Raw genomic sequence first — 72,089 nt, forward strand, 5'->3', positions numbered from 1 at the left:
AGGACAGGGGAGGGAGATGTATAGACCTACTGGACTAGGGGCCTGCAGGCAGGACAGGGGAGGGAGATGTATAGACCTCCTGGACTAGGGGCCTGCAGGCAGGACAGGGGAGGGAGATGTATAGACCTCCTGGACTAGGGGCCTGCAGGCAGGACAGGGGAGGGAGATGTATAGACCTACTGGACTAGGGGCCTGCAGGCAGGACAGGGGAGGGAGATGTATAGACCTACTGGACTAGGGGCCTGAAGGCAGGACAGGGGAGGGAGATGTATAGACCTACTTGACTAGGGGCCTGGAGGCAGGACAGGGGAGGGAGATGTATAGACCTCCTGGACTTGGGGCCTGCAGGCAGGACAGGGGAGGGAGATGTATAGACCTACTGGACTAGGGGCTTGCAGGCAGGACAGGATAGGGGGATGTATTAGGACAAAACACACATCATGACAGGGTGAAAACATTTTAAACCAAAATGAGGAACATTATGGCTAACATTAGTTCTCCCAAAATGTTCCATATATTTTTTCTCAACTTACTGACCTATGGTCGTCTTGGAACAGAGAGGTATGCTCCTCAATGTCCAACCCTAGTCAGCCCCGGCCAGCCTGTCCAGCTCTGACATTGTGGCTTCCAGATGTGGGATAGTTTGATCGTGCCTCAACTCAACCGTCCAACAGATGTGCAGATGACTCTGGAGGATTCATACAATAGTAAGGATAGATCTTGTTTATGCTGTATATGATAGAGCAGGGGAGGGGAGGGAGAGGATATACCTCCTGGACTAGGGGCCTGCAGGCAGGACAGGGGAGGGAGATGTATAGACCTCCTGGACTAGGGGCCTGCAGGCAGGACAGGGGAGGGAGATGTATAGACCTCCTGGACTAGGGGCCTGCAGGCAGGACAGGGGAGGGAGATGTATAGACCTCCTGGACTAGGGGGCCTGCAGGCAGGACAGGGGAGGGAGATGTATAGACCTCCTGGACTAGGGGCCTGCAGGCAGGACAGGGGAGGGAGATGTATAGACCTCCTGGACTAGAGGCCTGAAGGCAGGACAGGGGAGGGAGATGTATAGACCTCCTGGACTAGGGGCCTGCAGGCAGGACAGGGGAGGGAGATGTATAGACCTCCTGGACTAGGGGCCTGAAGGCAGGGGAGGGAGATGTATAGACCTCCTGGACTAGGGGCCTGAAGGCAGGACAGGGGAGGGAGATGTATAGACCTACTGGACTAGGGGCCTGCAGGCAGGACAGGGGAGGGAGATGTATAGACCTCCTGGACTAGGGGCCTGCAGGCAGGACAGGGGAGGGAGATGTATAGACCTCCTGGACTAGGGGGCCTGAAGGCAGGACAGGGGAGGGAGATGTATAGACCTCCTGGACTAGGGGCCTGCAGGCAGGACAGGGGAAGGGAGATGTATAGACCTCCTGGACTAGGGGGCCTGAAGGCAGGGGAGGGAGATGTATAGACCTCCTGGACTAGGGGCCTGCAGGCAGGACAGGGGAGGGAGATGTATAGACCTACTGGACTAGGGGCCTGCAGGCAGGACAGGGGAGGGAGATGTATAGACCTCCTAGACTAGGGGCCTACAGGCAGGACAGGGGAGGGAGATGTATAGACCTCCTGGACTAGAGGCCTGAAGGCAGGACAGGGGAGCGAGATGTATAGACCTCCTGGACTAGGGGCCTGCAGGCAGGACAGGGGAGGGAGATGTATAGACCTACTGGACTAGGGGCCTGAAGGCAGGACAGGGGAGGGAGATGTATAGACCTACTTGACTAGGGGCCTGAAGGCAGGACAGGGGAGGGAGATGTATAGACCTCCTGGACTTGGGGCCTGCAGGCAGGAAAGGGGAGGGAGATGTATAGACCTACTGGACTAGGGGCTTGCAGGCAGGACAGGATAGGGGGATGTATTAGGACAAAACACACATCATGACAGGAGAGACACCACAACACTACATAAAGAGAGACCTAACACAACAACACAGCATGGAAGCAACACAACATGACAACAATATGGTTGTAACACAACGTGGCAGCAGCACAAACATGGTAGCAGCACAAACATGGTACAAACATTATTGGGCACAGACAACAGCACAAAGGGCAAAAAGGTAGAGACAACAATACATCACACGAAGCAGCCACAAGTGTCAGTAAGAGTGTCCATGATTGAGTCTTTGAATGTAGATGGAGATAAAACTGTCCAGTTTGAGTGTTTTTTGCAGCTCGTTCCAGTCGCTAGCTGCAGCGAACTGAAAAGAGGAGCGACCCAGGGATGTGTGTGTTTTGGGGACCTTTAACAGAATGTGACTGGCAGAATGGGTGTTGTATGTGGAGGATGAGGGCTGCAATAGGTATCTCAGATAGGGGGGAGTGAGGCCTAAGAGGGTTTTATAAATAAGCATCAACCAGTGGGTCTTGCGTCGGGTATACAGAGATGACCAGTTTACAGAGGAGTATAGGGTGCAGTGATGTGTCCTATAAGGAGCATTGGTGGCAAATCTGATGGCCGAATGGTAAACAACATCTAGCCGCTCGAGAGCACCCTTACCTGCCGATCTATAAATTACATCTCCATAATCTAGCATGTGTAGGATGGTCATCTGAATCAGGGTTCGTTTGGCAGCTGGGGTAAAAGAGGAACGATTACGATAGAGGAAACCTTAGCCTGCAGCTTGGATGTGCTGAGAGAAGGACAGTGTACTTGTATGAGGTGACTACCTCAAGCTCTAAACCCTTAGAAGTAGTAATCACACCAGTGGGGAGAGGGGAATTGTTGTTACCGAACCACATGACCTTTGTTTTGGAGGTGTTCAGAACAAGGTTAAGGGCAGAGAAAGCATGTTGGACAGCTTTTAACACAAAATCCGGGGAGGGGCCAGCTGAGTATAAGACTGTATCATCTGCATATAAATGGATGAGAGAGCTTCCTACTGCCTGAGCTATGTTGTTAATGTAAATTGAGAAGAGCATGGGGCCCAGGATCGAGCCTTGGGGTACTCCTTTGGTGACAGGCAGTGGCTGTGACAGCAGAGGTTCTGACTTTATACACTGCACTCTTTGAGAGAGGTAGTTAGCAAACCAGGCCAAAGATCCCTCAGAGACGCCAATGCTCCTTAGCCGACCCACAAGAATGGAATGGTCTACCGTATCAAAAGCTTTGGCCAAGTCAATAAAAATAGCAGCACAACATTGCTTAGAATCAAGGGCAATGGTGACATCATTTAGGACCATTAAGGTTGCAGTGACACATTCATAACCTGAGCGGAAACCAGATTGAATACCAGAGAGAGTACTATAGACATCAAGAAAGCCAGTCAGTTGATTATTGACAAGTTTTTCCAACACTTTTGATGAACAGGGCAAAATAGAAATTGGTCTATAACAGTTAGGAACAGCTGATCTCCCCCCTTTAAATAAAGGACAAACCGTGACTGCCTTCCAAACATTGGGGACCTCCTCAGAGAGGAGAGACAGGTTAAAAAGGTCAGAGATAGGCTTGGCGACGATAGGGGCTGCAACCTTAAAGAAGAAAGGATCTAACCCAGATGTTTTTTGGGATCAAGTTTAAGGAGCTCCTTTAGCACCTCAGACTCAGTGACCGCCTGCAGGGAGAAACTTTGTTGCGGGGCAATGGAAAAAGAGGGAGGAGCATCGGGACTAGTCGCATTAGAAGGGCTGGGAGATGAGGAAATGTTGGACGGGCAAGGAGGCATGGCTGAGTCAAATAGGAATCCTGACTTAATGAAGCAGTGATTTAAGAGCTCAGCTATGCGCTCCTTGTCAGTATCAACCACATCATCAACATTAAGGGACATGGGCAGTTGTGAGGAGGAGGGTTTATTATCCAGGTCTTTCACCGTTTTCCAGAACTTCTTGGGGTTGGACCCACAGAGAGAGAACTGCTCCTTAAAGTAACTAACTTTAGCCTTCCGGATAGCCTGAGTGTACTTATTTCTAATTTGCCTGAACGATAGCCAGTCAGCCTGAGTATGTGTGTGCCGAGCCTTTCGCCAAATAGTGTTCTTGAGGTGGAGTAACTCTGCCAGATCAAGGTCAAACCAGGGGCTGGACCTGTTTTTAATTCTCATTTTCTTCATGGGGTGTGTTTGCCAACAATACCACAGAAAATATTTAAAAAAGAAGGTCCAAGACCTATCCTATATTTTAAGCTATTAGATCATTCTGTTACATAAAGCAGCCTGAGGCTGAGGCCTATACTGATAAACAAGGTTCTGTATTATTTTTCAAGCAGAGGGTAACCAGGGGAAGGATGTACTGTAGATGAAAGTTTTACGGGTGCAGATTCTTCAAGTGGTTTATACAGTCGTAGTCAAAAGTTTTGAGAATGACACAAGTATTGGTCTTCACAAAGTTTGCTGCTTCAGTGTTATGATATATTTTTGTCAGATGTTACTATGGTATACTGAAGTATAATTACAAGCATTCCATAAGTGTCAAAGGCTTTTATTGACAATTACATTAAGTTTATGCAAAGAGTCAATATTTGCAGTGTTGACCCTTCTTTTTCAAGACCTCTGCAATCCGCCCTGGCATGCTGTCAATTAACTTCTGGGCCATATCCTGACTGATGGCAGCCCATTCTTGCATAATCAATGCTTGGAGTTTGTCAGAATTTGTGGGTTTCTGTTTGTCCACCCGCCTCTTGAGGATCGACCACAAGTTCTCAATGGGATTAAGGTCTGGGGAGTTTCTTGGCCATGGACCCATGTTTTGTTCCCCGACCCACTTAGTTATCACTTTTGTCTTTTGGCAAGGTGCTCCATCATGCTGGAAAATGCATTGGTCATCACCAAACTGTTCTTGGATGGTTGGGAGAAGTTGCTCTCTGAGGATGTGTTGGTACCATTCTTTATTCATTGCTGAGCCCACTCCCTTGGCTGAGAAGCAACCCCACACATGAATGGTCTCAGGATGCATGACACAGTACTGATGGTAGCGCTCACCTTGTCTTCTCCGGACAAGGTATTTTCCGGACGCCCCAAACAATCGGAAAGGGGATTCATCAGAGAAAATGACTTTACCCCAGTCCTCAGCAGTCCAATCCCTGTACCTTTTGCACAATATCAGTCTGTCCCTAATGTTTTTCCTGGAGAGAAGTGGCTTCTTTGCTGCCCTTCTTGACACCAGGCCATCCTCCAAAAGTCTTCGCCTCACTGTGCGTGCAGATGCACTCACACCTGCCTGCTGCCATTCCTGAGCAAGCTCTGCACTGGTGGTGCCCCGATCCCGCAGCTGAATCAACTTTAGGAGACGGTCCTGGCGCTTGCTGGACCTTCTTGGGCGCCCTGACGCCTTCTTCACAACAATTTACCTGTGTTAACGAGAGAATCACTGACGTGACATGGGGCGGCAGGTAGCTTAGTGGTTAAGAGCGTTGTGCCAGTAACCGAAAGGTCACTGGTTCTAATCCCGAGCCGACTAGGTGAAAAATCTGTTGATTGAGCAAGGCCTTGAGCAAGGCACTTAACTCTAATTGCTCTGGATAAGAGCGTCTGGTAAATGTAATGATGGCAGCTGGTCCTTTTGTGGCAGGGCTGAAATGCAGTGGAAATGTTTTTTTGGGATTAAGTTCATTTTCATTAATCTGATCACTCTTCATGACATTCTGGAGTATATGCAAATTTCCATCATCAAAACTGAGGCAGCAGACTTTGTGAAAATGTGTATTTGTGTCATTCTCAAAACTTTTGACCACGACTGTACATTCACACCTTACAGTGTATGACAGGGGATAAAGCATAAATGGAAGCCAAGCCAAGCTAAGCGCTCCCCTGAGCCATAAAACGTTCAGAATGCCAGCCAGCCAGCAGTCTGGCTCCATAAGACTAAACCAATCCATATGCCCAGCAGGCCTGGAGTAAGAAACTCCACATGCCCAGGCAGAGCCACAGTATCAGGGCAGAAGAGTTCCCAGATTTCAGTCTGCTTCCCTTTCCCAGGTGTGTGCTTGTGTGTGTGTGTGAGTGCGTGTGTGTGTGCTCTGCCAGGGGTGGTGGAGTCTCTTGCCGCGTTGAAAGGGAGAAGCATGTTAATAGTCGTTGGCTCCATTCACTACAGTGGACATTAATATTGATGAGGACGGGGGCCTATGGGGGACAAACAGTGCCACGTTTCAGAAGGCCAGTATTTACTGTGGCTGACAGGAAGCAGGCTGGATAGGGGCGGAGACCCCTCTCCTTATGGACTGCTCGCCTACCCCCCTCACCCGCCCCCTCGCCTACCCCCTTCTCTAAACTACACTGAACAAAAATATAAACACAACATGCAACAATTTCAATGATTTGACTGAGTTACAGTTCATAAGGATATCAGTCAATTGAAATAAATAAATTAGGCCCTAATCACATGACTGGGAATACAGATATGCATCTTTTGCTCAAAGATGCCTTTAAAAAAAAAGGTAGGGCGTGGATCCGAAAAACAGTCAGTATCTGGTTTAACCACCATTTGCCTCATGCACCGCAACACATCTCCTTCGCATAGAGTTGATCAGGCTGTTGATTGTGGCCTGTGGAATGTTGCCCACTCTTCTGTGCGAAGTTGCTGGATATTGACGGGAACTGGAAAATGCTCTCATACACGTCGATCAAGAGCATCCCAAACATGCTCAATGGGTGACATGTCTGGTGAGTATGCAGGCCATGGAAGAACTGGGACATTTTCAGCTTCCAGGAATTGTGTACAGATCGTTGTGACATGGGGCCGTTCATTATCATGCTGAAACATGAGGTGATGGCGGCGGATGAATAGCATGACAATGGGCCTCAGGTTCTCGTCAGAGACGTCTCCTGCGTGCCAGTGGCCATTGAAGGTGAGTATTTGCCCACTGAAGTCAGTTACAACGCCAAACTGCAGTCAGGTCAAGACCCTGGTGAGGATGGCGAGCATGCAGATGTGCTTCCCTGAGATGGTTTCTGACAGTTTGTGCAGAAATTCTTCAGTTGTGCAAACCCACAGTTTCATCAGCTGTACGGGTGGCTGGTCAGATGATCCCGCAGGTGAAGAAGCCGGATGTGGAGGTCCTGGGCTTGCGTGGTTACACGTGGTCTGCGGTTGTGAGGCCGGTTGGACGTACTGCCAAATTCTCTAAAATGACATTGGAGGCTTATGGTAGAGAAATCAACCTTAAATTATCTGGCAACCGCTCTGGTGGACATTATTGCAGTCAGCATGCCAATTGCACACTCCCTCAAAAATTGAGACATCTGTGGCATTGTGTTGTGTGATATGCCACACCTGTCAGGTGGATGGATTATCTTGGCAAATAAGAAATGTTCACTAAGATGGATGTAAACACATTTCTGCACACAATTTGAGATAAATAAGCTTTTTGTGCTTATGGAACATTTCTGGGATATTTTATTTCAGCTCATGAAACATGGGACCAACACTTTACATGTTGCGTTTATAAATTTGTTCAGTATAGATGAAAGCAAGCTGGTGTTTGGGCCCAAGCAGATGTTCTTCGATGGTTATTGTAATGAATTAGCTTTAGCCTTTGATGCTGCGATGACATCACACTGCAACAGTGCTATGTGTTTGTCACGTGCCAGTGTGTATGTGTGTGTATGTGTGTATGTGTGTGTGTGCATTTGCATATCCGTGTGTGCATGTGTTTAACCTCCACCTCTCACAATCCGATATAAAAATACCCTTTGTGTGTCTATTTCAAGACATTTACAGCGACTTTTCCAAAATTGTCTGTGGATATGCCCCAAATGGCACTCTATTCTCAACATAGTGCACTTCTTTTGACCAGGACCCATAGGACTCTGGTCAAAAGAAGTGCACTATGTTGGGAATAGGGTGACATTTTGGACGTAGTCTGACACACTCCCAGTTTGCTTGGTTCTTTGTTTGTCCTCCACCCTGTCGTACGGTCTGGTTGTCTGGTTGTTTCTGTTATGAACTGTGTTCATTATTTTTCAGTCTGGGAATGTTTCAACAGGATAAGACTCAAGGAGCATTCCCTTCCCAGCCATATTTGTCATGATAATACAGTGAAGGGCTCTGTGGAGTGTCTATGATGCCAGTCATAATATGTAGGTTAGCTAACGTCTCCCCTGAAGAGCAAAATATGGAGAGACCGGTGATGGTACAGTATGTTCAGCCAAGGACATAGTGAGGAAGGTCTGAGGTTGAGAAAGCTCTTTCTGGGGAAAGTTCTCATGACTACACACACATTGGATTCAATAGGCTATTTGAATGAAAGAGAGTCTAACTAGAGTCTACTATTGGGATTTACCATAACAAACTTGACTCCTTCATACAGTGTGGTCACAGTGAACCTTATGTAGGCTAACTAAGGATTTCATCCAAACTATGGAGGCAACCTAACCTGGTCCCAGATCTGTTTGTACTGTTTTGCCAACTCCTATGCCCACATGTTAGCTATACAACACAAACAGATCTGGGACCAGATTAAATGCAACCCTTAGCATTGCATCTCAAGACAACAAGTAAACACCATCACCAGACAGCAACCACTGTGAATGCCCCAGGCTCTACAAATATAAGTTATTTTCTGCAGCTCCTGTAAACTGCCTGGCAACAGCCAGTCTGCGTCCCAAATGGCAACCTATTCCCTATGGGCCCTGGTCAAAAGTAGTGCACTATGTAGGGTGTTAAAAAGAAAAATGCTATTGCAACCTCTTTGCAATAAGGAATTGAGACCAAAAGCTCAAGAGAAGTTTCAAGTGTTTATTACCAAGGATGCCGTCAGCTGAGTGCATACATTTAGAAAGTTCACAACACATCTTATACTCTTCCCTCCTTTTGGTCACCACCCTCTTGTAGGTGTCACCTCCCCAGCTATACATTTTATGACCCCAATGAGTTTCCCTTATCTGTGGAATGTCCATGGTCCTCTCTTTGGTTAGCTAGATGTCAGAATCACACCCCGTCCATCTTCATTGTCCTGGGCCTGACCCTCCTCCCTGATCCGAGGCAATTTCCTCTTATCTGATTAGGTCAACCTTTCCAAATTAGCATACACAGTTTCATGGCTTAAACTCCATTCATATTCACAGTAATCAATCACTAAACAGGATACAAACAAACTACAGTTTAACTTGAAACATGTTACATCCATCAAGGGAATAGGGTACATTTGGGAGGTAGCCCATGCAGTGTAATAAACAGAGTTTATAGGAGAAAGTCCAGCACCACGTCCTCTATTCGCCGCCATAAAGACTGAAATAACTATCAATCTGCTTGCACCCGTTAATTCACTCCATCTTAAATAAGGGTATTTATTTGGTTTGATCATTTCTTGATTGGGGGATTTTTGTAATATTTAGTTATTTTATGACACTGTTTATATTTGATGTACATGATGGTGTCTCCCAAGCTTGATATAAAAGCACAGCTGTCTTTGGCTTGCCTTCTAATTTGCCAATATCCCTCCTCACATTTTAATCACTTATTCTTTAACCTATTTCCTCCTATTTTCCTCCTTCACCCCATCTTTCTCCTGTACTTTTCTTCTTTCTAGGTCACCATGCTGCTTGTGTGGATGGTGGAATCCCCATACCTTCACTACTCCAGGCTTTGGCTCCTTCAAGGACGATCATCAGGACAGATGGATAATATATGTTATGAAAAAAAAAAAATCCCCCGTAGATACACATATACATTACTAGTCTGGAATCCAAACTGAATATTGCTCTGAAACAATGCTGAAACAAAACAATATTTCGTTTGGATTCCAGGCTAATAACTACTAACTCATTTCACCCTTGGCCCTCAGTTTATCACATAAGATTCTTTGGGATCCTCTTCTGACCAAATTCAGCTACTTTATGTAGGAATGTGTTGTTTATTTAGGTATATACTGGTTTCCGCAGTGACCACCAGTGCAGGACAGTTGGGGGTTGGTGTGGTGATGTGAAGCTTGTTACTGTGGAGACCAGTGGCAGTCAGTGCCATTTATGATGAGGGGGGACACTTTTTATTTTTCATGAGCATGGCCTTATTTCTATTACAGCATATTGGATGACTGTCATTCATTTTCCATTCACCCAGTTCAATGTAACATCGATAGGTTTAGGCTACTAAATGATATTCACATTTTCCCTATACTCATCATGAGGTTGCTACAACCTAGCCTATGAATGAAAGTTTACAACGTAGGTGCACACAGGTCAAGAGAAAATTTGAGGTGACAGACAGTGACACATGGACAGACAGTGACACATTCAATACCGCCTTGCACACTCTTGCCTGCATCTAGCTGATATAGGGTGTAATCATTAGTCCAACAGTTGCAAAAGAGAGTTTCTATTGGACTGGTATTTCTATCCCCGTTTCGTTTGCTTCCGTTTAAGAAATGTTTTTCAACAGAATTGGCGTAATGAATACACCCCTGATCACGCGTAAACACAGTTCACTTTCATAGCAGCCACGTTGTATTCCTTCTCACCTCTATGCACTCTCCTCCTTTCACCTTTTCCCTTTGTTTGTGGACTTCAATGCACAACACATAAACTATATGTGACCAGGCAAAAAAACCTTTCCAAGCCAAACCATATCATCGCTACACACAGCCTACATCATTGTCCCCATATTAGCTAAAGTAACGTCCTAGTCAAAATAGCTAATAGAACTAATGCGTTAGTAAACCCGCTACAATCATGCAGTAACATTACAGTGTATAGTCAGTAAGCAGTTTAGCAGTTACACCAGCGGGCCCCGGTGGCAATAAATTAATAAAACCAAAAGCTTACCTTGACTTGGAAGAATTCCAGTGTTGTGTTGGATAGTCATAGCCAGCTAGCTAACATAGCATCCCTCTGTTTGAGCTGGGTGTTTGAGTAAGCTAAACTAGCCAGCTGCATTTGCAGTGTAACTGAAAGTGAAAAATTGTTTTTGAAGAAATTAATTTGTTAAAAACTGGTCAACTATTGTCTTTCTATCTCTTTGAGTCAACTACTCACCACATGTTATGCACTGCAGTGCTATATAGCTGTAGATTATGCTTTTAGTACTAGATTCATTCTCTGATCCTTTGAATGGGTGGACAACGTGTCAGTTCATGCTGCAAGAACTCCGATAGGTTGGAGGACGTCCTCCGGAAGTTGTCATAATTACTGTGCAAATCTATGGAAGGGGGTGAGAACCAAGAGCCTCCTAGGTTTTGTAATGAAGACAATGTACCAAGAAGCTAGCTTTCCTCCGGCTACACCATGATGCTACCCTACAGAGTGCTGTTGAGGCTACTGTAGACCATTGCAAAACAGTGTGTTTTAATCAAGTATTTGGTGACGTGAATATATTTAGTATAGTATTATCTAAAAATATATATTTTTAGGAAATTCACTGAGGAGGATGGTCCTCCCCTTCCTCCTCTGAGGAGCCCACACTGGTGGAGACAGAGTCTATCCTCCAGGGCCTCTCAGACGGACGGACCTCTTCCCTTGCCACAAGTGGGCTCTGTCACCCCTGCTCACACATGTACACACGTGCACACACACACACACACATATACAAACCGAAGAGGCTCTAAACAGCCAGCTAATATTCCTAAGATCCTATCAGCTTGACTCAGACAAACAGACAGACAGACAGACAGACAGACAGACACGCACACACACATGCACACACAGTGAGGACAGTGGGGTTGGCATCCACAGCAGATGACTCCGCGAGAGAGAGAGAGAGAGAGAGAGAGAGAGAGAGAGAGAGAGAGAGAGAGAGAGAGAGAGAGAGAGAGAGAGACTAGCCTACCCTCATGGCTGTGTGTAATAGAGGGCAGCCCACCCACGTAGCCCACAGAAGACAGGAGGAGTTGAGCAGAAGATGTTGCTGCAGGGGTAGAGAAGTTCAAGACTACTGGGGACTGGCTACGTCCCAAATGGCACCCAAAAACTGCACCATTTGGGACGCGGCCTCTGACTATAGATGCTGTGTAGCCATTGAAAGCCTATTTAGGGGTTATAGTACTGTAGGTTACTCTCTATAATGCAGTAGTCTAATGTTTGTGTATTGACTTATTCATAGTGACATGCCTTCTGTCAATATTAGTTGTTAGGCTACTGTCTTATTTATCCTAGACAGACATACACATGAATATTGTTTGATTATATATTCATGCCTTAACAGGTGAAAGAAAGTAAAAAAAAACACTGATTGATTCAAATCCTGTAAGATATTCACTTGTTAAATTAGTTTCACTCATAAAATGGCTGAAGTTCTATGGCAGAACTAGGCACTTCCACACTGGGTGAATAGAAAGCGAGAGGTAGCCTAATAAAGGACATAATCGTTTTTTCTCTATTCTCCATTTGGGAAGTTAAAAAAAATCAAGGGAATCCGGCTGTCAGACTCTGTCGTGTTTCAGCTAATTGCTATTTCACATTTCCACTCTGGCTACATATTGCTAGCTAACACACACACACACACACACACACACGCATGCACGGTGAGTCATAAGGTCCAGTGTACCAATACCAGAAAGAAATCATCAGTTAGTTAAAGGAGCAGTGAGAAGAAGACAACCCATGTCTCAGTGTCTCAGTGCTGGAGTTTGTGTGATTTTTCCAGGGGAAACTCCAAGGGTGTTCCTGCTTTTTTCCTTCTTCTCTTTCTCCTGGCTTCTCTGCAGCTGATTGGGATAAACGAACCAACAGCTCCTGGCTTCTCTGTAGCTGTATGGCATAAACAAACCAACATTTCCTGGCTTCTCTGTAGCTGTATGGCATAAACAAACCAACAGCTCCTGGCTTCTCTGTAGCTGTATGGCATAAACGAACCAAATGCTCCTGGCTTCTCTGTAGCTGTATGGGATAAACGAATCAAATGCTCCTGGCTTCTCTGTAGCTGTATGGGATAAACGAATCAAATGCTCCTGGCTTCTCTGTAGCTGTATGGCATAAACATACCAAATGCTCCTGGCTTCTCTGTAGCTGTATGGGATAAACGAAACAACAGCTCCTGGCTTCTCTGTAGCTGTATGGGAAAAACGAACCAACAGCTCTGACAGCTATTCCAGACAGGGAGATTTTTCCCTCGTCACATTTTTATCTCGCCTCTTTAATTACAATGACAGACTCTTTTCCTCTCAAATGAGCTGTTATCTTAACTGTTATAGTAACAGGCCACAATCACTTTGTTCTGTTTATAGCAGATGCAACATTCATGGGGTGCATTCGTTCTACTCTCCACTGCCAGATGTTGTAAATCACTAGGTCTCAGACTTGCAGAACACACCAAGGTCAAAGTTCAGGGAAAGACTAGGGTCTTTATTAAGCTGAAGCTTTACAGTCTCCGCAATAGAAATGTAAAGGTAATTTCCCAAGGCCTCCTGAGTGACACATCGCAGTGTTGCGGCGTCACTACAGCCTGGGGTTCGATCCCAGGCTGTGTCACAACCGGCTGTGTCCGAGAGTCCCATAGGGCGGCGCACAATTGGCCCAGCATCATCCAGGTTAGGGGAGGGTTTGGCCGGGGTGGCTTTACTTGGCTCATCGCGCTCTAGCGACTCCTTGTGTCGGGCTGGGCACTTGCAAGCTGACTTCGGTCGTCAGTTGAATGGTGTTTCATCCGACACATTGGTGCGGCTGGCTTCCGGGTTGAGCGAGCGGGTGTTAAGAAGCGCGGCTTGGAGGATCATGTTTCGGAGGACGCATTACTTGACCTTCCCCTCTCCCGAGCCCATTGGGGAGTTGCAGCGATGAGACAAGATCGTAATTGGATCGCAATTGGATATCCCCCCCCCCACAAAAAGGTAATTTCCTATTGAGCCGACATATGCAGCTTTTACCATAAATGCAGTCTCCGCTAAAGCGGAACATTGCATTTAAATTTCAATCACGTTGTAAAGCTGAACTTCCGTGATGCGGACTGAATAGAGCCCTAGCCTGGTCCCAGATCTGTTTATGCTGTATAGCCAACTCCTATATGGACAATGGCAAGACAGAAAAAACAGATCTAGGACCCGGCTATAGAAACACCCTGTGTGGGAAACATGGTAAGAGTGATGAGTGTGGGGTAATGCTTAACATTCATGATGAATGTAAAGATAATCCTGTAAACTAAAGTAGCCTAGTCCACAAAAGGCATGCAATGCAAAAAAATTAAATAATAATAATAATAATATGTGCTCCTCTGTAGCTCAGCTGGTAGAGCACGGCGCTTGTAACGCCAGGGTAGTGGGTTCGATCCCCGGGACCACCCATACGTAAAAATGTATGCACACATGACTGTAAGTCGCTTTGGATAAAAGCGTCTGCTAAATGGCATATTATATTATTAAAACAATACTACCTCTGGTCAAACGTCTCCATTTTACCACCTGGCCCACAGCTGCCTGCTCAACCAAAACACACTGAGTGCATCTCATCCATGACAGGCAACAGCCATCTCCTCTTCTCTATCCATTGGACGTCATGGATGACATGCAGGCGGAACTAAATGGCTAATGTATGGATGGCTATGAGGGCAGAGGGGATTCAGTTTCCCATGGTAGCGCTGAGGTGGTGGGAACAGAACAGAACAACAAAGTGTTTGTATGTCTCTTATGGCATTGGTGTCAGACTGATGGGATCATAGAAATGGAAGGACTAGAATAGATGATATTTCTATGGATAGGACACCCACAGTGCATGATACAGTCGGAGAGAGAGGAGACTTAAGCAGATTTAAAGCCACAATTAATTTGTGTTTCAACAAACAGCAGCCCCGACATTCTATAAAGCTGAGGGATGGGGTATGTCAACGGGTATACCATTAATTGAAAGGACAATTAAACAGCTGTAGTGGGTTCGATCCCCGGGACCACCCATACACAAAAATGTATGCACGCATGACTGTAAGTCGCTTTGGATAAAAGCGTCTGCTAAATGGCATATTATTTATATTATTATATATAAATATTGCAGATTGCACCTTTAATGCCTGTGCTATGGCATACAGATACAGACCTACTCGCCCTGCATGTCTGTGTTTATGTCTTGTCATTCCAATGGGACGTGCTGGAACCTATTAGATACACAACATGACCAAAAGTATTGTATCTAATAGTATATTGCTTCGGGGACTTTCTTTCATTCAGCCACAAGAGCATTAGTGAGGTTGGGCACTGATGTTAGGTGATTAGGCCTGGGTCGCAGTCGGCGTTCCAATTCATCCCAAAGGTGTTCGATGGGGTTGAGGTCAGGGCTCTGTGCAGGCCAGTAAAGTTATTCCACACCGATCTCGACAAACCATTTCTGTATGGACCTTACACCACTCCAGCCAACGCTTGGCATTGCGCATGGTGATCTTAGGCTTGTGTGCGGCTGCTCGGCCATTGAAACCCATTTCATGAAGCTCCCAACAAACAATTTTGTGCTGACGTTGCTTCCAGAGGCAGTTTGGAACTTGGTAGTGAGTTTTGCTACTGAGGACGGACGAGTTTTACGTGCTATGCTCTTCAGCACTCGGCGGTCCCATTCTGTGAGCTTGTGTGGCCTACCACTTCGCGGCTGAGCCATTGTTGCTTCTTGACGTTTCCACTTCACAATAACAGCACTTACAGTTGACCGGGGCAACTCTAGCAGGGCAGAAATGTTCCGATCTGACTTGTTGGAAATTTGGCATCCTAGGACGGTGCCACGTTGAAAGTCACTGAGCTCTTCAGTAAGGCCATTTTACTGCCAATGTTTGTCTATGGAGATTGCCTGGCTGTGTGCTCGATTTTATACACCTGTCAGCAACGGGTGTGGCTGAAATAGCCAAATCCACTAATTTGAAGGGGTGTCCACATACTTTTGTACATATACAACATATGCCTAATTCCATTAGGAATGTGTAGACTGAGAAAGAAAGAAATTATACCAATGTTTCCATTTTATTTTAATTTTTTTATTATTTGAAAAGGAAATACCCTGACCCTGGATATAGAAATAGATTCAAAATCAGTTATTTGATTTATGGAGCAAACTACTTTAAGATGTCGGTTGGTTTTTCAGGCACTTAGAATCACAAAAGTCTGTTTTGTTTTCTTCACGCTACACAAGAACTGAATTCTTTGGTCCTTACGTCTTCAAAGGAAAAGGTCAGTTGAAACCACAGTCAGAACAGAATACAGCTTTCTGAATTCTTATTTACATTTCCTCTTATGGATCCAAATACTCTTAAAGTCCCTTATCAAGACTGGGAAGCTGAAAAGTTATTCCGTCACATTTCAACCATTCTACACACACCAAAATAGACCACCTTTTTTCATCAACAAAAGAAGCTAACGCTTCAGAACAGAAATGTAACAAACATAATAACAATGGCTCAAATCAAATTTACAGCAGTATTCATTGATATAATTTAGTGGGAAGGGTTGCAACTGAAGATTTGGCAAAAAGATACAATAAAAATGTTCATTTTTTTTTGTCCTCAGTGGACTTTGTCCTCAAGTCTCCAACAAGAAGCCATTTTGCTACAGGTGGACTGAACAAAGCACTCTATCGAACCGCTCAGCTCACGTTACTATAAGACAGATGGTGCGTCGACAATAGGACCCTATTCCCTATATAGTTTCCTGCTCATATAAAATAGTGCACTATGTAGGGAATAGGCTACCATTTGTGAATCACACAGAGAAACTAGAAGCTTAAAATAACAACAACATAGTCCCCTTACGCTCCACTGATCCACATCACTTAGCTGCAAGGCAGCCATGTCCTGTGGTAAGAGTTACTATAAGAGCTACTCATGGGCGACTGGACCCGCGCTATGTAGTAGTTACTGAAGTTGACGTCCCTGACGTAAGGCGCCGGCTGGTAGTAACAGGTGATGTTAGCCAGGGCCGGGATGGCGTTCTGCTCTGCCATGGCCCGTAGTGCCAGTGCCGAGATCAGTGCCAGTGTCTGGCGGCGCTCGTGGCCCATCAGGCACACGGTGCTCTCGTCCACCACATGCCGCAGCGTCACCAGGCACTCGTAGCGCTTGTGCTCCATGCCGTTGAAGTGGTTCTGGAGATACGCCTCCAGCTTACGCTGCTGCTCGCCGATGTCCGGGAAGTCGATGAAGAAGCGAGAGCACATGTAGCGTTGCAGCAGCTTCATCTGAGCCTCTGAGTCCGGTTTAAACCCCCGCACTAGCAGGTGGCAGTACTTCAGCAGTCCTCCTCCCCGGATCTCCTCGGGGCTGTGCGTGGCGATGGTCCTGGTGCGGAGGTGTCCCAGGGCCTCCTGGAAGTCCCCGTACATGCTTTCTCCGACCACGGTGGGGTGGAAGCTCTCAGACATGGACATGGCCATCTCTGAGCAGCGGTCGAACAGCAGCAGCGAGTCCAGGCCGATCTGGAACGAGTCCACGCTGAACTCAAACTGCCTCCGGAGGGAGTCCACAAACTTCAGCTCTACGTTCTTCCCCGTGTTGTTGGAGAGGGAGATCAGGCTCCAACGGTCTGTGTCGTTGCACACCTTCACTAGCTTTTGGACGTAGGCCTCTTTGAGGGTGATGGGCGAGACACGGCTGAGCCCCGAAGGTAGGAAGTCCACCAGGCTGTCCAGGACCACGTCTTTGACCACACGAAAGGTCTTGTCATCAGTCAGGTCCAGGCCGAAGATGAGGTCCAAGTCCTTGTAGCCCAGGCCAGTGTCCTGGTGGAGCACATAGCTGGCTGCTGAACCGTTCAGCTTCACATCTCGGACCACCACACCACGCTCCTGCAGACGAGCCCGAACCACCTACACAGGAGAGAGAGAGAGACATGGGTGAGTGATCTGAGAGATATTATTAGGAGGACACTTTATTGTCAATTTTCTTTTCCAATCAAATACGTTTTGTCGTTTTTTTGTTGCTTTCAAGTGATCTGATAAAGCAGGGGTGTCAAAATCATTCCTGGAGGAGCGAATGTCTGCTGGTTTTTGTTATTTCCTTTCAATTTGCGTCCAATTAAGACCTAGACAAGAGGTGAGGGAAGTTCCTACCTAATCAGTGACCTTAATTGATCAATCAAGTACAAGGGAGGAGTGAAAACCTGCAGACACTCTGCCCTCCATGGAATGAGTTTGACATCTGTGTGATAGAGAGATATTTATGAGTGATCTGTGGCCCGAGATATGTTAGTGATCTAAGAGAGAGATATCCATACAATCTAGGGTGATACATTCAAAGAACTATGCACTGAAAATGCATTTTAATGCACTGAAAGTGCATGCCACTGCAAGTTGAAACGTAGCTTTCATGGTTACTGCCTCTTCTTTTGAAATGGTAATATTTACATTTCAATCAAGGAATGGTTCACCTAGCTTTCAGCCAATGTTCGTAACAGTAAAGATAAAATACTAGCATCCAATAATTTGTTGTGCGGATGAGACTAGAGTGCGCCTCGGGGGGGAGGGGGGGGGGGGGGGTTATAAAGAGAGGAGGAACCAAGCAGTAAATGGGTCGTTCCACGAAAATAGTTCCTTTTGCATCCCTTTGATATTTTAAGTAGAAATTGTAAACCAATATTGAATTTGAAAAGCCTGTTATATTAAAGGAAGTTCCCTTTAATAGAGATCACATTGAGAAGTCAATAAATCCATTTTATTTAAATAAATTCAACATTTTGACATGTCCTTCCATCAGCCCTGTGTCACTTCTAGGAAGATTTCAACCCACTAAATCCAAAAATGTCTCCAAGTTTCACCAACATTGTTATTTTGTTGCTTTGACACAGTCATTTCTGAAGATTATTATTTACTTCATGTGATTAGGGAATCATTTACATCAGTCCCTCATTTTAATGTCAACTCTGTTAAGTGAACTTAACTATCGTTTTAATATGGTGAAACTACTCCTTTTTAAATATTTGTTTTCAAAAGAAACATTGAACATCTAATAGTCAAATCATTGTGTAAAAGCAGGTGAGCTGGTTCTACTCTTTCGGGCCATCTTCTGGTGTTTTGTGGTGGAAAACTGAGCAGGTCGAGCATAACACGTCAACCCTATTACCTATAGATAGAAAGGTTAGAAATGCTTTAGCAATTTCATTTTGTTTTCGTGAAGCTTGCATTCAATTGCCACTCCCTGTTACACACAACAAGCTTCTATTCCCTCTGTCACGAGGGGATTTATGCCTGATTTAAGATGAAATTGTCCACCCTGTTACGGTCAACCCTGTAGTCATTTTTTTATTTAACTTCTTGAGATGGGAAAACATGTTCTTATTAAGTTGAACATGTGCTCATTATGACAGAATGCTAAAATTAAGTGAAATCAAGTTACACTTCTCAAAAGGCACTGAATTGGTGGAACGACCCAAATAAAGACAAGCAACAACATCAAATAACAAATGTAATAATTCATTATCAAAACATGCACAGCCTTTTAATTTGTTCATGTACTCCCTATTTCCATTAAAAAAAGACAAATATCTCTCTTTCTCTCATGCAGAGAGATGTGACACTGAATAAATTAAAAGCCTCTGATTGGACAATAATATCCCCTATGTTTGCCAGCTACTTTAAAGTCCCTTGTCCTCCATATAGTCTCTAGCTTGTAAAAAGCCAACAATACAGAGTTAGCTCAGCTGTATGAAGATAGGGTGGACCTCCAGTCCCCTTAGTAATGCATGGAGAATCAGAGATTTCTTTGCGGGACATAGCAAGCCAGCACTTGTCTTTTTGTCTCTTTAACTTCAGGAGGAACTCCAGCTGACCTGAAGGTTATCTAGAAGAAACATTACAAATATGTGAGACGTAGACAAATGGGGTTGGGTTGTGAACTTATAAAAACTCTGGTATGATTGCGCCATAATGAAAACATATGTTTCCTATGTCGTCATATAAACAGCATACTTGGCAAAGGTATGGTTCATGAGCTTATTGGGTCACAGAACAGAGCCATCAGGGGTGGATCCTGGAGTTAAGGGAAACTGCTGAACTAAAGAAAAGGCAGCTGAGATATTTCAAGCTTCCTGACTGTTACAGCACTCCAGAGGAAAACAAGAAACTGGGACAATCCTTAACAGGCATGACCATGGTTACCAAGTACACACACTTGGTATCTTTATCCAGACACTGATCCAAGTATTCAACCAGGTATCTAGTCTGTATACGCACACAATCACACAATCCCTTTCCAGGTCGGATCAAGTTCACAAGTTAAGCCCAAGATAGACATTACAACATAAGCTATCCACTTTCGCTACTATCAAAATACCTCTTTCATGCAGTTGTTGTCCACAACATTGCTACAGTGCCAACATCTCATTACAAAATGGATATCTGTATCAGTCACCACCCACAGTGAAATATGGTTTTAACCAGCTCAGGATAGTAATGCTGGCTTTACTATGCTTTTTGACCCACTGGACACACACTGGTTGAATAAACGTTGTTTCCACTTAATTTCAATGAAATCACGTTGAACCAACGTTGAATTGGCATCTGTGCCCAGTGGGGAGCCTGTACGTTTGTTTTGCAACACACACATGCAAGCATGCACACATGCATGAACACACACACACACACACACACACACACACACACAAAGCCGTGCCTGAGGAATTAGGTTATGTTGGCTTCACCACTATGCTAGGAAAGGAGAGTATCCTGACAAGTCTCTGCTGCCTGACTTACGCAGCTACATCCCCATTCATGAATTTAGGTAATGGCATCCTCCCTACCAACCTAAAAACAAAGACAGACCAAAAAACAGACAAATTGAGACATGCAAAATATGTGTGTTGGGTTCCCTCTCTTCCCAAACTATTGCACAATCTTTCCAGGCCTTAATTGTAACCTCCTTTACCCAGACCCAGAAACCCACTGTGTCACTGTGTGATTGAAGAATATTAATATCCTCCACAGCTACTGTGGCAGGATCCCAAGGGAAGGGGTAGTGGTAATCAAAATGAAAAAGGACACCACCATGAAAAGTCTATTGAGGAAAAGGTTCAAAACATAAACTAAAGGTCAAGAAATAAAGAATGTTGAGTTTCAAAGCCAATCCTTTTTAGGGGTGGAAATAACAGAGAATAGATTTTCCAATAAAAGCAGTTTATGGTGCCCTGCTGTGCACATCTGTGTTGTGTTCCAGTGAGAAACACAATCTGTTTCTATTGGTAACCGAACCTCAGGACAGATGGCCACTAATAAAAACATCCAGAATATTAAAAACATCCAGTATATTCTGTGAAAACCAGAATATATATGAACCATTTCCCAGAGTCCTCGTGGATTAATCAATGTTGCATATAAACAGGAATATACTGTATGGTTCAGTGAATACATATTAATATGTATGTCTATTGGAATTAGGTAGAACAAAGCTAAAATCAGTATTCATTATACACTGAACAAAACTATAAACACAACATGTAAAGTGTTGGTCCCATGTTTCATGAGCTGAAATGAAAGATCCCAGAAATGTTCCAAATGCACAAAAAGCTTATTTCTCTAAAATGTTGTGCACAACTTTGTTTACATCCCTGTTAGTGAGCATTTCTCCTTTGCCAAGATAACCCATCCACCTGACAGGTGTGGCATATCAAGAAGCTGATTAAACAGCATGATCATTATACAGGTGCACCTTGTGCTGGGCACAATAAAAGGCCACTCTAAAATTTACATTGTAGTCATTTAGCAGACGCTCTTATCCAGAGCGACTTACAGTTAGTGAGTGCATACATGTTTTGTTTTTTTCATACTGGCCCCCCGTGGGAAACGAACCCACAACCCTGGCGTTGCAAGCGCCATGCTCTACCAACTGAGCTACATGGGACTAAGATGTGCAGTTTTGTCACACAACACAATGCCACAGATGTTTCAAGTTTTTAGGGAGTGTGCATTTGGCATGCTGACTGCAGGAATGTCCACCAGAGCTTTTGCCAGAGAATTGAATGTTCATTTCTCTACCATAAGCCGCCTCCAACATCGTTTTAGAGAATTTGGTAGTGCGTCCAACCGGCCTCAACACCTCAGACCACGTGTATGGCGTCGTGTGGGCGAGTGGTTTGCTGATGTCAACATTGTGAACAGAGCACCCAATGGTGGCGGTGGGTTTATGGTATGGGCAGGCATAAGCTACGGACAACGAACACAATTGCATTTTATCAATGGCAATTTGAATGCACAGAGATACCGTGATGAGATCCTGAGGCCCATTGTTGTGCCATTCATCCGCCGCCATCACCTCATGTTTCAGCATGATAATGCACGGCCCCATGTCGCAAGGATCTGTACACAATTCCTGGAAGCTGAAAATGTCCCAGTTCTTCCATGGCCTGCATACTCACCAGACATGTCACCCATTGCGGATGTTTGGGATGCTCTGGATTGACGTGTACGACAGCGTGTTCCAGTTCCCGCTAATATCCAGCAACTTCGTACAGCCATTGAAGAGGAGGGCCACGGGCCACAATCAACAGCCTGATCAACTCTATGCGAAGGAGGTGTGTCGCGCTGCATGAGGAAAATGGGGGTCACACCAGATAGTGACTGGTTTTCTGAGCTACGCCCCTACTTTTTTTTTCTTTTTTTAAGGTATCTGTGACCAAAAGATGCATATCCCAGTCATGTGAAATCCATAGATTAGGGCCTAATGAATGTTTTTCAATTGACTGATTTCCTTAACTGTAACTCAGTAAAATATTTTAAATTGTTGCATGTTGCATTTATATTTTTGTTCAGTATAATAAACAGCAAGAACTGCCTTACTAAACATAGGGTTGGGTATCAGGTATCAACCCATGATGACACCATTCAGATAGTCATACATACTGCTAGCCTGAACCAAACAATGAGGAGGAAGTATATGGGCTGTTTATATGTTACTGAGTACAAGGACAAGTAGGTCTAACTGAATGGAATAGGTCAACCTGAATGACCCCCTTATAATGTCTTATAACACAAAAGGGTCTCCCAAAATAACCCCCTTTCTTCTACCTCCTCTCCAAAAGCAGGCCATTCCATTCCATTCCCACATTACGCAACAAGCACCTGGTGAAGTTGAGCTAAGGCGGAACACTTCCTCTCGACGTCGAGCAGGAGTAGTAGGAGACTTGTAAAAACTGACCAGACGGTGGTGTTGACAATGTCTTGGCGACGCGTTTCAAACACTCTTTGCATTCCTACTCCAGTCTGGAGGGTTTCCTCTTGGATTTCATTTACCTCAGTCTTGATGTATCGTAAATAGCACCCTGTTCCCTATGTAGTGCACTAATTTTGACCAGAGCCCTATGGTAAAAAGTAGTGGACTATATAGGTTATAGGGTGCCATTTGGAACTGATGTGTTTTATTATTTCAGTGAGAAAACAGTCTCAGAAACAGCCGTTAGCCAGCTAAACCCCATGGTCCCCTAGACACCAGTTAGAGCACTGCCTGGCCTAGACAGAGAGTCACAGAAAGACCCAGCCATGCCAAGTAAATGGCATCAGTAAATGAATGAGATGTTTTGTAGTCTATGACCCTGGCATCCGGTCCAGTCAGCCCAGAAGGCAAGCAAAGACACCCCAGTCATACTACACTCAGTGTACTGTCAGTAGGCTAACAGGAACAGATGATGGGTTTTTCCTCAGAAGTGAATGAGTTGCCTTGCTTTGGGTGGTCATGGCACCTGAACCAGCCATTAAACTGGACTAGAAGTGATACAGCATTCATTCATGAAACTAGACTGGTATACAGTATTTATTACCATAAAACTAGACTGATGATACAGTATTATTAATGAAACTAGACAGATTATAGAGTATTTATTATCATAAAACTAGACTGGCATACATTATTTATTACCATAAAACTGGACTGATGATACAGTATTTATTATCATAAAACTAGACTGATGATACAGTATTCCTGCCATCCAGGACCTCTATACAAGGCAGTGTCAGAGGAAGGCCCTCAAAATTGTCAAAGACTCCAGCCACCCTAGTCATAGACTGTTCTCTCTGCTACCGCACGGCAAGCGGTACCGGAGTGCCAAGTCTAGGTCCAAAAGACTTCTCAACAGCTTCTACCCCCAAGCCATAAGACTCCTGAACAGCTAATCATGGCTACCCGGACTATTTGCACTGCCCCCCACCCCCACCCCCCACCCCATCTTTTTACGCTGCTGCTACTCTGTTAATTATTTATGCATAGTCACTTTAACTCTACCCACATGTACATATTACTTCAACTACCTCAACTAGCCGGTGCCCCCGCACATTGACTCTGCACCGGTACCCCCCTGTATATATAGCCTCCCTACTGTTATTTTATTTTACCTCCGCTCTTTTTTTCTCAACACTTTTTTGTTGTTTTATTCTACTTTTTTATAAAAAATAAATGCACTGTTGGTTAAGGGCTGTAAGTAAGCATTTCACTGTAATATCTGCACCTGTTGTATTCGGCGCATGTGGCCAATAAAATTTAATTTTATTATATTTGATCATCATGGGGTCTCATTAACCTGAGCAGCTTATTGTCAACATATTCATGGTTTCCCTGCTAAACAGCCTCTCCTGGTCAGTCAGTGGTGGGCTTGATGCTTGGTACAACTGACAGGTCAGAGTGACGTGGGAAAGGCACCTGCGTCAGTAGGCTAATAATACCCCAGAACCAGGGGCAGGAGGACCTCTCTGTATTGTCTCTCCTCCCCTCTCCTACCTCTCTCCTCACCATCCTCCTCCCTCAATGAGAACCACTTGACATTATGTCGTGACAGTGAGTGCTGGTTAACATCCGTGTCCATGTTGTTGTATGGAAGATCACAGCTAAAGGGGAACACTGCAGGAGAAAGTGCAAAGTTAAAGAAAAAACACATGCTTGGCCGATGTGTCTAAAGAGCAAACAGGTGCGTGTGTGTGTTTTTGTGTGTTTTGAATGAAGAAGTGACAATAGGTCATAGTTACAGATACTTCAGGTCATGTTAGTTACGCTTCCATTATCGTCAATTGGAAAACAGGATTTACACAGGCATCTGGAGAAAAAGAGTAGTACCATCACGCAGACATTTCTGGGAGTGGCACTTCTATTCATATAGGTCATTATCAGCTGCCTGGTGGCAAGGTGCCAACACTAGAGGCTGGAGGATGGGTCTACAGTATGTATGCTGTCCAAGCCTGCTTCTCTCAAAGAGGTAGAACAAGAAAAACATATTCTGAAAGGAAGGACATGTCTTTAGACCTCAGAAACCTATCACAAGGACACGTCTTTAGACCTCAGAAACCTATCACAAGGACACGTCTTTAGACCTCAGAAACCTATCACGCGGCTAGACACATGTTCCATTGATGAAGATGGATTTTTTCTCAACACTTTTTTGTTGTTGTGTTATTTTACTTTTTTATAAAAAATAAATGCACTTTTGGTTAAGGGCTGTAAGTAAGCATTTCACTGTAATGTCTGCACCTGTTGTATTCGGCGCATGTGGCCAATACAATTTGATTTGATTTGATTTGATTTGATTATTATAATACAACTAGACTGGTGATACAGTATTTTATCATAAAACTAGACTGGTGATACTGTATTTAGTGTCTTAAAACTAGAATGATGATACAGTATTTTATCATAAAACTAGACTGATGATACAGTATTTACTATCATAAAACTAGACTAATACAGTATTTATTATCATAAAACTAGACTGGTGATACTGTATTTAGTGTCTTAAAACTAGAATGATGATACAGTATTTTATCATAAAACTAGACTGATGATACAGTATTTACTATCATAAAACTAGACTAATACAGTATTTATTATCATAAAACTAGACTGGTGATACTGTATTTAGTGTCTTAAAACTAGAATGATGATACAGTATTTATTATCATACAACTAGAATGATGATACAGTATTTATTATCATACAACTAGAATGATGATACAGTATTTATTATCATACAACTAGAATGATGATACAGTATTTTATCATAAAACTAGACTGATGATACAGTATTTATTATCATAAACCTAAACTGGTGATACTTTATTTAGTATCATAAAACTAGAATGATGATACAATATTTTTTCATAAAACTAGACTGATGATATAGTATTTATTATCATAAAACTAGATTGGCGATACAGTATTTAATAATAATAATAATAATATGCCATTTAGCAGACACTTTTATCCAAAGCGAATTACAGTCATGCGTGCATACATTTTTGTGTATGGGTGGTCCCGGGGATCATAAAACTAGACTGATACAGTATTTATTTTCATAAAACTAGATTGGTGATACAGTATTTATTATCATAATACTAGACTGATGATACAGTATTTAATTTCATACAACCAGAATGATGACAGAGTATTTATTATCATACAACTAGATTGATGATACAGTATTTTATTATAAAACTAGACTGATGATATAGTATTTATTATCATAAAACTAGATTGATGATACAGTATTTACTATCATAAACCTAGACTGGTGATACTGTATTTAGTATCATAAAACTAGAATGATGATACAGTATTTTATCATAAAACTAGACTGATGATACAGTATTTACTATCATAAAACTAGACTGGTGATACACCATTTATTGTCATACAACTAGAATGACGATACAGTATTTTATCATAAAACTAGACTGATGATACAGTATTTACTATCATAAACCTAGACTGGTGATACTGTATTTATTATCATAATACTAGACTGATGATACAGTATTTATTTTCATACACTAGAATGATGACACAGTATTTATTATCATACAACTTGAATGATGATACAATATTTTATCATAAAACTAGACTGATGATATAGTTTTCATTGTCATAGAACTAGACTGATGATACAGTATTTACTATCATAAAACTAGACTAGTGATACAGTATTTATTATCCTACAACTAGAATGATGATACAGTATTTTATTATAAAACTAGACTGATGATACAGTATTAATTATCATAAAACTAGACTGATGATACAGTATTTACTATCATAAAACTAGACTAGTGATACAGTATTTATTATCCTACAACTAGAATGATGATTCAGTATTTTACCATAAAACTAGACTGATGATAGAGTATTTATTATCATAAAGTATACTGGTGATACAGTATTTATGATCGTAAAACTAGACTGTGTCACGGACGTCGAGGAGTGAAGGAGACCAAGGCGCAGCGTGTGAAACGAACATGGTACTTTATTAAGTTAAAGCACGACAAAAACAACAAATCAAAGCGACGAATGTGAAGTCCAATAGTGACAAAGACTAAACAGGAACAATAACCCACAATGCCCACAGGAAAACATGCAGTATAAATATGGCTCCCAATCAGAGATAACGAGCCGACAGCTGACACTCGTTACCTCCGATTGGGAGTCAATGACCAAACCTAGAAATAAACGTGACAGAAATGCAAACATAGAAAATCACCCAAAACCCAACAAAACACAATACACCTGGCTCAAATACAAAAATCCCGGAGCCAGAGTGTTACAGTACCCCCCTAAAGGTGCGCACTCCGGGCGCACCAGCATACAGTCTCGGGAGGGTCTGGGTGGCGCTCTGTCCACGGTGGCGGTTCTGGCCCTGGTCGTGGTCCCCACCCCACCTTAGTCACCACCCGCTTCCTAGCCTCCTCCACATGACCACCCCCCAATTAAACCCCACTGGATTAAGGGGCGGCACCGGACTAAGGGGCAGCACCGGACTAAGGGGCAGCACCGGACTAAGGGACAGTACCGGGATAAGGGGCAGCACCGGCTAGGGGGCAGCACCGGGCTAAGGGGCAGCACCGGGCTATGGGACAGTACCTGACTAAGGGGCGGATCCTGGCTGGCTGGCTCTGGCGGATCCTGGCTGGACGGCTCATGGCAGGCTGAAGGATCTGGCTGCTCATGGCTGGCTGACGGATCTGGCTGCTCATGGCTGGCTGACGGATCGGGCTGCTCATGGCTGGCCGACGGATCTGGCTGCTCATGGCTGGCCGACGGATCTGGCTGCTCATGGCTGGCCGACGGATCTGGCTGCTCATGGCTGGCGGAAGGCTCTGGCTGCTCCTGTCTGGCGGAAGGCTCTGGCTGATCCTGTCTGGCAGAAGGCTCTGGCTGATCCTGTCTGGCAGAAGGCTCTGGCTGATCCTGTCTGGCGGAAGGCTCTGGCTGATCCTGTCTGGCGGAAGGCTCTAGCGGCTCTGGTCTGGCGGACGGCTCTGATGGCTCATGGCAGACGGGCGGCTTTGCAGGCTTTAGGCAGACGGGCAGTTCAGGCCCCGTTGGGCAGACGGCAGACTCTGGCCGTCTGAGGCGCACCGTAGACTTAGTGCGGGTGGCCGGAACAGGCCGGACCGGGCTGGCGACGCGCACCGTAGTCTTGGTGCGGGTGGCAGGAACAGGCCGGGTCGGGCTGGCGACGCGCACCGTAGACTTGGTGCGGGTGGCAGGAACAGGCCGGGTCGGGCTGGCGACGCGCACCGTAGTCTTGGTGTGGGTGGCAGGAACAGGCCGGGTCGGGCTGGCGACGCGCACCGTAGTCTTGGTGCGGGTGGCAGGAACAGGCCGGACCGGGCTGGCGACGCACACCGTAGACCTGGTGCGGGTGGCGGGAACAGGCCGGACCGGGCTGTGGAGACGGATAGGAGGCCTGGAGCGAACAGCGGACACCACCCGTCCTGGCTGAATGCCTACCCTCACACACTCTGTGTGAGGCATCAGCACAGGACGTACAGGGCGGTGTACCCCTGGCCTGGTGGCCTCCTGGATACTCCCCCTTTTCTCCTCCGTCAGCCCCGTCGTCCATGCCGTGTGCCCCCCCCTAAAAATTTTCTGGGGTTGACACACGACCCTCCGACGATGGCCCTGCTGCCGCCGTTGCTCCTCTCTCGCCAGGGCCTTGATCCTTCCCCAAGGTCCCTTGCCTCCGAGCATGTCCTCCCAGGACCACGATGTGCCCACCTGGGCCATCGCCAGCCTCTCTATCTCCTTGCCCGGTGCCTCCTCCCATGTCCAGTCTCCCTGCTCCTGGACACGCTGCTTGGTCTTTCTTTGGTGGGTTATTCTGTCACGAACGTCGAGGAGTGAAGGAGACCAAGGCGCAGCGTGTGAAACGAACATGGTACTTTATTAAGTTAAAGCACGACAAAAACAACAAATCAAAGCGACGAATGTGAAGTCCAATAGTGACAAAGACTAAACAGGAACAATAACCCACAATGCCCACAGGAAAACATGCAGTATAAATATGGCTCCCAATCAGAGATAACGAGCCGACAGCTGACACTCGTTACCTCCGATTGGGAGTCAATGACCAAACCTAGAAATAAACGTGACAGAAATGCAAACATAGAAAATCACCCAAAACCCAACAAAACACAATACACCCTGGCTCAAATACAAAAATCCCGGAGCCAGAGTGTTACAGACTGATGATACAGTATTTTATCATAAAACTAGACTGGTGATAGAGTATTTATTACCACATAAAACTAGACTGATGATACAGTATTTATTATCATACAACTAGAATGATGATACAGTATTTATTATCATACAACTAGATTGATGATACAGTATTTATTATCATACAACTAGATTGATGATACAGTATTTTTTATCATACAACTAGATTGATGATACAGTATTTTATCATAAAACTAGACTGATGATACAGTATTTATTATCATCCAACTAGAATGATGATACAGTATTTATTATCATACAACTAGATTGATGATACAGTATTTTATCATAAAACTAGACTGATGATACAGTATTTATTATAATAAAACTAGACTGGTGAGACACTATTTATTATCATAAAACTAGACTGGTGATACTGTATTTAGTGTCTTAAAACTAGAATGATGATACAGTATTTTATCATAAAACTAGACTGATGATGCAGTATTTATGATCATAAAACTATACTGGTGATACAGTATTTATTATCATACAACTAGAATGATGATACAGTATGTATTATCATACAACTAGAATGATGATACAGTATTTATTATCATACAACTAGAATGATACAGTATTTAATCATAATACTAGACTGATGATACTGTATTTACTATCATAAAACTAGACTAGTGATACAGTATTTATTATCATACAACTAGAATGATGATACAGTATTTTATCATAAAATTAGACTGGTGATACATTATTTATTATCATAAAACTAGACTGATGATACAGTATTTATTATCATAAAACTAGACTGGTATACAGTATTTATTATCATAAAACTAGACTGATGATAATTTCACATCCAGATTCCAGTACTTTACATTCTAAAGGAAGGGTCATCTTTAGTCTCAAATCTTTCCTTATCGCCGCTCAAATTATTCTTATCTCCGGAAAGAGAGAGAGCGAGAGAGAGAGAGAAAGAGAGAGAGAGATTTGAAGCAGAACAATTAGTCATGCATACCATTTCATTCTATGGGCCAATGTTGAGTTCATCTTGCATCTCCTCACAATTGCCTCCTTGAAAGCCAGCAACAGGAAAGCACACGCCAATATGTAGAGGACTAACAGAGCTATACACTGTAATATAAACCCAAACTATGTTCCTGGAGACGTGTGGTGTCATTGTGTCATTCAGTCTCACCAACAATAGACCGAAAGAGGAGTTGGTTTACAATCTGGCAGGGCCCACAACAGAACCAGGTGACTGGGCTAGTATTGTGGTGTATGTGTATTGTGGTGTGTATGTGTATTGTGGTGTGTGTGTGTGAGTGTGTGAGTGCTTTGGGTCTACTCTTACCACACTGATACCATGTCAACCTTGTCAAGAGTCCTGACCCACTAAGGCTATGTTATGGTGTTACTAACTAACTAATCCAGTTTCCTTATCCTGCCTCTGAAATGGAAGCCATCGCCCCCACCCAGGAAAGTAGAGCTCACTTCCAGTTAGCTCACAATGGTGAAATGAGAGCAGGGACAAAACATTAAAAAAGGAAAACATCTGCCTCAGGCTTTGCCCTACTGTGTTCTACTATATTCTAGAATCTACATCCTGAATCTGATATGAGCAAACCTGGAAAAAGTGTGTTCCCTTTCCTTGGCTGGCCAAGCCAAGTAAAACAGGTTACCCCCCATAGCTCTACCTCTACCACCCTACTGTTAACATTATGTAATAACTGATCTGATCTGACACACTAATAAACATTCAACATCTGGATATGTAATCTCGGCTGTATAACACAACTGGGTAGGCCTACTGAGTAGAGTGTGTGTGTATGTGTGTCACAGGATGTTGCTGAGGGGAGGACGGCTCATAATAATGTCCGGAACGGAGCAAATGGAATGGCATCAAACACATGTAAACCGTGTGTTTGATGTATTTGATACCATTACACTTACTCTGCTCCAGCCATTACCACAAGCCCATCCTCCCCAATTAAGGTGCCACCAACCTCTTGTGGTGTGTCTGTGTGTGTGTGTGTGTGTGTGTGTGTGTGTGTGTGTAGACCTATTGTATAGTTCCTCAGGACTGTCAACCCAATGTGGGATTATCTACCCACAATCCACTGCACTAAATCAGCAACAGTGAGACTTCTCTTTTACACCTCCCATGGCGCACACACACACAAACAACAATATGGAGCCACACCATAAATAGATTATCTAGATGACAGTTTTTCAATAAACACCCCCCTATTGAGAGCCCTATGGAACACCTTCAAGAACACATATTTCTGTCCGCAAGGGGAAAAAAAAGGTTTTGGTCCTGGGTTGGATCAGTTGGTTTTCCAGGCAGGAGAGAGCGAGAGAGGAAGGGAAAACATCACTGAAGTTATGTACTAATGCTTACTGCCGATGGTATGGGACTGGATGGCCAGCCAGAGCCTACTGTAGACTTTTCCAGCCTGGGTGTTTTCTATGAAGAACAACATGGATACAGCATACATCCTTCACATAGGTCTGATCTACCAATACAGATCGCAGGCATATGTTTCATTAATGAAAGAGACATGAGACGAGAGGAAACTTTTCCATTCTCAATTTCTCTATACTCTGCCCAATTGTAATTCAATATACAGTACCTTACTGTCTCTCCATCTATGTGTAAAAGTTGTATGGTTTTGCAGACCAATGAAATGACTCTGGTCCTGGAAGGATTGGAATGAGAAAGTGGAATATGGCAATTAAAGCATTAGATCATCTGCTCCTTGAGATCTCCTCCTGTCTGTTAAAGTTAATGTAAATAACATTACTGTCACTCATGAGGATTCACAAGTCATGATTCACTGCAGTGGGTGGATATTAAAATATAGGCTACAAAGGCACTCCAGTATATTTCCAATACTTAGAGTAGACTATTGCAAAAAATGCAGTGTATGAACATGCCAACAGGACTGGCACAGAATCATATTCACAGATGGTATCTGACCTGATATTGAAGAATATTGGAGCTTTTTATCCTCAGCCACAGTACTGAAAAATTTCACTGGTCTAGATCATATTATGTTATTACACAAATACGACATGGTTAGCCTTGGAATACTCCCAAAATACACCGCCTTCCTGACACTACTTCCTTCTCAAATTCAACTTCAATTTACAGCGTGTGTGCGTGTGTAGCCTATGTGGGTAAAAGTGTGCAAGCGTGCGTGCGTGCGTGTTTATTATTATTTTTTTTTTATGCAGATTCCTGAGTTGGCTATTCATTCACTAAAGTACTTCATGATGAGACTGAATTACATAAAGATTGAACTATTTTTAAAAAAGAGTAAAATTACAGTTAGGCTATATGTGGTGAGTTTGGAAGTAGGCTAGAGAAAAGTATCGTCTCCCATTATAGGGCTGATTGTGCTCCAGACCAAAACCGTTATCTCACCTGGACTATCTGCCGAGGCTGTACGGAGAGCGTCGGGAAGTTTCCGCGTCCGTGAATAGGGACGCTCTCTCCGAGGATGGAGTCCAACCTATGCACCTGCTCCCAAGACAACACACAGAACCGCCGACTCTGCTCCGACTCATCCCCGGAGGACATGATGGGACGGGGAAAGGTAGTCAAATCTTTGGTAGTGTTGGTGGATGTAGGCTATTACGGACTGTACCAAAGCAATTCCCAAAATAGGTGTTTCTTTTAAAGTTGGAATGACACTTAAAATCTTCAAGAAGTCATACAAAATCGCTCATGTTGTGCTTCTCAGATGTCACTTAGAACAGAAGTTTCAAAACAATCTAGGCTAAAGATCCGAGAGAGTTCTGCACATACAAAACATAGACCGGTAAACGGTGTGGCATCTCCAAAGTTCTGCTGCTGCTGTGACTGTGATACACTTCTAGCTGTAATACAGCTGGAAGCATACTGACGGGTTTTAAGAAGATGGGATTAACATAAGCGTCCTGATTGGTTGTGCAGGAGGTTTATGAATACCTCAACATACAGAAGACTACAAGCGGTCATGTGCACACACCCACTTCCCCTGCGTCAGCAAAGGCTCGTCTGCTGCTTTCATTGGATACTTCAGTCACATTTTAGTAGGCCCATGCATAGAGCCCCACATTGGAGCTGTCATAATACTCATAAAACTTGGTCGAACAGGGAAATGGTTCCAATTGATTTTCCACCAATCATTTTTCCCATAGGGGATTTTAGAAACACTTAAAATAAGGTCTGTGTTTCGTGTAGGCTTATACCCTGGTGAAACGTTTTGATGACCATGTAAATCTCTCTCCGACAAGGTGACTTTTATCAACATATTTGTCTCTATTTACTCTTAGATTCAAAAAGGCTAATTAGCATCAAAGTAGACATCATGCAAAAGTACAAATCCCTGGAGGCTCCTGCACATCATCTCTAGCTGACACCTTTGCTAACAGGTATTGTGTCAATTTAAAACATGCACAAGACAGTTCAAAGAATTGTCCATTAAAATAAATGTAGCCAATTTATTCATTACTACATTTAGCGAACATTGGATAGTTAATCCAGAGATTCTTACCTTTGCCTCGATTCGGCAGTCTCGTCCAGATCAACATGGCATTTGTAGTTCTTTATGATAGCCACATTAGCAGCTAATTAGCATTTCATTTCTTGGGGGTAAATACAGGCGAATATATTGATAAACGTCACCTTGTCCTAGAGAGATTTACACGGTTATCAAAACGTCACGCCAGGGTAAACCTACACGAAACACAGCCCTAATTTGAAGTGTTAGGTTTTATGGGAATTATGACTCATGCTGTGGTACTCTATTAGAGAGGGCTTCTTCTTCTTCTTCGATGAGGTTTAACGGTGGTTGGCATCCAATATGTTGCATTACCGCCACCTACTAGACTGGAGTACAACTCCCTTATATTTTGCTTAATCAAAAAATAAATAATACAATTAACACTACCCTACTCCACTATTTAAATCTATGTATTCCTACCTCATGCCCTCAACCTGAAAGGATGGGACATCACCACTTAGCACACCCTGTAACTCTTCTGATGTCAAGTCTCGCACACCCAAATACCTCTCTGCAGCTGTCACCACATCCTCAAATTTCTTCGGCTTACGTTCCACCCCTGCAGTACAATTAATAACCATTAATATAAATGCTAAAAATCCAATCTTACTGAAACATATATCACTTGTTGGCCTATCTCTCTGTACTGGTATAGATCTACTACTCTCACCACTCCTCCCCCTTGACCCATCTTCCTCTACTTTCTTCACTGCCTCAGCATATGACAACTTCTGCACTACTCTAACCCTGGAAACCTCAACCTGCCTCTCTCGCACGGGACATTTCTGATCCCCAGCCCCATGGGCACCCCTACAATTAGCACATACCACTACTTTCCCCAATGCTACACATTCCTTTGTCTCATGCCCTTCTCCACACTTCTCACACCTTGGAACCTCCCTCCTACACGCTGCTGCCACATGCCCATAATTTTGACACCTGTAACACCGTAATGTATTCGGCACATAAGCTCGTACAGGATAACTTATATATCCTAGCTTCACTTTGTCGGGCAAAGACTCAACTTCAAAACTCAAAAGAACAGACAATGACTCTTCTGTTTCCCCACTCTCGCCACCCTGTTTGTGTCGCACCAAACGACAAGCATCACAAACACCGGGAATCTTCCCCTTCAGTTGGTCAACTTTTACATTTACTGCTACCCGAGTAATCACTCCTTTCAATGGCGCCCTTTTCTTGAGAGCAAAATATTCACATTTCTTGCCCCCATTTGTTTAACTCTGAGCGCCTTCTCCCTCTGACCAGCAGAAACACAAACAAATATCACTACACCTCTTCTGGTTACCCGCAGCGATTCCACTATACTCAACTATTTTTTCACCCACCCTGAAACCACAAATGGATCAGCCAAGGGTCCACTTTTTCCAAAAACCTCACTTCTACTGTCACAGATTCATCTTTATCCTGACCCTCGGTGCAAACCTCGGGCTCTGAGTACTTCACCACACCTACCACCTCCGATACTTCACAATCATTCACTTCCATTTCGCCTCCTGTCTTCAGCTCACTCTGCTTACATTTTCTACCATTCTTCTTTAACAAACCTTCTCCCTTTTTCCCGCCATTTTTAACCGACTCAAGCTCACAATCTTCCTCCCTCTCTCTCTTAGACCTCCTCTGCCTCTCTTTTTCCCTCCATTCCTCCTCCGTATTCCAGGTATACGTCTCCTTATGATAATACTGCATTTCTCCTGACATACATCTTGTTCTTGCTTTCTCAAGGGACCCCATTTACGAGGCTCTCCAACCGAATCTTTGTCTAAAGTTACTTCCACCATACTCCTGGTTCACACCAGGGGACTCTGGCATCGCTGCCTATCTCTCAATTTTCTTGTCTTGTTCCTGGCTAACCCGTACGAAAAGTTCAGCGCTCTCTCACTTCGCCAACACGAACGTACAGTACACACTCCGTCTTTTCGAAACCCCCACCGGCTGCTTTAGAGAGGGCTATTGAGTACCACAGTATGAGTCATAATACCCATAAAACCTACCGGTAAAACCCAGAAGTGGTTCCAATAGTTTTTTCACCATTCATTTTTGTGTCAGGGATATAAGGTCTGTGTTTCGTGTAGCCTTACCCTGACGTGACGTTTTGATAACAGTGCAAATCTCTCTCGGACAAGGTAACTTTTATCAATATATTCGCTTGTAATTACCCCCCAAAATGAAATGCTAATTATCCGCTAATGTGGCTATCATACAGAACTACACATCCTGTTGCAAGCTTTGACGTCATCCCTCAAGGCACATTTCTCTATGCAGTAACGTAGCAAGTAGATATTATAGCCTTTTTAGTTTGATATCGTGAATTTCTCGTGTGTATTCTTGTTTAAAAACATTTAATTACTAGAATTACCCTCTGGCCTTTGTAGCAAACTAGCTAACCTTAGGTCTCTCTGTCGATCTGAAGCCAGCTGCCAGGATGGTTCTGTGTTATGTACCGGAATGTAACCACTACTCCGATAAGCACACATGCATTTTATCATTTTGTGACCTCTGTAATCGAGAGCCGTCGCTGGAGCCATGTGATAAGGTAAGCCCTGTTTGCTAGCTGCTAACAAGCTGTTTTGGTTTGGTCAAGAGCTGTGGTTAGCTAGGTGCTTATGAAAATTAGCTAGATAACCACCGACTGTAGTTACATGTACAACGCACGTTACCTTCCTTACAAGTAAAATGAAAACCAGCATAGGCTAGCATAATGACTGTTGAGACCTTTTTATTGACAAGTATTTAGTGAGCTAGAGAGCTAGTTAACATTAGCTCACGGTTAGGTAGTCATACTTTTTCACGTGGTGACATACTAGCTAACGTTAGGCCGGCACCATTGCAAGGATAGTTGGTCGGCTAGTATGGCACCATTTAGTAAAATCTGACTACACGAACTGTGAGCTAATGTTAACTAGCTAGCTAGCTAAATATCGCCTGGTGGGCTAGCTAGTTAGGCAGCTTGGTTGGCTAGTTAGCTACATTAGCTAAAGTTAGCTAGCTCACAGAGGACTTGTGGGCTCAATGTTTTCCCCATAAAAAACACAAACTCATCAAATATGATACAATATTGTGTAAACATTAAATTTGTAGATGCATCGAAATTGACTTTATGTCCTCTTTTCCCTATGTTTTAGAAGTAGTGCATGATCAATGCCACCCTCAGCAAGGAGATCTGCTGGATGTGATACTCTCTCTCTCACTCTGGGGGTAAGACATCATTTAAACATCACAGCAATAAATTCCCACTGTGCCCATGATAAAATGCAATGTGATTTGTGTTGTACTACTGAATGAAACTGTGAGGAGATGCACTCACAGCAGCCTTTGTGATTGAACTTCCGTTAACTACATTACTTTAGTTGGCTGCTTTGACCAAAACTTGATTTTAGTATAACCTATTCTAGGAATCTATTGTTTGTGTATTATCTTTATTCATTATTCGCTTGTTTTTCAACAAGTGAGGCGGTATGTTTGTCTTCACAGGGGCGGTATGTTTGTCATGTTTGTGTATGGTTCTCATGACTTAAGATTGGGTGTTGAGGGACCACTTGTCACATTTGTGCTATGATAAACAATGTGTTTTCTGTCCAGATAAAGATGGTGATACCATACCAAACATAACATATCATACAAAATGGAGTGTCATGGATTTACGTACATAATAATACGAAATGCTCTGAGACCATGTTGCAACCAAGGACAATTAAAGGCAATGTTCCTTCAGTCCTGGAGACTGCATTCATGGTAAACACTGCATATGTCTGCTCGATCGGAAATTAGGCTACCTTAAAATTTATAGTGCAGAATCTGTAACTCTTCAGTGATACAGATTGAAAAGAGCCCTTACTCTGGTTATAGTAAATTCTAAGCCTGCATTTTTTTCTCCATTAAATAGCGGAAAGTATTTGTTTCTGTTACAATGTAATTTCAACCAGTCTATATCTCCATCATGTCTTTATTGGCAACCTGTAATTCACACTTTTCAAAACTGCCCTGACCAGCCATCAACCTCACACTCTACAGTATAATGCAGTGGTTCTCAAACTTTTGGGATCCGGAGACCTTTTGTAATAGTAAATTAATCAGGGACCCCCTCATCAGAACTTGAGTTTGATAAAGGCCTATTACTATGACTTTGGCAGTGCATGGCCTGATGAACTAAGTCTCGGGGCCCTAAGAAGGAATATTGTAGCCCTTTCCTGCAGTCAAATGACCTAGTGGCCTCATGGGTGGAATATTATTAATATTTTTCATAATTTCATAATGCATAAACATTATTTTAAAAAATCCGCAGAAAATCCGGTGTTTCTGTATAAAACAGTTTTGTTATATTTCAATCTTCTGTGATGTACAGTACCAGTCAAAAGTCTGGACACACCTACTCATTCAAGGGTTTTTCTTTACTATTTTTTACATTGTAGAATAATAGTGAAGACATCAAAACTATGAAATAACACATATGGAATCATGTAGTAACCAAAAAAGTGTTAAACAAATAACAATACATTGTATATTTTAGATTCTTCAAATAGCCACCCTTTGCCTTGATGACAGCTTTGCACACTCTTGGCATTCTCTCAACCAGCTTTATGAGGTAGTCACCTGGAATGCATTTCAATTAACAGATGTGCCTTGTGAAAAGTTAATTTGTGGAGTTTCTTTCCTTCTTAATGACTTTGAGCCAATCAGTTGTGTTGTGACAAGGTAGTGGTGGTATACAGAAGATAGCCCTATTTGGTAAAAGACCAAGTCTATATTAGGGCAAGAACAGCTGAAATAAGCAAAGAGAAACGACAGTCCATCATTACTTGAAGACATGAAGGTCAGTCAATCTGGAAGATTTCAAGAACTTTGAACGTTTTTTCAAGTGCAGTCGCAAAAACCATCAAGCGCTATGATGAAACTGGCTCTCATGAGGACCGCCACAGGAATGGAAGATCCAGAGTTACCTCTGCTGCAGAGAATACGTTCATTAGAGTTACCAGTCTCAGAAATTGCAGCCCAAATAAATGCTTCACAGAGTTCAAGTAACAGACACATCTCAACATCAACTGTTCAGAGGAGACTGTGTGAATCAGGCCTTCATGGTCGAATTGCTGCAAAGAAACCACTACTAAAGGACACCAATAAGAAGAAGAGACTTGCTTCGGCCAAGAAACACGAGCAATGGACATTAGACCGGCGGAAATTTGTCCTTTGGTCTGGAGTCCAAATTTGAGATTTTTGGTTCCAAAAATGTGAGACGCGGTGTGGGTGAACGGATGATCTCCGTGTGTGTATTTCCCACCGTAAAGCATGGAGGAGGAGGTGTTATGGAGTGGGCGTGCTTTGCTGGTGACACTGTCTGTGATTTATTTAGAATTCAAGGCACACTTAACCAGCACGGCTACCACAGTATTCTGCAGCGATACGCCATCCCATCTGGTTTGGGCTTAGTGGGACAATCATTTGTTTTTCAACAGGACAATGACCCAACACACCTCCAGGCTGTGTAAGGGCTATTTTACCAAGAAAGAGAGTGATGGAGTGCTGCATCAGATTACCTGACCTCCACAATCCCCCGACCTCAACCCAATTGAGATTGTTTGGGATGAGTCGGACCGCAGAGTGAAGGAAAAGCAGCCAACAAGTGCTCAGAATATGTGTGAACTCCTTAAAGACTGTTGGAAAAGCATTCCAGGTGAGATCTGGCCGCAGACCCTCTGCAGTCCGCGGACCCCACTTTGATGCCCCTGCTATAATGACATGTTTCAGAGTGTGAGCGTGTTTTTGCTTATTTGTGGAAGGCTCCCTTTACCAGTCTCCCTCTTGAAGCTTATGAAGATGAGGGGCCCTGATGAGACTAGCCAAGTTGAGCCAACAAGAGGAGAGGGTATTCATTGACTACAGCTCAGCATTCAACACCATAGTACCCTCAAAGCTCATCACTAAGCTAAGGATCCTGGGACTAAACACCTCCCTCTGCAACTGGATCCTGGACTTCCTGACGGGCCGCCCCCAGGTGGTAAGGGTAGGTAACAACACATCTGCCACACTGATCCTCAACACGGGTCCCCTCAGGGGTGCGTGCTCAGTCCCCTCCTATACTCCCTGTTCACCCATGACTGCATGGCCAGGCACGACTCCAACACCATCATTAAGTTTGCCGACGACACAACAGTGGTAGGCCTGATCACCGACAACAATGAGACAGCCTATAGGGAGGAGGTCAGAGACCTGGCCGTGTGGTGCCTAGATAACAACCTCTCCCTCAACGTGACCAAGACAAAGGAGATGATTGTGGACTACAGGGAAAAAAAAAGGGCTGAGCACGCCCCCATTCTCGTCGACGGGGCTGTAGTGGAACAGGTTGAGAGCTTCAAGTTCCTTGGTGTCCACATCACCAACGAACTATCATGGTCCAAACACACCAAGACAGTCGTAAAGAGGGCACGACAAAGCCTATTCCCCCTCAGGAGACTGAAAAGATTTGGCATGGGTCCTCAGATCCTCAAAAAATTATACAGCTGCACCATCGAGAGCATCCTGACTGGTTGCATCACTGCCTGGTATGGCAACTGCTTGGCCTCCGACCGCAAGGCACTACAGAGGGTAGTGCGTACGGCCCAGTACATCACTGGGGCCAAGCTTCCTGCCATCCAGGACCTCTATGCCAGGCGGTGTCAGAGGAAGGCCCTCAAAATTGTCAAAGACTCCAGCCACCCTAGTCATAGACTGTTCTCTCTGCTACCACACGGCAAGCGGTACCGGAGTGCCAAGTCTAGGTCCAAAAGACTTCTCAACAGCTTCTACCCCCAAGCCATAAGACTCCTGAACAGCTAATGATGGCTACCCGGACTATTTGCACTGCCCCCCCACCCCATCTTTTTACGCTGCTGCTACTCTGTTAATTATTTATGCATAGTCACTTTAACTCTACCCACATGTACATATTACTTCAACTACCTCAACTAGCCGGTGCCCCCGCACATTGACTCTGCACCGGTACCCCCCTGTATATATAGCCTCCCTACTGTTATTTTATTTTACTTCTGCTCTTTTTTTCTCAACACTTTTTTGTTGTTTTATTCTACTTTTTTATAAAAAATAAATGCACTGTTGGTTAAGGGCTGTAAGTAAGCATTTCACTGCAATATCTGCACCTGTTGTATTCGGCGCATGTGGCCAATAAAATTTTATTTTATTTTATTTGATCATCATGGGGTCTCATTAACCTGTGCAGCTTATTGTCAACATATTCATGGTTTCCCTGCTAAACAGCCTCTCCTGGTCAGTCAGTGGTGGGCTTGATGCTTGGTACAACTGACAGGTCAGAGTGACGTGGGAAAGGCACCTGCGTCAGTAGGCTAATAATACCCCAGAACCAGGGGTAGGAGGACCTCTCTGTATTGTCTCTCCTCCCCTCTCCTACCTCTCTCCTCACCATCCTCCTCCCTCAATGAGAACCACTTGACATTCTGTCGTGATAGTGAGTGCTGGTTAACATCCGAGTCCATGTTGTTGTATGGAAGATCACAGCTAAAGGGGAACACTGCAGGAGAAAGTGCAAAGTTAAAGAAAAAATACATGCTTGGCCGATGTGTCTAAAGAGCAAACAGGTGCGTGTGTGTGTTTGTGTGTTTTGAATGAGGAAGTGACAATAGGTCATAGTTACAGATACTTCAGGTCATGTTAGTTACGCTTCCATTATCGTCAATTGGAAAACAGGATTTACACAGGCATCTGGAGAAAAAGAGTAGTACCATCACGCAGACATTTCTGGGAGTGGCACTTCTATTCATATAGGTCATTATCAGCTGCCTGGTGGCAAGGTGCCAACACTAGAGGCTGGAGGATGGGTCTACAGCAGGGGTGTCAAACTCATTTTAGCTCAGGGGCCACATGGAGGAAAATCTATTCCCAAGTGGGCCGGACCGGAAAAATCATGGTATATATAACTTAAAAACAACAACTTCAGATTGTTTTCTTTGTTTTAATACGATCAACATACAACATAAAGCTGGAGCCTGAGGACAGTGTGTCCAAAATAGTACAAGCACAACATCACTATTAATCATAAAACACGTCAAGTTTATTTGAAAATTCTAAAGAAAAATAACACACAAACACACAATGCCTCAGTGATTAACAGAACTGTTTCACAGATCACAGAACTATATCAGGGTGTCATTTCTCAGGCAGAAATGTAGATAAAAATAATGAAATCCTGTTCCCCAAACAAGTGCAAGAACCACAGAGTCAAGAATAGGTTAAATATACAAATAAAATAAAATCAATTAAAAACAATAGCACATCAACATAAAAACATATAAACATAAAGCTGGAGCCTGAGGACAGTGTCCAAAAGCACAACATCACTATTAATCATAAAACACCTCAAGTTATTTGAAAGTTCTGAGGACAAAGAACACACAAACACACAATGCCTCAGTGATTCACAGAAGTATATCACAGATCACAGAACTATATCAGGGTGTCATTTCTCAGGCAGAAATGTAGATAAAAATAATGAAATCCTGTTCCCCAAACAAGTGCAAGAACCACAGAGTCAAGAATAGGTTAAATATACAAATAAAATAAAATCAATTAAAAACAATAGCACATCAACATAAAAACATATAAACATAAAGCTGGAGCCTGAGGACAGTGTCCAAAAGCACAACATCACTATTAATCATAAAACACCTCAAGTTATTTGAAAGTTCTGAGGACAAAGAACACACAAACACACAATGCCTCAGTGATTCACAGAAGTATATCACAGATCACAGAACTATATCAGGGTGTCATTTCTCAGGCAGAAATGTAGATAAAAATAATGAAATCCTGTTCCCCAAACAAGTGCAAGAACCACAGAGTCAAGAATAGGTTAAATATACAAATAAAATAAAATCAATTAAAAACAATAGCACATCAACATAAAAACATATAAACATAAATCTGAAAGCGTTGCTCAAACTCCCGTAACAGTCCCGTTATTTTATCTTTGAACCGCTTCATGTCTGCCACATGTTGGGTCGCGCACACATTTTTCAGACAGGGGAAGTGAGCTGCATCACCACCGGCAAGTTGCGTCTCCCACAATGACAGCTTCAACTTGAAAGAACGTATGCTGTCATAATACTGCGTGACAACTTTGTTGCGCCCTTGCAGCTGTTTGTTCAAGTTATTCAGGTGCTCTGTAACATCCAACATAAATGCAAGGTCCGGCATCCATTCTGCGGAATGAAATTCTAACACTGGTTTGCCCTTTTCTTCCATGAACTGTTCAATTTCTTCTCGTAAATCAAAGAAACGCCTCAGCACAGCACCTCGGCTTAACCATCTTACCTCAGTGTGGTATGGCAGGCCATAGATGTGGTCTTTCTCTCTGAGAAGGCTGTCAAACTGACGGTGATTCAGGCTTCTGGATCGGATGAAATTAACAGTTTGGATGACCACCTTCATGACGTTATCCATCTTTAATGACTTGCAACACAAAGCCTCCTGGTGCAAAATACAGTGAAAAGTCAAAAAATCACGTCCTCCATTTGCAGATTGCACTTTCTCTCTGAACTTTGTCACAACGCCTGCTTTTTTCCCGATCATTGAGGGCGCACCATCTGTAGCCAGGCTGACAGCGCGGGACCAGTCCACTCCGACCCTGTCCAGCGCGCCGATGAGTGCGGTAAAAATATCAGCTGCTGTCGTTGTATCTGTCATCGGCACCAACTCCACGAACTCCTCGGTGACGGTCAATGTGTCATCAACTCCGCGGATGAAAAAATGGCCAGTTGTGCAACATCTGTAATGTCCGTGCTTTCATCAATTGCAACCGAAAACGCAATAAATGACTTTACTTTTTGCTTCAACTGGCTGTCCAAATCCACTGAAAGATCGGAAATCCTGTCTGCAACTGTATTTCTTGTCAGGCTGATATTTGCAAAAGCCTGCCGCTTTTCAGGGCACACAATCTCCGCTGCCTTCATCATGCATGTTTTTACAAATTCACCCTCACTAAATGGTTTTGAAGCCACTGCGATTTCATTAGCAATGAGGTAGATAGCTTTCACTGCAGCGTCACTGATGTCTCGGCTGTGAGTAAACACAGACTGCTGTTTCTTCAGACGCGCCAACAGTTCATTCACCTTCTCTCATCTCCGCTGTCCTTGAAAGTTGTCATATTTGTCGGCATGAAGACTCACATAGTGGCGACGAAGGTTATATTCTTTCAGCACTGCAACATGCTCTGAACACACCAAACATACAGCTTTCCCATTCAATTCCGTGATTAAATAGGATGACCATTTTTCTTGGAACACTCTGCACTCTGCGTCCACTTTTCTCTTTTTTGACAGAGACATATTGGGGCAATGAGGGTGCCAAAGCACATAATGTTAAAAGTAGAAGCCGTAATAAATATCGCGGGCAAAACAAAGTAGCTCATTGGCTGCACGTGCTTGAACTACTTGCTCTGCCCCGGTATAAAGTTTGCTTGCTTAACACAATTGCTATTGCACCATCCAGTGGACGCAATTGGAACAGCAGTTTATTTTATTGAAAAATTGCAGCGCATTTTTATACTTTACAAAATATATATATATATATATATTTTTTTTATTATTATTTTTTTAATTATCTCGCGGGCCGGATTAAACCCGTTTGCGGGCCTGATCCGGCCCGCGGGCCGTACGTTTGACACCCCTGGTCTACAGTATGTATGCTGTCCAAGCCTGCTTCTTTCAAAGAGGTAGAACAAGAAAAACATATTCTGAAAGGAAGGACACGTCTTTAGACCTCAGAAACCTATCACAAGGACACGTCTTTAGACCTCAGAAACCTATCACGCGGCTAGACACATGTTCCATTGATGAAGATGGATGCAACTTTATTGAAACGTACAGTTTTGACGATACCGCAGTTGAGAGTGTCATAGCGGGCATGGATTATGTAACAGTTCTACCAAAACCATGGAAACGCCATGCACTCGTCCCCCCTTGGGAGATAGATCCAGAATCTCCTCATTGTCACTGATCATAATCAGCCCACATTTAGACTATTGTCTGTATGTGTATTTCTCACTATGTTGTTCCACTTGGAACCGGCAGGTTGCTCGACCTTATTCATCGTTTCATTGCATGTAAAGGTGGCGGAATTATGAGGGAATTAAGTCAAGGTCAGAATACGGTGTATCTGTAGACACATCTCCACCCCACCTTACGTTTTTTTTATCTCCACCCCCAACGAATAGCGGGTGAATAGCATGCTATTCTCATGCTTAAGTTCAAAGTCAGAATACCATGTAGAGAGAAATACCGTGTAGAGAGAAAGGTGCATTCCATTCACGAGCGCTTAACTCGGGTCGGAATTCCCCCCATACTATAGACCAGGGCTCTCCAACCCTGTTCCTGGAGAGCTACCATCCTGTAGGTTTTCGCTCGAACCCTAATCTAGCGCACATGATTCTAAGAATTAGCTGGTTGATAAGATTAATCAGGTTAGTTGCTACTGGAGTTCTCACGGAAACCTACAGGAGGGTATTGTAGCTTTCCAGGAACAGGGTTGGAGAATCCTGCTGTACAGTCTGTCTTCTGTCAGGAATTTGTTGGGTATGCCATGTGAACATGAAAATCTGTGACATAAGACCAGGTATACTGTAAGAAAATAAAGGTTAGAGAGACTGCATTTCTTGCACTCTGTCCAGAGATGGGGCCTCTAAAGTGTTATGTCACAACTGTACTTTAGGCCCCCCTCTCACCTACGGCCAGCTGGTCCGGTCTAGTCAACCCAATCCTGCTATTCATATTTACGTCTGCTTTTATGTAACTTAACACACTGTGTACTAACGTCGGCATGGAAACTACTGGATAAGACAGCAGGAGTAGAAATATGGCCAGCCATACATACGTAAATATACAGTACGGCCATAAATATGTGTATGTCTGTTTACATTAGAGACTATTATAATACTGTTATTCTGTTTGGGTGAACAGTGGAAATATGGCCATATGTATGTATGGCGATCTGTTTACAATCATTGACTGCTTTGACAAGATACTGCAATACTGCAAATGTGAACAGTCAGTGAAATATGTCTGTTTACATTTAGAATCGCTATATGGTTATAATACGTAGATACTATAATGTGAAGGTGGGTGAACAGTCAACCGCCCACTGAAAAACTCATGACAGCAATAAAATATACTCATAAAACAGGAATCCTAAAATGTCATATCGCTAAATAATTAAATATGGCTACACTCATGACTTGAGCTGATGCGGTCCAGAGACACTGAGTGTGAGATCCCACATGGAGAGTAAGACAGTGGGCCTGTTTTTACTCTTCTGAAGAATACTGTCAGACTTCTTGGAAGAGTACAGAGCTCAGGTGCAGGAGGATGTTTAAATCTTGTACATTCAGTCACCATCATTGTTGGGCTGTAGAACAGAATATTGAGCATCAAGAGACAACACCATCTGTCTGCTCAACCTCCTCACAGCATTACAGCTAAACGTTGTGTAACGTTGCATCCTTCTGAACAGACCCCAGACAGCTGCCAGAGATCAGGCGTATGGGGATGTTTACATACTGTACTGCACTGTATATTCAGTATCCAGGGAGACCACCTGTCTCTCCAACCCTCCATCCTCACAGAGAGACAGCAGAGCTCAGGTGCAACAGGATGTTTACATTCAGTCATCATCATCATTATCATCATCATCATCATCATCATCATCACCGGCTGCAGAAACGAATAGAATAGAACATTCAGTATGAAAGGGACAGAAACAGCATCTGTCTCTTCTCTCCTCCTCACAGCAATACTCAGGTCAAACACAAGCCACAGACCAGTTGCCAAGGTGCTGAACTGACCAAGCTGTTGTGACAGAGTTCAAATCAAATCAAATTTTATTTGCCACATGCGCTGAATACAACAGGTGTAGAGATACTGTTGTGTACAAGCTTATTGTAGATTAATCCAGTTTGTCTGCCCCTGAGACCAATGAGGCAGTCTAACACCTGTTGGGTTAAAGCCATTCAGCCCTGAGCCAAGGCTGATTTCTGATTTCTACTCTATATACACCTGGCTTTCAGATAGCACACACACACACACACACACACACACACACACACACACACACACACACACACACACACACACACACACACACACACACACACACACACACACACACACACACCTGATGGTACTGATGATGTATCTGTCTAACCAATCAAATCAAATCAAATCCAATTTTATTTGCCACATGCGCCGAATACAACAGGTACATTACCGTGAAATGCTTACTTACAGCCCTTAACCAACAATGCATTTATTTTTAAATAAAAAAGTAAAATAAAATAACAACAACAAAAAAGTGTTGACAAAAAAAGAGCAGAAGTAAAATAAAATAACAGTAGGGAGGCTATATACAGGGGGGGTACCAGTGCAGAGTCTTTCTCCTGCGAATGACGGGGATTTGGGCCTTGTCGGGTGTCTGTTGAAGAAAAAATCTACGTCCAATACGAGGTGAGTAATCGCTGTCCTGATATCCAGAAGCTCTTTTAGGTTATAAGAGACGATGGCAGAAACATTATGTACAGAATAAATTACAAATAATGCGAAAAAACACACATAATATTACAATTGATTAGAGGGCTGTAAAACATCAGCCATCTTCTCCGGCGCCACTCTCTACACAGCATGCCAATCATGACATTTGAAAAAAATAATTTAAAAAATAATATACTTTTTCAATCTTGTCTCATTGCTGCAACTCCCCAAGGGGCTTGGGAGAGCTGACAGTCGAGTCATGCGTCCTCCGAAACATGACCCGCCAAACCGCGCTTCTTAACACCCACCCGCTTAACCCAGAAGCATCAACGTGTAGGAGTAAACACCGTTCAACTGACGACGGTAGTCAGCCTGCAGGTGCCCGGCCCTCCACAAGGAGTCGCTAGAGCATGATGAGCCAAGTAAAGCCCCCCTGGCCAAACCCTCCCCTAACTCCAGGTTGTGACACAGCCTGGGATTGAACTCAGGTCTGTGGTGACATCACAAGCATTGCGATGCAGTGCCTTAGACTGCTGCGCCACTCGGGAGGCCCCTGATCATGACAATTAAAGCTGAATGAGTGTTTATCTGTTGTTGTCGAGCCTGCCATTCTGCTGTCTCAGATGGACTTCCTCCAACACAGAGATCTGATCTGTTATGATAATTATCAGTATGATATCATCCACTGGGCTGATAAGGAATGGAGTGAAGCTGGTTATGACATAGAAACTCCACTCAGTCACGTGATAGGGAATCCTCAAAACACCAATGATATCTGAGTGAGCTGCCATTCCCATATACAGTGGGGAGAACAAGTATTTGATATACTGCCGATTTTGCAGGTTTTCCTACTTACAAAGCATGTAGAGGTCTGTAATTTTTATCATAGGTACACTTCAACTGTGAGAGACAGAATCTAAAACAAAAATCCAGAAAATCACATTGTATGATTTTTAAGTAATTCATTTGCATTTTATTGCATGACATAAGTATTTGATATATCAGAAAAGCAGAACTTAATATTTGGTACAGAAACCTTTCTTTGCAATTACAGAGATCATACGTTTCCTGTAGGTCTTGACCAGGTTTGCACACACTGCAGCAGAGATTTTGGCCCACTCCTCCATACAGACCTTCTCCAGATCCTTCAGGTTTCGGGGCTGTCGCTGGGCAATACAGACTTTCAGCTCCCTCCAAAGATTTTCTATTGGGTTCAGGTCTGGAGACTGGCTAGGCCACTCAAGGACCTTGAGATGCTTCTTACGGAGCCACTCCTTAGTTGCCCTGGCTGTGTGTTTCGGGTCGTTGTCATGCTGGAAGACCCAGCCACGACCCATCTTCAATGCTCTTACTGAGGGAAGGAGGTTGTTGGCCAAGATCTCGCGATACATGGCCCCATCCATCCTCCCCCTCAATACGGTGCAGTCGTCCTGTCCCCTTTGCAGAAAAGCATCCCCAAAGAATGATGTTTCCACCTCCATGCTTCACGGTTGGGATGGTGTTCTTGGGGTTGTACTCATCCTTCTTCTTCCTCCAAACACGGCGAGTGGAGTTTAGACCAAAAAGCTCTATTTTTGTCTCATCAGACCACATGACCTTCTCCCATTCCTCCTCTGGATCATCCAGATGGTCATTGGCAAACTTCAGACGGGCCTGGACATGCGCTGTCTTGAGCAGGGGGACCTTGCGTGCGCTGCAGGATTTTAATCCAAAATGGTGTAGTGTGTTACTAATGGTTTTCTTTGAGACTGTGGTCCCAGCTCTCTTCAGGTCATTGACCAGGTCCTGCCGTGTAGTTCTGGGCTGATCCCTCACCTTCCTCATGATCATTGATGCCCCACGAAGTGAGATCTTGCATGGAGCCCCAGACCGAGGGTGATTGACCGTCATCTTGAACTTCTTCCATTTTCTAATAATTGCACCAACAGTTGTTGCCTTCTCACCAAGCTGCTTGCCTATTGTCCTGTAGACCATCCCAGCCTTGTGCAGGTCTACAATTTTATCCCTGATGTCCTTACACAGCTCTCTGGTCTTGGCCATTGTGGAGAGGTTGGAGTCTTTTTGATTGAGTGTGTGGACAGGTGTCTTTTATACAGGTAACGAGTTCAAACAGGTGCAGTTATTACAGGTAATGAGTGGAGAACAGGAGGGCTTCTTAAAGAAAAACTAACAGGTCTGTGAGAGCCGGAATTCTTACTGGTTGGTAGGTGATGAAATACTTATGTCATGCAATAAAATGCAAATGAATTACTTAAAAATCATACAATGTGATTTTCTGGATTTTTGTTTTAGATTCCGTCTCTCACAGTTGAAGTGTACCTATGATAAAAATTACAGACCTCTACATGCTTTGTAAGTAGGAAAACCTGCAAAATCGCCAGTGTATCAAATACTTGTTCTCCCCACTGTACTTATAGGTTCAAAAAAGAGAACCAACAGGAAAGATGAATAGTTTCAGCATCAGTGAAGAAAGTTAGAATATGATACATGAAGGTTAATGATGCAGAAAGTAGCATACTAAAACATGTACACCAACAGTAGCTGTGTGTGGGTAAAATCACTGGGGAAGCCATGCCAGAAGAAAATGCCATATTACAACCTATGTGTTGTGATAATTGCATTGTTTGCTCTACAACCTGTTAGTTCATATGCCTTGACACTGTGATATATAGGCCTAAGGCCAAGACAATAAGAAGACACAGTGGCAGAATAAATTCAACCACACCTTTGTTTCATTACAAAACTGGAGAGCAACCTATGTCTGGTGAAGTCCATAAAGCCTATTGCATGTAACAAACAGTCACATGACCTACAGCATGGTCAAGCAAGTTAATATTTCTGACATTTTCGGACTACTAAACAACTATTGGTTTAGAACAACAGAGAGTTAGGCTACCACAAGTCGCAAAGAAAATAGAAGCTGCCTCCACTATTCCAGCACCATTTCAACTTTAACATTTCAACATCATCAAGTCACCTATGATTAGTCTAATACAGTGACAATTAAAAGATTGCAAAAACAATTAACTCCAATCAACGTAAGCTAAATATGATGTGGCTGTCCATGGTACTTATTTATGTGTGCGTGCGTGCATGCATGTATGTGTATGTGTGTGTGTGTGTGTGCGTGCAAGTAGAAAAAACATGTTGACTCACCGTACTTTAAAGAAATGCCAATGCCATCCTCCTCTCTTTCATGTTGCCGAAACGGTCTATGACTGTAATACAGTACACACTTTTAGTTTGTGTTGTCCTAGGCTACCTGGCTAAAATGCTTGCTCGCTAGCCTAACTTCCTTTCATGGGCAACAATGAGCCAGCTAGCTAGTTAACATTAGCCTACTACATCTAGCTACATATTGAACTTCCATCCTCTCAGGCAAGGGGCACAATGTATGCATTTTTGGTTGGATCAGAATCGGCGTTATAATCATTGGCCAGTACGGAGAATGAAGTAAAACCACAAGTCCCAATCCCTATCTCCATCCATGGCTAATTTAGGAAAGGGCCATGTTTAGCTAGCTAGCTAGCCACTGGAGGCTAGCAAACAACACAATGAGATGCAACAATTCAAGTTTTTTTCTGTCAATGTTTGGCTTTTGATGTGATGTGATTGGTGTGAAGCCAAATCCAAACGGGCTTCCCTTGACACTTCTTTTGGTGCACCAGGACCATTCACAGTTGACCTCGCCCAGTTTAGCTCAACGCTGATTGGCTATTATTTTATACTTTTTTTTTATCAAGGGAGGCAAAATGCTCGCTGGCTTCCCTTGCTACGGGCGGCAACAATATCATACTATTTTTGACCAGACAGCATTAGATAGATGGCCTACACATACTAAGACAGATGGGGTGCTGTTTCACTCTCTCTGATGCTTTCTCCGGTGAAATACATTCAGCCTCTTGTGAATTGAAGGAAAATTATGAAACACAGAGAGACGAAAGATACATTATCTGATGTTTTTTCCTTTTCGTTCTTGGTAGCCTGGCTTCCCTTGGCATCCATGAATACGCGCCAATGTACACCAATCGACTTTAAAGGCACTGAGCTTTCCTTCCGTGAGAGAGTCAGTCAGTCACATCCCCACCCCTTCACCCTCTCTCTCTTCTGTTTCGTCGTCCTCTCTCTTGTCTGTCTTGTTCTGTTTGTTTTCACAGATAGTCAGTACTCCCTCCCTCACCTCACCATTGATGTCCTGATGCTGTAGCATATAAGTAAACACTCAGCTGAGTGTGTGGTCATTGTGCCATTCAGAGAGATAGGTGAAAACTGGAGTGGACAGAGATTGAGTGGAGCTGATTTACACAGAATCAGATGAGAGGATAGAGAAAGCTTGGCTGTTTGACACGCACGCACACACACACGCGCATGCGCACACACACACACACACACACACACACACACACACACACACACACACACACACACACACACACACACACACACACACACACACACACACACACACACACACACACACACACACACACACACACACACACACACACACACACACACACACACACACACACACACACCTCTGTGGTTGTTATTGATTATTTTACAAGTATTACTTACACAGAGATCCAGAGATCCAACACTCAGGGGGTTGGTGATGGAATGAATACATGCCCATACAGCACTCTCCACCTGTATACTCCCCGCCCTTCCTTGCTCCATCCCTCCCTCATCCCTCCATTCGTGGAGAGATGAGTTCCGAGAGAGGGGGTCAGAGTGTTAATGGATCTTTTACTAAATGGCTGAAAGGCCTGCTGTTTATCGAGGCTTTAGTAGCACCCTGTGGCCCGGTAGCTGATCCTATTACACACAGCTATTACCTAGTAGAGAGGTGGTGGAGAGTGGAGAGTACCAATCACCACCACAGCCTTTACTGACTAGTAAGCAAGCCTGACTAGAAATACTGCTTCAGCGTAGTGTGGGTGTTGACAACAATCCAGGTTTGTGTTCATTAGATAAATAGACACATTCTAAAACATTTCAAACGTATTTCTATAGACGGGTTGTCTGACAACATCACGAAAATGATGTGCCCGCACCGATGGGGCCGGAAGCTGTGCTTTGTTGATTCTGAACTGTCAGATAGCTAGCAACAATGACAAGAAGCTGCCGTGGGGGGACTCTTGTTTTCAGCTAGTTTAAATTGTTCTTGATAGCATTTTGTTTTGAGGTGTTTTTACTAATGTGCTAGCTAGCTAACCAACAACTGTAACGATGTATTTGAGAGACAACAAGTGCTCATTGTGAAAATGTATTTAGGTTTTCAATAAACATTTGGAGACTAAATGTAGTTTAGATGTTGTCAACTATCTAAGCCAACCATGTCTGTTTTGCCCCATAGTTGCGCACGTGTCGGTTTTGTTGCTAAACAACCAACCAACCCGACTAGAGGTCATCAAGAAGGACAAGTATAAATAGTAGTCCCAAAGTACCAAAATACTGCAAATAAAGAGTATTTACTCACTGAAAAAGTGCTACCGTCTTGTGGTATATTCACGAGGCAAGATGCAACCATGCTGTTTAGCGTCATGTTTAATAACAGAATGAATTGATATACGCATTCCAATAATGCCACTTGACCTTGACTACGGTATCACAACCTGCACATACCAATATTACTATTAACTATAATATGCATTAGTATAATTAACAATGTAGTTCTTTAGGTGAAAAGGGGCGGCTGGTAGCCTAGTGGTTAAGCGTGTTGGGCCAGTAACTGAAAGGTTGCTGGTTTGATTCCCAGAGCTGACTTGGTGAAAAATGTGTCCTTGAGCAAGGCACTTAACTCTAGTTGTTATGGATAAGAATATCTGCTAAATGATGTAAAATACACTACACAAGTGAATAACCCTTCCTTGTTATTGTGCTGTGTCAAGGATTACTCTGTTTGTTTAGGTACAGTATTAGGCTATAGTGCAAAAAGGAGCCTTATAATGCATTGGCACGTGTTTGGTTTGCACAGTTTTTCACCATCTTGCAACATGTGAAAACATAGCTATAAATCACCTTGGTCCCTTGTGTATATAATGTTTTCCACAGTACGGTCAGCAAATAACAGTGAGGAAATATCTGGGTGTTACTTGTTCCACAAAATAAACAAAAAAAGCTTTTACAATCTTTTCAACATTTCCTTTATCCATTTCCTTGTGGGATGGTTCATGAGAACAACAGACCAAGTGGCGTCTTTAGTTTCAAATGAAAAGGACAGCATGCTCTTTCAGTTATCAGGGAAAGCATAGAAGGCACAGTACCAATTAGTACTGTGCCTTCTAATTGGTACAGTCAGAGTACTTTGAAATAGTATGCTATTTATAGGAAATTATTTGTTGTAACTCAAGGGAACGTCTTGGCATAAATTGAATGCTAGACAGATGGAACAGTAAACAGACCAACCAGATATACAGTCCCTTCAGAAAGTATTCACACCCCTTGACGTTTTCCACATTTTGTTGTGTTACAGCCTGAATTTTAAATTGATTAAATTGAGATTATGTGTCACTGGCCTACACACAATACCCCATAATGTCAAAGTGGAATTATGTTTTTAGAATGGTTTACAAATTAATAAAAAATGAAAAGCTGAAATGTCTTGAGTCATTAAGTAATTAACCCCTTTGTTATGGCAAGTGTTGCTTACCAAGACGACATAGAATTTTTCTGGCAAGACTTGAAAATGTCTGTCTCGCAATGGCTAACAACCAACTTGACAATAAAAAATAAATAATAATAATCCAGGTGTGCAACACTCTTAGAGATTTACCCAGATAGCTATAATCGCTGCCAAAGCTGATTCTAACATGTATTGACTCAGGGGTGTGAATACTACTTATGTCAATGAGATATTTGTGTATTTAATTTTAAATACAATTACAAACATTTCTAAAAACATGTTTTCACCTTGTCATTATGGGGTGTTGTGTGTCGATGGGTGGGAAATCATATATATTTAATCGACTTTGAATTCAGGCTGTCACACAACACAATGTGGAGTAAGTCAAGGGGTATGAATACTTTCTGAAGGCACTGTACATAATGGCAGTGTACTGATGTTACAGAGAAAAAGAAGTCGTCCATTGACTGAAAATACAAAAACAATGACCAAACCTAAAAGAATCATTACCTTGTCTACTGCTATCAACGTTGATGTGGGTGTTGTACATCAACATGTAGCCATTGGTCAGTCAGAGCCACGGTAAATTGCATTGGTCAGTGCAAGCTGGAGCTCAGCCAAGAAAAATGTAATCGCACCACAATATCACCCTGGGCTGTAGCAGATACAGCCCTCACAGTTACAACCCCCTAGAGGACCTGAATTAGCGAGATTCCTATACAGATGTAGGATCTTAATTGAATCACCCTGTTGCAGGATGACTTGTAGAAATGAAAAACTTGTAGTGTATTTGAGGTTTAAAAAGGCTCCTGAAATGTGTAATTTCCGCATATACATTTCAGACTTCATTTTCCCTTACGAAAAATGTATCAAACCCTACAAAAATGTCAATTTATTATAATCCACATTATATTTCACATTTCCTGTTGCTGCATGATTATTTTGCTGCTGTAGCAAACTGGCTCAAATTAAGATCCTACATCTGTATGTGAGATCTAGTGTGACTATCCTGGTTCAAAGGTGCAAGAGTAAGTGACATGATGCACATTGCGAACTTTCCCACCGGCACTGAGTCACTCACACTTAAAATGAATCATCATCTAAACACAAGTGCTTTCATCTAGCCTGAACCACAGACAGCATTCCCTGGCTGCAATTATCTAAAGTGCAATCCAGAATAATATGATTGCTTCTAATTGGAATTCATTCCATCACCACTGCAACTCCAAACATGCTTTAGAATCTAGATGTAGTGGTGGTTTTAAAATCAGAGGGATGATTCTCCATCCAATACACTATATTCTACTACATAACATCTCTCTGATGTAGGCCCTATACACTCAGGCTCAGCCAGACCTGAAGCCCCTCCAGCTGTAACCTCCACACCAGGGACCAGCCCAGTGGAGGTCGAAGATCCCAGAGGCTGACACACGTGCACACCTGCTGGGGTCTTTGATTAGGAGGAGGTGGGCCAGGTGGAAGATCTCTCAGGGGCTCTGGTTCTGGCTGTAGGCCTGCACATCTCCCTGAGGTGATCTGGGCCTCCATCAGAGGAGGATTAGCTACGGCTCCTGTTATGGCTCCAACCTCGATCACACATCTGTTGGGGAAGTTGATGTATACTGCATCAAGGGGAGGACTCTTCTTACTACCAGCTGTGAAGGTGTGCCATATAATCTTATGTATATTGATGTGTTGTCCATTTCCTGTGTATCTGTTTAATTATGTGTATGTTAGCTTTGTATACAGCTGCAATTAACTTGTCCAGAAATGGAACAATAAATATATTATCTAGCTCTGTTTACTAACCACCACAGGGCATTGTGTCATAACAGTCCTCTCTCCTGGGAGGAAATGGATCGAAGAGGGAAAACATTGACATTTAGGCCCCATGTGGAGCATAAAAGATAGCTCCAGTATCATCCATCAGATGTGTAGGGAAGATCAGTGATAGGCAGTCACAACATTTTTAACATAACTTCACTCCTACATCGCTGGAAGGGTTGGAAGGGTACAGGTAAGGAAAAGTTCAGAGATCAGCTTTTCAGCTGCTTCATGACAAACCCTTCTATGGGAACACAGGTGATTTACCACATCAATGAGTTCAGAAAGGTTAAGGAAGGCTATATAACAGATTACATTGCACACACACCGAACCAGCTGAGGCCTAACTGAGGATATTTCAGACTACAGGACAGTGTAGTTCAGAGGCTGTTTGCTGACCAACAACCACCCAAGTGACGAGTGCCCTTTGGTGAGAAGGGCTGCCAGGAGACCCCAAGTTTATGTGTGCACCTGCATCTGAAGGAGCCCCGGTGTACCCTGAGCTTACACGTGAAGCTTGTAATTAAATCTCAAACTTGAGTATGCTGAATGCACCTAAATGTTTCTGTACCAGGTACTATGTTCTAGCCAGTGCTAAACATAGGGCCAAAGGTTTACCAGCTAGCCCCGAGCTTGCTGATGCTGATGCTCTGTATCAACATCTAAGATGTGCTGGCTGGCCCAAAGCTTGTGTGTGTTCTATGTATAACTCGATACGTTTGTGGATGCCCTGTTTCCTCAACGGTTAGCCTCTGTATGAGCAGTATCCTGTTTCATACAGTCTACCATGATCTAAGCTTTGCCCTCTGATCCTGGTTGTACAGTAGCCAACCCTCAGTCTCGCCCAGTCGTCCCCTGATGTTTTTCAGGAGTCCCATGGTCCATCATGGTACCTGAGGACCCCTACCTGGCTCCCCCTCTCCCCTTACCTCCCTTCTTCAGAGAGAACAAAGGTTCTGTGAGAATCCATTACACACCATAGTAAAGATTGAGCACAGATGTCAAACAGTTTGGGCACGGACCAAAAATCCTATTTTACAGCCACATAAATGTTTTGCAGCCAGAGCGTTTGATGTAGGGAAGAGAAGTGTGCATCATGGGATGGACTGGTTGGAGAAACCTTTGAAGTTAGGTTTAGTGGAAGTTAGGGTTAGGGGATATACAGTGCATTCGGAAAGTATTCAGACCCCTTTAATTTTTCCACATTTTGTTACTTTACAACCTTATTCTAAAATGGATTAAATTGTTTTTTCCCCCTCATCTACCTACACACAATACCCCATAATGACAAAGCAAAACCAGGTTTTTATAAATTTTTGCAAATTTATAAAATAAAAAAACACATAAATATCACATTTACATGAGTATTCAGACTCTTTACTCAGTATTTTGTTGAAGCACCTTTGGCAGCGATTACAGCCTTGAGTCTTCTTGGGTATGAAGCTACAAGCTTGGCACACCTGTATTTGGGGAGTTTCTCCCATGCTTCTCTGCAGATCCTCTCAAGCTCTGTCAGGTTGGATGGGGAACGTCGCTGCATAGCTATTTTCAGGTCTCTCCAGAGATGTTAGATCGGGTTCATGTCCGGCCTCTGGCTGGGCCACTCAAGGACATTCAGACACTTGTCCCAAAGCTACTCCTGTGCTGTCTTGGCTGTGTGCTTACAGTCAGGTTTTCATTAAGAAGCACTCTGTACTTTGCTCCGTTCATGTTTCCCTCGATCCATTCAGGCCAAAGAGTTCAATCTTGGTTTCATCAGACCAGAGAATCTTGTTTCTCCTGGTCTGAGAGTCCTTTAGGTGCCTTTTGGCACACTCCAGGTGGGCTGTCATGTGCCTTTTACTGAGGAGTGGCTTCCGTCTGGCCACTACCATAAAGGCCTGATTGGTAGAGTGTTGCAGAGATGGTTGTTCTTCTGGAAGGATCTCCCATCTCCACAGAGGAACTCTGGAGCTCTTTCAGAATGACCATTGGGTTCTTGGTCACCTCCCTGACCAAGGCCCTTCTCCGCCGATTGCTCAGTTTGGCCGGGCGGCCAGCTCTAGGAAGAGTCTTGGTGGTTCCAAACTTCTTCCATTTAAGAATGATGGAGGCCACTGTGTTCTTGGTGACCTTCAATGCTGCAGAATTGTTTTGGTATCTTTCCCCAGATCTGTGCCTCGACACAATCCTGTCTCGGCGCTCTACGGACAATTCCTTCGACCTCATGAACACAGCTGGACTCCAATCAAGTTGTAGAAGCATCTCAAGGATGATCAATGGAAACAGGATGCACCTGAGCTCAATTTCGAGTCTCATAGCAAAGTATCTGAATACTTATGTAGAGTGGCTTGTGAAAGTATTCACCCCCCTTGGCATTTTTCCTATTTTGTTGCCTTACAACTTGGAATTAAAATTGATTTTTTGGGGGTTTGTATCATTTGATTTACACAATATGCCTATCACTTTGAAGATGCAAAATATTTTTTGGGGTGAAACAAACAAGAAATAAGACAAACCCCCCACCCATAAGTCAATACTTTGTAGAGCCACCTTTTGCAGCAATTACAGCTGCAAGTCTCTTGGGGTATGTCTCTATAAACTTGGCACAATTAGCCACTGGGATTATTACATTTACATTTACATTTTAGTCATTTAGCAGACGCTCTTATCCAGAGCGACTTACAGGAGCAATTAGGGTTAAGTGCCTTGCTCAAGGGCACATTAACGTCATTTAGCAGACGCTCTTAGCCAGAGCGACTCACAAATTGGTACGTTCACCCTATAGCCAGTGGGATAACCACTTTACAATTTGGGGGGGGTAGAAGGAATTATTGCCCATTCTTCAAGGCAAAACTGCTCCAGCTCCTTCAAGTTGGATGGGTTCCGCTGGTGTACAGCAATCTTTAAGTCATACCACAGATTCTCAATTGGATTGAGGTCTGGGCTTTGACTAGGCCATTCCAAGATATTTAAATGTTTCCCCTTAAACCACTCAAGTGTTGCTTTAGCAGTATGCTTAGGGTCATTGTCCTGCTGGAATGGGATGGTGTTCTCGGGGTGATGAGAGGTGTTGTGTTTGCGCCAGACATTGCGTTTTCCTTGATGGCCAAAAAGCTCAATTTTAGTCTCATCTGACCAGAGTACCTTCTTCCATATGTTTGGGGAGTCTCCCACATGCCTTTTGCCGAACACCAAACGTGTTTGCTTCTTTTTTTCTTTAAGCAATGGCTTTTTTCTGGCCAGCTCTGTGGAGTGTACGGCTTAAAGTGGTCCCATGAACAGATACCCCCAATCTCCGCTGTGGAGCTTTGCAGCTCCTTCAGGGTTATCTTTGGTCTCTTTGTTGCCTCTCTGATTAATGCCCTCCTTGCCTAGTCCGTGAGTTTTGGTGGTCGGCCCTCTCTTGGCAGGTTTGTTGTGGTGCCATATTCTTTCCATTTTTTAAATAATGGATTTAATGGTGCTCCGTGGGATGTTAAAAGTTTCGGATATTATTTTATAACCCAACCCTGATCTGTACTTCTCCACAAGTTTGTCCCTGACCTGTTTGGAGAGCTCCCTGGTCTTCATGGTGTCGCTTGCTTGGTGGTGCCCCTTGCTTAGTGGTGGTGTAGACTCTTGGGCCTTTCAGAACAGGTGTATATATACTGAGATCATGTGACAGATCATGTGACACTTAGATTGCACACAGGTGGACTTTATTGAACTAATTATGTGACTTCTGAAGGTAATTGGTTGCACCAGATATTATTTAGGGTCTTCATAGCAAAGGGGGTAAATACATATGCATGCACCACTTTTCCGTGATTTATTTCTTTAGAATTTTTTGAAACAAGTTATTTTTTTCATTTCACTTCACCAATTTGGACTATTTTGTGTATGTCCATTACATGAAATCCAAATAAAAATCTATTTAATTGAGTTTGAGTTTGAGTTTATTTTTACAGGGACAGTGCACATTAATCAACGTTTCAGTAAAAGTGCCGGTTTTAGCCAGCCGGCTAATTTTCAACCGCAGTCCCTGGGCAGGTTATTACAGGTTGTAATGCAACAAAATAGGAAAAACATCAAAGGGGATGTACACCTTTGCAAGGCACTGTAAATAAGCTATTTTTGTTCTTAATTTTTTATAGATTTGCTAAAATTTATAAAAACCTGTTTTCACTTTGTCATTATGGGGTATTGTGTGTAGATTAATGAGGAAAAGACATAAATTAATAAATTTTTGAATAAGGCTGTAATGTAACAAAATGTGGAAAAAGTCAAGGGGTCTGAATACTTTCCGAAATGCACTGTACGGTATGATCAAGTCATCGTGGTATCCTTTTGATCTATGTCTCGTCTGTTGAGTCTTGCGTTGATATATGAAGAGAGGAGATGTTTCTGAAATATACATAATGTTCTCATAAACATCGACTTTAGACTGCTTAGGCTAAATACCTTGTCATTTCAGTTGTCGTTTCTTGTAAATGTTCTCCAAAATGAATGACTAGACCCAACGAAACTATAGGAAATGATGCATTCTTCACACAAAACGTTAGGCAGTGTATTTGCATCGACACAACCCTATACAATGCCAGGTGTGAACATTCAAAATTATTGCATATAACCATGTGTAGAATAATCCATACACACAAACATTAGCATGAACTTGGGCAATCTGTATTAGTAGCAAGCAGAGGTACCTAATGGGCTAGATTATAGTCTCTTTTGTAACCAGTTCTTGGCAACACACTACACCTTTGTGTGTTTTAATGCCTATTGAAACTATAGCCTACTGTCAAATGTTCTTCCATGGGTGGTCTATGCTCAGCAGGTATTCCCCGTATAGGATCATGCTGCCAACAGACTGTGATGTAGGCTACCGGAATTGTTCCTGCTGCAGCAGCACAAAAAACAGGGACAGAGAGGCAACTATGGCCCCAAAATGAGCTCTTGATCCCTCCTACAACTGTTACTTTAAAAATAAATACATTTGATTGGTTGATTGTACATGAGTATGTAATGTAGAACGAGATAAAAAACAGAGAGATAAATTGATCATTAATTAATTTAAGGCTAGTTCACATTTGAGCTGTCTGTTTAAGTACACTACACTATTATAGTTTTTGCAGCAAAGCCCTCATGGCTTTTGTAAATATATCTAACAGAAGAGGACTACAGGGAACAGATGAAACAGAACGTTTTCCCAGAACTGCCAGTCAGGGAGCAGAGGCCTGGTGGCCCCACAGAGCCAGGGGAGCAGGTAGTTGGGATTCCCCAGCGAGAGCACCACAGAGCTGGGGTCAGGGTCTGAGTGCCAGCCACTTGGTTCTGGCTCTGAGGAGTTGTTGGGAAAACTGTCTTTGATAGCTGCCGGTCCGGCATCATGGAGCTGAGTCTTGTTCATGCTTGCGATGCGTTGTGCAACAGACAGAAAGAGGCAAAAATAGAGTTAGAGACTTCAGTCTGCAGTGCTCTCAATGAGCTGTGATGCCTGAGTTAAAGCAACCTCTTTGTGAAATACAGCTCAAACCCAGGGCCACAGCCTGACTTGAGAAAAGTCCTTGTAGCTTGGAGTTGAAGTTAAATATGGCCCCAAAATAGAAAATATCAAAGATCTTTACAAAGGCAAAGATCAGCATACAATGCATCGCCTCAAGAGAGATGTTAATTGCCTTTACCTAGCCTCTGTAACCGATTGAATTAGACCCCAGCCTGGACCACCTCTGGTCCAGGGGGGATTTGAACATGTATCAGATTAGGGAGAATCTGTATCTTGTGTGTCTACTTTTATAAAACATTTCTCTCTTTATATGTATCACTTTAACAAATCTCTTTATCAAAGATTATGAGAACGATTCACTTTGTGCTTACTACTGTAACTTCACTTCACATAGGCCTACCACTCCTTTTGCAGTGCTACCAGCCCTAATGTAAATGACTCTTCCAACTCAAATCCACACACACACACACACACACGTGGTCTCCAGTCATCATTATTTCCATCTGCAAACTGTCAGACTGAGGTAGGAAAGCAGTGACAGGAAAACCAATCACTTATCTGTTTTAAATTCAGTGAAACAGAGGAGGGGAGGGATAATGACATTAGGTGGAATGAGAAGAGACGTGATTTAGTATAATTTATGGTTGGGGATACACGCTCTCCATTCACTGCATCTGTGTGTGTCTGGACACCAGCGGACACATGATAGTTCAACCATCTCCCTCGGACTGATATAGCTGACTAAAGGGTTTTGTGAGTGTGTGTGTGTCTGTGTGTGTGTGTTTTATCCTGTCTTAATCCCTCACTGCACTAAATACGTAACATGACACTGATCTGGTCTGGTAGCAGGTTGAGCGATTCAAGTTCCTTGGTGTCCACATCACCAACAAACTAACATGGTCCAAGCACACCAAGACAGTCGTGAAGAGGGCACGACAAAACCTATTCCCCCTAAGTAGACTGAAAAGATTTGGCATGGGTCCTCAGATCCTCAAAAGGTTCTACAGCTGCACCATCGAGACCATCCTGACTGGTTGTATCACTGCCTGGTATGGCAACTGCTCGGCCTCAGACCGCAAGGCACTACAGAGGGTAGTGTGTACGGCCCAGTACATCACTGGGGCCAAGCTTCCTGCCATCCAGGACCTCTATACCAGACGTTGTCAGAGGAAGGAAATGTGTCAAAGACTCCAGCCACCCTAGTCATAGACTGTTCTCTCTGCTACCGCACGGTAAGCGGTACCAGAGCGGCAATTCTAGGTCCAAGAGGCTTCTAAAAAGCTTCTACCCCCAAGCCATAAGACTCCTGAACATCTAATCAAATGGCTACCCAGACTATTTGCATTGCCCCCACCCCTCTTTTACGCTGCTGCTACTCTCTGTTTATTATCTATGCATAGTCACTTTAATAACTCTACCTACATGTACATATTACCCCAATTACCTCGACTAACCGGTGCCCCCGCACATTGACTCGGTACCGTTACCCCCTGAATATAGCCTCGGTATTGTTATTTTTATTGCTGCTCTTTAATTAATTGTTTATTTTATTTCATTTTATTTAAACAAATTCTAAAAAGATAAATAACGGAAAAGTGGTACGTGCATATGTATTCACCCCCTTTGCTATGAAGCCCCTAAAAAAGATCTGGTGCAACCAATTACCTTCAGAAGTCACATAATTAGTTAAATAAAGTCCACCCATGTGCAATCTAAGTGTCACATGATCTGTCACATGATCTCAGTATATATACACACCTGTTCTGAAAGGCCCCAGAGTCTGCAACACAACTAAGCAAGGGGCACCACTAAGCAAGCGGCACCATGAAAACCAAGGAGCTCTCCAAACAGGTCAGGGACAAACTTGTGGAGAAGTACAGATCAGGGTTGGGTTATAAAAAATATCAGAAACTTTTAACATCCCACGGAGCACCATTAAATCCATTATTAAAAAATTGAAAGAATATGGCACCACAACAAACCTGCCAAGAGAGGGCCGCCCACCAAAACTCACGGGCCAGGCAAGGAGGACATTAATCAGAGAGGCAACAAAGAGACCAAAGATAACCCTGAAGAAGCTGCAAAGCTCCACAGCAGAGATTGTAGTATCTGTCCATAGGACCACTTTAAGCCGTACACTCCACAGAGCTGGGCTTTACGGAAGAGTGGCCAGAAAAAAGCCATTGCTTGAAGAAAAAAAAGGCATGTAGGAGACTCCTCAAACATATGGAAGAAGGTACTCTGGTCAGATGAGACTACAATTTAGCTTTTTGGCCATCAAGGAAAACGCTATGTCTGGCGCAAACCCAACACCTATCATCACCCCGAGAACACCATCCCCACTGTGAAGCATTGTGGTGGCAGCATCATGCTGTGGGGATGTTTTTCATCGGCAGGGACTGGGAAACTGGTCAGAATTGAAGGAATAATGGATGGTGCTAAATACAGGGAAATTCTTGAGGGAAACCTGTTTCAGTCTTCCAGAGATTTGAGACAGGGACGGAGGTTCCCCTTCCAGCAGGACAATGACCCTAAGCATACTGCTAAAGCAACACTTGAGTGGTTTAAGGGGAAACATTTAAATGTCTTGGAATGGCCTAGTCAAAGCCCAGACCTCAATCCAATTGAGAATCTGTGGTATGACTTAAAGATTTCTGTACACCAGCAGAACCCATCCAACTTGAAGGAGCTGGAGAGGTTTTGCCTTGAAGTATGGGCAAAGATCCCAGTGGCTAGATCTGCCGAGCTTATAGAGACATACCCCAAGAGACTTGCAGCTGTAATTGACTTTGGGGGGGTGAATAGTTATGCACGCTCAAGTTCTGTTTTTTTTTGTCTTATTTTTGTATGTTTCACCCCAAAAAATATTTTGCATCTTCAAAGTGGTAGGCATGTTATGTAAATCAAATGATACAAACCCCCCAAAAATCTATTTTAATTCCAGGTTGTAAGGCAACAAAATAGGAAAAATGCCTAGGGGGGGTTAGTACTTTCACAAGCCACTGTAGATGAGGAAGTCCCCTACCATTAGAGAGATGCCCTAGGGACATAAAGACAGGGTAGAAAACACACACACACAATACTCACTTTTTAATTACGTTAGTCTGGAAAAATACAGGTCTATGTTTAGTCTTTCCTTAACAGAGATATACACAAACACACAGACACACTTTCTCTTTCTGTTTTGAGTTAGTTAGAGGGTAACAGGGTAAGGCCAGATGAAGCGTTCCAAATGAGAGTAATTAATTATTCAAAGCTCTGCTTCAGTCGCCACCTCTGACAAGGCCATCACATTGACCACACACACATTTATCACACATACAGTGGGGGAAAAAAGTATTTAGTCAGCCACCAATTGTGCAAGTTCTCCCACTTAAAAAGATGAGAGAGGCCTGTAATTTTCATCCTAGGTGCACGTCAACTATGACAGACAAAATGAGAAAAAAAAATCCAGAAGATCACATTGTAGGATTTTTAATGAATTTATTTGCAAATTATGGTGGAAAATAAGTATTTGGTCAATAACAAAAGTTTCTCAATACTTTGTTATATACCCTTTGTTGGCAATGACACAGGTCAAACGTTTTCTGTAAGTCTTCACAAGGTTTTCACACACTGTTGCTGGTATTTTGGCCCATTCCTCCATGCAGATCTCCTCTAGAGCAGTGATGTTTTGGGGCTGTCGCTGGGCAACACGGACTTTCAACTCCCTCCAAAGATTTTCTATGAGGTTGAGATCTGGAGACTCCAGGACCTTGAAATGCTTCTTACGAAGCCACTCCTTCGTTGCCCGGGCAGTGTGTTTGGGATCATTGTCATGCTGAAAGACCCAGCCACGTTTCATCTTCAATGCCCTTGCTGATGGAAGGAGGTTTTCACTCAAAATCTCACGATACATGGCCCCATTCATTCTTTCCTTTACACGGATCAGTCGTCCTGGTCCCTTTGCAGAAAAACTGCCCCAAAGCATGATGTTTCCACCCCCATGCTTCACAGTAGGTATGGTGTTCTTTGGATGCAACTCAGCATTCTTTGTCCTCCAAACACGACGAGTTGAGTTTTTCATCTGACCATATGACATTCTCCTAATCCTCTTCTGGATTATCCAAATGCACTCTAGCAAACTTCAGACGGGCCTGGACATGTACTGGCTTAAACAGGGGGACACGTCTGGCACTGCAGGATTTGAGTACCTGGCGGCGTAGTGTGTTACTGATGGTAGGCTTTGTTACTTTGGTCCCAGCTCTCTGCAGGTCATTCACTAGGTCCCCCTGTGTGGTTCTGGGATTTTTGCTCACTGTTCTTGTGATCATTTTGACCCCCACGGGGTGAGATCTTGCATGGAGCCCCAGATCGAGGGAGATTATCAGTGGTCTTGTATGTCTTCCATTTCCTAATAATTGCTCCCACAGTTGATTTATTCAAACCAAGCTGCTTACCTATTGCAAATTCAAACTTCCCAGCCTGGTGCAGGTCTACAATTTTGTTTCTGGTGTCCTTTGACAGCTCTTTGGTCTTGGCCATAGTGTAGTTTGGAGTGTGACTGTTTGAGGTTGTGGACAGGTGTCTTTTATACTGATAACAAGTTCAAACAGGTGCCATTAATACAGGTAACGAGTGGAGGACAGAGGAGCCTCTTAAAGAAGAAGTTACAGGTCTGTGAGAGCCAGAAATCTTGCTTGTTTGTAGGTGGCCAAATACTTATTTTCCACCATAATTTGCAAATAAATTCATTAAAAATCCTACAATGTGATTTTCTGGAGAAATAAATTCTCAATTTGTCTGTCATAGTTGACGTGTACCTATGATGAAAATTACAGGCCTCTCTTATCTTTTTAAGTGGGAGAACTTGCACAATTGGTGGCTGACTAAATACTTTTTTCCCCACTGTACACTGGACTGGATGGCATTTTCCATTAGGACACTTTTCATAGTTACGTTATTATTATTTGTTTTAAACTTCTGCTTCGTTACTTTTCCATCTAATTCAATGTCACTCCTCAAGGCTAATTTCTCTCTCTCTCTCTCTTTCTTTCTCGCTCTCTCTCTGTCTCTCGCCCCTTCAATTTCCTTTGCTGATTAATTGATGTTTAATGTATTGGTTGATTCACAAAAGGCCCAGTATTGATCACAGTGTGCCAGTGTCTCAGACAACCTGATCAAACTCTGTTAGAAGTTGAAAAGTGAGAATTGTGTAGCAGACCATAAACAGCTGTGGGTTCTCTCACATTGGACCCTTAGATGACTGTTCACTTGCACTGTTAATGCTCCAAAACAAGTTACAGAGAAATACAGTAAAAAATTATAATTCATAGACATGGCACAAATCAAACAGCTATGGCATCTGCAAAGTGAAATAGGCTGTTGGTTGGTCCACTTGGCTGCTGAGAGAGAGAGAGAGAGAGAGAGAGAGAGAGAGAGAGAGAGAGAGAGAGAGAGAGAGAGAGAGAGAGAGAGAGAGAGAGAGAGAGAGAGAGAGAGAGAGAGAGAGAGAGAGAGAGAGAGAGAGAGAGAGAGAGAGAGAGAGAGAGAGAGAGAACAGCATGGTCATTTAGTCCGATCCTCAAAGTCCCTCACTCTGTTCCTCCTAGACAGACGGCCTTGAAGGACCAGACAGACAGGAATGAGGAGGAGAGTGTCACATTGCCCAGTGGTGTGTGAGATACTCCTTCACTTTTTCCACATTTTGTTACGTTACAGCCTTATTCTAAAATTGATTGAATGCAATCTACACACAACACCCTATAATGACAAAACAAAAACAGATTTTTAGAAATGTTTGCAAATAAAAAACAGAAATCCCCTATTTACATAAGTATTCAGACCCTTTGCTATGAGACTCGAAATTGAGCTCAGGTGCATCCTGTTTCCATTGATCATCCTTGAGATGTTTCTACAACTTGATTGGAGTCCACCTGTGGGAAATTCGATAGATTGGACATGATTTGGAAAGGCACACACCTGTCTATATAAGGTCCCACAGTTGACAGTGCATGTCAGAGCAAAAACCAAGCGATGAGGTCGAAGAAATTGTCCATAGAGATCCGAGACAGGATTGTGTCAAGGCACAGAACTGGGGAAGGGTACCAAAACATTTCTGCAGCATTGAAGGTCCCCAAGAACACAGTGGCCTCCATCATTCTTAAATGGAAGAAGTTTGGAACCACCAAGACTCTTCTTAGAGCTGGCCGCCCGGCCAAACTGAGCAATTGGGGGAGAAGGGTCAGGGAGGTGACCAAGAACCCAATGGTCACTCTGACAGAGATCCAGAGTTCCTCTGTGGAGATGGGAGAACCTTTCAGAAGGACAACCATCTCTGCAGCACTCCACCATTCAGGACATTATGGTAGAGTGGCCAGACGGAAGCCACTCCTCAGTAAAGGGCACATGACAGCCCGCTTGGAGTTTGCCAAAAGGCACCCAAAGGACTCTTAGACCATGAGAAACAAGATTCTCTGGTCTGATGAAACCAAGATTGAACTACTTGGCCTGAATGCCAAGCGTCACGTCTGGAGGAAACCTGGCACCATCCCTACAGTGAAGCATGGTGGTGGCAGCATCATGCTGGGAGGTAAAGATGAACGGAACAAAGTACAGAGTGATTCTTGATGAAAACCTGCTCCAAAGCACTCAGGACCTCAGACTGGGGCGAAGGTTCACCTTCCAACAGGACAACAACCCTAAGCACACAGCCAAGACAACACAGGAGTGGCTTTGGGACAAGTCTCTGAATGTCCTTGAGTGGCCCAGCCAGAGCCTGGACTTGAACTCATTGAACATCTCTGGAGAGACCTGAAAATAGCTGTGCAGCAACGCTCCCCATCCAACCTGACAGAGCTTGAGAGGATCTGCAGAGAAGAATGGGAGAAACTCCCCAAATACAGGTGTGCCAAGCTTGTACCATCATACCAAAGAAGACTCGAGGCTGTAATCGCTGCCAAAGGTGCTTCAACAAAGTACTGTGTAAAGGGTCTGAATACTTATGTAAATGTCATATTTCCTTTTTTAAAATGTATTATACATTTGCAAAGATTTCTCACAACCTGTTTTCGTTTTGTCATTATGGGGTATTGTGTGTAGATTGATGAGGGGGGAAAAATAATTTAATCAATTTTAGAATAAGGCTGTTACGTATCAAAATGTGGAAAAAGTCAAAGGGTCTGAATACTTTCCGAATGCACTGTATACTGTATTGGCACCACTCACCAAACCAGTGAGTCATAATTTCTCAATGAGCTGAAGGAGCTACTCTGAACCTGCATGATTAAATACCTTGTGATGTCACGAGAGGCTACACAGCTTTCAGCGGGATTGCTCAAGTAGTGCAAGGAGACCAGGTTCAACCAAAACAAGGATTTTATTAAAGGTCTTGGGAAACTAACGAAAGTATAACACAATTCTGTTCTCTGGTGGCTCTTAAGGGTTAACAGTTCAGGGATGTCTCTTCCACATCCAAAATCATAACTCTCCCTCGCTCAAATAACTTTTCCCCAGCCTTACTGTATTCCACGTTGCAGCTAGTGGCCAACCCAGCAAAACGTCCTTCCAAATGTCCCACACGTATTTCCACAGGTGCATACATCCAAAGGTGAGTATTTCCCAAAGGTAAGTATCTCCAAATCCTTATATTCCTCATGGAAGTGGACGTGCAGCACTCTTGTCCTCCAGAGAGCCCCGCTTGGAGACCGTGTCTCTTCCCTTCAACAAACCTTCAGCTCATCAGCCCCTGATTGGTTTCAGCTGCGTGGGAAGATTGGCCATAGAGGGGTGGAGTTCCCGACCATACCAGCAGATGGAGCCATAGCTGTCTGGGTTTGCAGCCACCTCAGGGGGATGTAACGTCCCTCCAGGACACAGCCTCTCGTGACATCACAACCTTTAAACAGAATTGCATTGAAATAGCATTTTAGTCCAAGACTAGGCTTATATAACTAATTTCCAAACTTTTTCTGCTAAAAAAGAGACAGACATGAGGGGCCAGGGGCGGTCAGGAATAGTCAGAACCGGTTCTAGAAAAGACATGATGGTAGACCATGGCCTACAGCCTACCCTTGGTCCATCCCGGTCATGCCTCTCCATGTCAACTGTCAACTCACATGGACTCAAAGACCTGTTGTGTTAGCCAGCTGAGGAAACAGCAGTCAGTCAGCCAGCCTTCCTGCAAAAAACATCCCTAAAGCGTTCACATACCATACAAATGCATGTCGCTCCAGTGTCTGGTAGGGCATATTTGAATTTAACCACATCCTACCCAAAGGGTAGAAAGAGAAGCATATAAATGTGTAGCTCAGTTGGTAGAGCATGGCGCTTGCAATGCCAGGGTTGTGGGTTCGCTTCCCACGGAGGGCCAGTATGAATTTATGCACTCACTAACTGTAAGTCGCTCTGGATAAGAGCGTCTGCTAAATGACTAAAATGTAAAATGTAATGATAGGGTCTGTTGGCATGACAACTGGTTTGGAACTTGGAATGGGTCCATGTCAATAATTCAGTTGGATCCCTGAGCAGAGCAAACTTTCCTGATTGCAGAAGATTCAATAATGTACCATATAACTGTCTGAGAGGATTGGAAAATAATAACAACTTTATTTGTATAGCACTTCTCAATACAAGTAACACAGCGATTCACATCATAAAATAATCAAATAATATTACAAACAAAGAAACAAAAACAAGAGGAAGGAGAAATGAAAAAAAGATAGCTAATTGAAGTCATGTATTAAAAGCATCTTTACAAAAGATTGGAAAAACAGATACTACTGTTGTGAGAGACTTCTGATATATAGTCTACTAGAATACCTACCCTCTTATACCACACCGTACGATAGGGCATGAGCATGATTCAGTTTTGATTTATTTGAATATTCCATTGTGATTGTTCTTTAAATTCCACAAAGAAGTGCTAAAGAGTAAATCTATTTGTTTGAGAGTTTCACCCATTTTTTCAAGCTGGAAGGAAATCTGACATCTGTATGACTTTTCCATCCTCTACTAGCGCTCCCATGTTTTATTTCAGCCAGATATTCCATGATGAAACATCAGCGTCCCCTACTGGTCATGCTGGGGAATGTGTTGTGTATAAAACCTCACTCACCTTCCCTTTCACTCCTGAAAGGACAGACAGCATCTGGAGAGGAGGCAATGAGAAGAAGCCACTTTAGAATATTTAGATGCACCCCATCTCCATCTTTAGGGGCAGAACTTGGATCTCAATCCTGTAAAGTATTTTATTTATTTTAAATCCCCCCCCTCCTCCCTCTCTGTGGATGACTTCGTCAACCATTTTGAAAAGAAGGTTGACGACATCCGATCCTCGTTTGTTAAGTCAAATGACACTGCTGGTCCTGCTCACACTGCCCTACCCTATGTTTTGAATTATTTCTCCCCTCTCTTTCAGATGAAATCTTGCGACTTGTGACGGCCGGCCGCCCAACAACCTGCCCGCTTGACCCTATCCCCTCCTCTCTTCTCCAGACCATCTCCGGTGACCTTCTCCCTTACCTCACCTCGCTCATCAACTCATCCTTGACCGCTGGCTATGTCCCTTCCGTCTTCAAGAGCGAGAGTTGCACCCCTCCTCAAAAAACCTACACTCGATCCCTCCGATGTCAACAACTACAGACCAGTATCCCTTCTTTCTTTTCTCTCCAAAACTCTTGAGCGTGCTGTCTTTAGCCAACTCTCTTGCTATCTCTCTCAGAATGACCTTCTTGATCCAAACCAGTCAGGTTTCAAGACTGGTCATTCATCTGAGACTGCTCTTCTCTGTGTCACGGAGGCTCTCCGCACTGCTAAAGCTAACTCTCTCTCCTCTGCTCTTGTCCTTCTAGACCGGTCTGCTGCCTTTGATACTGTGAACCATCAGATCCTCCTCTCCACCCTCTCCGAGTTGGGCATCTCCGGCGCGGCTCACTCTTGGATTGCGTCCTACCTGACCGGTCGCTCCTACCAAGTGGCGTGGCGAGAATCTGTCTCCGCACCACGTGCTCTCACCACTGGTGTCCCCCAGGGCTCAGTTCTAGGCCCTCTCCTATTCTCGCTATACACCACGTCACTTGGCTCTGTCATATCCTCACATGGCCTCTCCAATCATTGCTACGCAGACGACACACAGCTAATCTTCTCCTTTCCCCCTTCTGATAACCAGGTGGCGAATCGCATCTCTGCATGTCTGGCAGACATATCAGTGTGGATGATGGATCACCACCTCAAGCTGAACCTCGGCAAGACGGAGCTGCTCTTCCTCCTGGGGAACGACTGCCCGTTCCATGATCTCGCCTTCACGGTTGACAACTCCGTTGTGTCCTCCTCACAGAGTGCGAAGAGCCTTGGCGTGACCCTGGACAACACCCTGTCGTTCTCCGCTAACATCAAGGCGGTGACCCGATCCTGTAGGTTCATGCTCTACAACATTCAGAGAGTACGACCCTGCCTTACACAGGAAGCGGCACAGGTCCTAATCCAGGCACTTGTCATCTCCCGTCTGGATTACTGCAACTCGCTGTTGGCTGGGCTCCCTGCCTGTGCCATTAAACCCCTACAACTCATCCAGAATGCAGCATCCCGTCTGGTGTTCAACCTTCCCAAGTTCTATCACGTCACCCCGCTCCTCCGCACACTCCACTGGCTTCCAGTTGAAGCTCGCATCTGCTACAAGACCATGGTGCTTGCCTACGGAGCTGTGAGGGGAACGGCACCTCCGTACCTTCAGGCTCTGATCAGTCCCTACACCCAAACAAGGGCATTGTGTTCATCCACCTCTGGCCTGCTGGC

General features: G+C 43.6%; 1 protein-coding gene across 1 annotated transcript; it reads right to left on the reverse strand.

Annotated features, from left to right (window-relative positions):
* Positions 1-15,859: 15,859 nt before the first annotated feature.
* Positions 15,860-33,170, reverse strand: LOC121572909 (terminal nucleotidyltransferase 5A-like). The gene is made up of 2 exons (XM_041884944.2): positions 32,731-33,170; positions 15,860-17,686 (listed from the first exon to the last, which is right to left on the reverse strand). The coding sequence occupies exons 1-2, from the start codon at positions 32,884-32,886 to the stop codon at positions 16,655-16,657; spliced, it is 1,188 nt and encodes a 395-aa protein (XP_041740878.1). The 5' UTR covers positions 32,887-33,170; the 3' UTR covers positions 15,860-16,654.
* Positions 33,171-72,089: the final 38,919 nt, after the last annotated feature.

This window comes from Coregonus clupeaformis, chromosome 8, assembly GCF_020615455.1.
Source record: "Coregonus clupeaformis isolate EN_2021a chromosome 8, ASM2061545v1, whole genome shotgun sequence".
Taxonomy (NCBI): domain Eukaryota; kingdom Metazoa; phylum Chordata; class Actinopteri; order Salmoniformes; family Salmonidae; genus Coregonus; species Coregonus clupeaformis.

Coding starts and splice junctions, on each gene's coding strand:
- LOC121572909 (XM_041884944.2), bottom strand. CDS start 32,886: ATGTCCTCCGGGGATGAGTCGGAGCAGAGTCGGCGGTTCTGTGTGTTG. Junction 17,687..32,730: donor AGCCTCGGCAGATAGTCCAG/GTGAGATAACGG, acceptor TCTCCTGTGTAG/GTGGTTCGGGCTCGTCTGCA.